Here is a 71602-nt window from a genome sequence, read left to right as displayed (position 1 = left end):
CACACACACCCCTCACAGACACACATACCATACCACACCACATGGACACACACACACCCCACACAGACACACACACACACACCACACAGACACACACCCCCCCCACACACACACACACCACACCCCCACACACCCCCCACACACACCACATACCACACAGACACACACACACACCCACACACACCCCACACAGACACACAACACCCCCCCACACACACACCACATACCACACAGACACACACACCACATACCACATGGACATACACACACCACATACCACATGGACACACACACACACACACACCACATACCACACAGACACACACACCACATACCACACAGACACACACCACATACCACATGGACACACACACACACACCACATACCACACAGACACACACACACACCACATACCACACAGACACACACACACACACCCCCACACACACACCCCCCACACACACCACATACCACACAGACACACACCCACACACACACCCCACACAGACACACAACACCCCCCCCACACACACCACATACCATATGGACACACACACACACACTACATACCACACAGACACACACACACCACATACCACATGGACACACACACAACACCCCCCACACACACACCCCACACAGACACACAACACCCCCCCACACACACACCACATACCACACAGACACACACCCACACACACACCCCACACAGACACACAACACCCCCCCACACACACACCACATACCATATGGACACACACACACACACTACATACCACACAGACACACACACACCACATACCACATGGACACACACACAACACCCCACACACACACACCCCACACAGACACACAACACCCCCCCACACACACACCACATACCACACAGACACACACACACACCACATACCACATGGACACACACACAACACCCCCCACACACACACCCCACACAGACACACAACACCCCCCCACACACACACCACATACCACACAGACACACACACACACCACATACCACATGGACACACACACAACACCCCCCACACACACACCCCACACAGACACACAACACCCCCCCACACACACACCACATACCACACAGACACACACACACACCACATACCACATGGACACACACACAACACCCCACACACACACACCCCACACAGACACACAACACCCCCCCACACACACACCACATACCACACAGACACACACACACACCACATACCACATGGACACACACACAACACCCCACACACACACACCCCACACAGACACACAACACCCCCCCACACACACACCACATACCACACAGACACACACACACCCCCCCACACACACCCCCCCCACACACACCCACACACACACCCCCACACCCCCCCACACACACACCACATACCACACAGACACACACACACACCACATACCACATGGACACACACACACCACATACCACACAGACACACACACACCACATACCACATGGACACACACACACACCACATACCACACAGACACACACACACCACATACCACATGGACACACACACACCCCTCACAGACACACATACCATACCACACCACATGGACACACACACACCCCACACAGACACACACACACACACACCACACAGACACACACACACCCCCATACACACACCCCCCACACACACCCCCACACACACACCCCCACACCCCCCACACACACACCACATACCACACAGACACACACACACCACATACCACATGGACACACACACAACACCCCACACACACACACCCCACACAGACACACAACACCCCCCCACACACACACCACATACCACACGGACACACACACACACCACATACCACACAGACACACACACACACCACATACCACATGGACACACACACACCCCACACAGACACGAGGGGAAGTGGCCCCTGACCCTGGAGGCCAATGTCTTCTCTCTTCTCAGGGATGGGGACCTGGGGCCTGAGGGACAGGTCCAGCTGAACCTGGGAGAACCCTGGCTGATGTGGACCTGTCCCTCAGGAAACGGCCTGGACACCGTCCCCATAGCTGGACCCCATCTGTGCGTCTTTTGGTGCCCCCTGGTCAGCCGTCCATCTTCATTCTGAGGAGAACATTCCCTGGAGCCGTCACCTGCTCCCAGGTGGTCCCCCAGCTTCTACCCTCTTAGTAGCTCTGACAGTTCTTCCTTGGGTCTACCTGGCATCCTCTAGGGAGGCCTGGCTGTTCCTCCTTGTGCTTTGGCCACACGGCCAAGGGGTACAGAGGGTGGGACACACTAGGGAGTCTCTGAAGACAAAAAGCCGGTTCCCTGCAGGACAGGCCTTTTCCCTCCTACCGGCTCACCAATCCCTTCCTGGCTTAGTCAAGAAAGTGGCGCAGGACATTCTGTGTCAAGGGCCTCTAGGCGAGGCTGGGGCCTCGACAGGAAAGCCCGGCTCCTGCTTTCCACGCTGGTGCTGTCGCACCGGCTGACCCCACGCCCTCCCGCTTGCCCAGAGAGGCCCACGCTCCTCCCTCCCCGAGGTCAGGGCCTCCGCCAGGCAGAGGCTGTGGCAGAGAGACTGCGCTTCCTGGGGTCTCTCCTGAGCACCTAAGGGAGACAGGGAGGAGGATGGTTATCCCAGGGACCCACCCAGCACCCACCCAGCACCCCCACACCTACTGAGCATCCCAGTAGCAACTGACATCCCGCACCTACTCAGTGCCCCAGCACCCACTTAGCAACATAGCACTGCTTGGAGCCCCAGCACCCACGCAGCACCCAGCATCTACTCGGTTCTTCCTTTGCTCTGAGCTGCTACAGCAAAACTTCACAGACCAGCAACTTACGAGGAGCATGCAGTCACGTGGCTCGTGGGCCTCGTCAGGTCTGATGCGAGCTCTGCTGTGTCACAACACGGGGGAAGGTCTCACGGGGGAGGGGTAGATGGAGAGAGAGGCGGGCATGGCCCTCCTTCTGTGCGGGTCCCACTCCCAGGTAACAGCACCAACGCCCCGTCACCCCGGGAGGGCCCTTCCCAAACACTGCTGCTCTGCACAGTTCCCAGCACATGGACTTTGGGGACACATTCAGGCCCCGGTGGCCATCAGGGCATCCACTTTACCTGGAGTTTCTGATGTGTCCCTCCCTGGGAAGGACCGCACGCCTGAGCCCCTGGGGCAGCCAGTCCCACCCCTGGGGTACGCGCCCTGTCCAGGCTGTCCTCAGGAGCTGAGCAGCAGTGAGCCCAAGTCCCTCTGAGTTTCAGGACCTCCCACAAACCCTTACAGATGAAGCCATCGAGCACTGAGCCCTAGCCCTGTCCCTCGGCCCCCGGAAGGAACCTGGCCTCCCCAGGGCTCTGGGCCAGGACCTCCAGGTGCTCTTAAACATGCTGACGACCAGAGAGGGTTGATGGAGGGGCCTCCGTTTAATCTATTTGCTTGTTTCTGATTTGTTTTACGTGACAGGAGAACGCATTCTGACATATTGGGCACAAGTGGAGCACAACCTCTCCTTCCTCTGGCTGAACATGGTGAAGAGTCACACCGTGGTGTGATCAGACGTGTACATAGGGTAAGGATGTCCATCTCGTTCTGCTGACCCTCCCATCCCCACACCCTCTCTCCTCCCCTTACTCCCCTCTGCACAATCCACACCCCCACTAGGGATTAGTATCTGCTCATCAGAAAAAACATCTGGCCTTTGGTGTTTGGGGTTTGGCTATTTCACTTAGCATGATATTCTCCAGCTCCATCCACTTGCAAATGCCATGATTTCATTCTTCTTTAAGGCTGAGTGATATTCCATGGTGTATATGTACCCCATTTGGTTTATCCATTCACCCATTGAAGGGCATGCCAGTTGGTTCCATAGCTCAGCTATTGTGAAGTGAGCTGCTAGGTACATTGATGTGGCTGCGTCACTACAGTAGCCGATTTTAAGCCCTTTGTGTATCAACTAAGGAGTGGGATAGCTGGGTCCAATGCTGGTTCACTCCCAGTTTCCTGAGACTCTCCATCCTGCTTCCTGTGGTGGCTGCCTGGGTCTGCAGTCCGCCTGCGGTGTGAGAGTGGGCCTTTCCCGCGTCCTCGCCGACACCTCCTGTGGCCTGCAGGCCTCCTGTCTTAGACTCCAGCTGGTCTGTGTGTGGCCAGCCTGGGAATGGCTGCTCCTGGCGTCTTGCGGGTTCTAGAAGCAGGAAGGAGGCTGACCGCCTGTCACAGCAGGATGGCCTTCCTGGCTCTGCTTTGCCTGTCGGGTCGAGGGTGGAAGGAGCAGGGACGTCCGGGGGCTCTGAGGGACTCACCCTCCAGCGAGTGCCCTAGTGGACGGAGTCCTCTGGCCTGCCTCTGCTCTTCTCTGAGCTTGCTCCTCGAGCCGCGCACCGTCACTTCCCTTTCTAAGCCAGCCGCGGCACTGCCTCTGTCCTGCTGCAGTGTGCCGAGCGGCTTGGCCTGGGGACACGCGCTCCAGGGCCAGGCAGGCCCCACGTGCTGTGAGGCTCTGCACCCGCAGAGCTGATTGTCCCCCACGAGGCTGGGGTGGCAGCCTGGGGTGGCAGCCGTGTTCTGCTGGCTGAACCCACAGCAAAAGCACAAGCAGATAGTGTCCTGGTGGCCCCGCCAAGTGGAGAGGGGCTCGGGCTCCGCGGGCTGATGCCAGCTCTCCTGCCAGCCCCCCTCCTGGGTGCCTTCCAGAGGCCCCCACCACGGCTTTGGGGTGTGGGGTTGGGTTTTGCTGAGAGGGGCAGACACGGCCGATGGAGACGTGGGGGCTGCAGGCCTGTGGAAGGCCCTGCACCAACTTCAGACTCAGCCACACGTTCCGCAGGTAAGCATCAGTGTGGTGTTGAAGTCCTGTCAAGATTTAGCTCGGGGTCAGTAAGTCCCGATGCGTCTGCCTGCCCGAGGTCGCGCCTCTGATCTGGGGTCAGCAGCCTGGGAGGCCCTGGGGTAGGGCTGGAGGCAGGGCCCGCGACCCAGCGTCTGGGGAGCTCATCCTCCTGGTGTGAGCTCCTGGCTCTCCAGGGCCCCTTCCCTGCTGGCATCCGATGGCTGCCCGGCTGCAGGCGGGGAGGAGTAGCCTGAGCAAGGTGTGCCAGCGGCTGGCCTGGAGAGCGGAACGCGGCCTTCCCCTGGGGGAGGCGGGGGGCCAGAAAACACCTGCTCAGGTTTCAGCGGCGAAGCACGAGTGTGTGTGGGAACAGTGCACAGACGACAGGCAGGCCTGAGCTGCTCCATGCCGTCATCACCATCACTGACGGCTCGTGGGAGGGGGTCCTGGCAGGTCGCAGCGGAGCTGACCACCCCTATCACCTGGTGGTGCGGAGCTCTCATACAGACACCCAGATAGCGGTGATTCTGATACAATCGGACAGTGTCATCGAACAACAGGGGGCCGACCCTTAATGCTTGGAGCAAGTTTCTGGGGAAAGTTTTGAAAAGAACCAAATGGCCTTAAAATGGAGACCAAGGGTCAGGTCCTGCCAAAGCACCCTGGTCCCCACGTGTGGCCCTGCTGGAGGGAGCCTCCCTCGGACTCCACGGCACAGGGAAACCGGATGCAGGCTCACCTGGAAGGGCGCGGCCCAGGCAGCCGTGGACAGCCGTGACCAGGCCCCGGCTGCTCGGACCCTCGGTCACGCATGGTTCTGGGTGTTTCTGGGTGAGAGGAGCCTCTGAGCCAGTGGGTGAAGGAACGCAGACACCTCCGCAGTGTGGGTGGCCTCGTTCGCCGGTCGAGTGCCTGAGAGCAGCGGAAGAAAGGCAGGTGCCGAGGAGTGAGGCTTCCTGCCTGCTTCAGGCTGGGACGTGGGCATCCGTCTCGGGATCGGATCAGCACCGTCAGCGCTCCGCAGCTTGCTGACCATGGAGCGCGTCAGCCTCCCTAGACCCCGAGCAGATCCCTTACAATAATCTCTCTCCACACACAGAGCCAGGGTCATCTAAGGACAGGGACACAGTCTAGAAACAGATCTGGTGTGGGCACGCTAGAGTGCACACACACAGGGCTGCCACGGGTGCAGTGCAGAGCCAACGCGAGTGCGCGAGCCGCTGCCCGCCCGCCATGGCACTGAGTCGCAGTGGCCTTCTTCAGTAGGAGCCACTCCAAACAGTGACACCCAGTGCAGCACAGGAAGACCTCAGCCCGTGCCACCAGCACGTCCCCGTGCGGCCGTGAGTTGCACACGGCACCACCATGGCTTGGCCAATGTCTGCCAGGCACCAGGTGACAGGCTTTCCAGCTGCGTTGTGACCTACGGGCCACCCTCGCAAGACATGTGCCTGTGGTCCCTCCTGGGCTGAGCCGTGGCTGTGGCCTGTGGCTGTGCTTAGACACACAGCACATGTCACCTCTGTCCTTGGGGCTCTGTGCTGTGCCAGGCAGCAGCCCTCAGCCCAGAGCTCTCGGCTTCCCCTGCCGCGCCCTGCTGGGCTCTGCTGTGACCTCTCCTGGCCACGGAGAGACTGGAGAGGGAGAGCCTGGGGTCTCCGGGGGCTGCAGAGGGTCAGGCAGGGCTCATGGCCTCGGGGAGGACAGCCAGCAAGTGAGTGCCCCCAGCCTGCGTGAGCAGTGAGCCGTGGGGGTGGGAATGCAGCAGGAGACAGGCGGTGACTGTTACCCAGGGGATGACAGGACGCGGGGCTTCTGTGCAGGGTCCAAGGGGGAGCTCCTGAGGAGGGGAGCAAGCTAGAGGGAGTGAGCACAGGCATTGAGGCCACCGTCCCCAAGGGCGGGGCTACGGCTCACCCAGGCCCTGCCTCAGGCAGGTGTGAGCAGCAGGAGGCCCTCCCTGAGCTCAGGTGCCCCCGGGTCTGGTCGTCCACTCTCCCGCTGGGAGCCTCCTGTGGACAGCCTCCCTTGACAGTGCTCCTGTGGGACTTGAGGCCTCTGGGGGAAACCCAGGACAGGGCACGGGAGCAGCGTGGCAGGTGTGTGTCACCCGGTGCCGGGGAGGCCGGGTGTGCGCAGGTGCCCAGCGGCTGCCACCTGTGTGAGTCTCTCTGTGCCCCTGCCCCACTGGCCTTTCCCAGAATCTGGGTGGGGCAGTGCCGTGTGGGGCAGGTGCCTCTGCGGGCGTGTGCGCTGGCGGCAGGGGCCTGGCCTACCCACCTGGCACCCCGAGGTGCCTGGGCCCTCAGCCCCCTGGTTCGGGTGGATCCCTCGGTGGGCCCCTCCCGAGCTTTCCAGGCTGGCCCTTGGCCTGCAGTGACTGAGGAGAACTGACAGAACCGGAACCATGCTGGGGGTAGCCCGGCTGCCCCGCAGGGTCCACTGAGCCCGGCCTGCCCCATGGGCTCCACTGAGCACCTGTCGTCTCACCTCCTTGGTCCTCGACAGGAGCCCTGGACCCCGCACCCCGAGGCCCTCTTGGGAGACCCACAAGACCCTCCCTTTCCCAGCCACATAACCGTGTGTCACATGCTCTCCATGCCCCTCGCTAGGACACCCACTGGCGAGGACGGGGTGCCCAGCAGATAAGACAAGCCCACCGCTGACAGGAAAGATCCCCAGGACACAGAACGAGGCCACTCTGCTCACTGAGCTGAATTTTGCCTAGGAAGAAGAGAGCGTCGTCAAGGGAGGCTGTCCACGGGCAGGCTCAGCCGGGAGAGTGTACGACCAGACCCCGGGGGCATCTGAGCCCCTGTAGCTGTCGTGAATCATCCATGTGAAGTCTATGAGCTCTGCTCCTGTTGTGTTTAAGTGCATGGATAAATATCTTCCAAACATTCTGGGTTTAGTTTCCATCCCTAGAGTGGTAAATAGGGAGAGCACCTCCCACAGAAGTGCTCTCTGGGGTCCTCAGTAACTTAGGAGGGTGAAGAAGTCTCCGGCTGGAATGTTTGAGAACAGTGCTAGGATCACGGCTCTGCACCTCACCCAGAAAGTGAATGCCTGTCTCAAGTGACCTGAGCTTCTCAGGTGACCGAGAGCAGCACGCACTGTGCTCTCTGATCTCCACGTGCTGCTTGAACCTTGGCAGACATTGGCTCACTTGATCCTCCTCTGACACCCAAGGTCGCACGGTTTCCACCTCCTACGCGTGAAGGACACAGAGGCTGGGACACGTGTCTGGGGTCTCACGGCCACAAAGTACACAGGCTGCAGCCCGGGAGGCCTGGCCTCCTGTGCAGACCCCCACCCCCTGGCCGCTCTGCTCACCAGCCCTGTCTCTCCCGGCGGCTGTGGCCCACAGCAGCCCCTCCCTCTGACCGTAGTTTCAGTCTCAGGGTCCTGGCTTCCGCGTCTCCGTGTCTGTGTGTGAGCATGTGTGAACGTGTGTGGGTGTGTGTGAGCGTGTGTGAGAGTGTGTGAAGCCTGCTCGGCTGCCGTCACAGAACACTGCATGAGGCCCAGGGTGTGCCCCAACCACAGAGCTCACCGCCATGGGGGCTGGGGCCGGAGGTCAGGGTGTCGGGGCTGGTTGCTTCTGGGTTCTGTCTCCTCCCGAGTCCTCTTGAGGTCCCTGCACCCCACGTGTGTCTAGGTCCTGGTCTCTGCTCGTCCCTCACCACTCGGTTTGGGTGGAGCTCAGCCTGTGACCCCACTTCACCTCCTGCCTCTGCGGGCAGCCCCATCCTGAGCTGCTGGAGCTATGGCTTCCACACGGGGGTTTGGGGACACACTTAGGCCTACCACAGGGGCCACATTGGGGTCTCACTGACCGAGGGTGCCACGGGCTTTGTTGGAGGAGAGAGAACACGTTTCCTGTACACCTTTCAGAGAGCCAGCTGGGCTCTGGGGGGCTTCAAGGAAGGACGGCGCCGCGGCGGGATGGCCGAGATGGCCCCACCAGCCCTCAGCTGCTCCCCGTCTCAGGGAGGTCCCACGTGCCCCACGGGCTCATCGTGCCCTCATGCGCCTGGCGATGTGGGCAGTGAGGTGTCGTGCGCTCCCGGGGCACACGGGAGGTGGAAGCCCACAGCACCTCTTGGCTTGCATGAGATCTGCCTGGAGTCCTCACCCCCTGCTCTGTGGCCTGAGAGGCTGGGGGTGCTTCAGGGCAGCCAGGGCGGGGCAGGCTGGCTGGGACCCCACCTCTGTGCCACGCCAGGGCCCCCTCCGCCCACGGGCAGTCGGCCTGCTCTTCAGTCATGCTCCAGTGGCTTCCGTCCACCTTTCTGCAGGAGGAATCCCTGGGCTCAGAGCATGTCCCTGCAGACCTGACCCTGGTGGGCCCCCACCAGCTCTTCCCACCTGGGGGACCAGGCCAGGGACCTGAGACACACTTCTCTACAGGAGGCCTGGCCAGACCCCCAGAGTGAATTTACAGAGTCCACAGGGGCTCAGGGCTGCTCTGGGGACAGGACTGCAGATCCCTGAGTCCAGGAAACGGCCGGCTGCCCAACCTCGAGGAGCACGGTTCAGGAACTCCCCCTGGTCCTCCAGCCTGCCCACCTGCTTCTGTTGTTAGGACTTTAAGTTACCAATAAAACTACTCTGCTAGTCAAAAACAAAACAAAACAAACAAACAAGAGAGCAACAGAAACCTGAGACAGGTCCCCCTCGATGCTGTGACCTGGTCAGGCAGCTCCTCATCTGACCATGACCCTCCCACTTCCTGCCCCCCCACCCACAGTTCATCTTACACTTCCTGATGATAAGGGGGGGGCACCTCCCTCCCTTCCTGCCTGGACCTTCCCGTGCAGTGCCCCCTGCCTTGCTCCTTCTCCCAGCTCCCTCACACCCGCGGCCCTGCCCTGTCCCCCCAGGGTCTCTGCTGCTCCCAGAGCACACAGCAGATGAGTGTGCCCTGATGATGAGGGAGCCCATTGTCTGGCCACCCAGAGGACATCAGGGGCAGCCCCCACATCAGGAGCCAGTTTCTCCTGGGCTGTGGAGGAGTCAGAGTCCTGCCCTAGGCCACTGCAGTGTCCCCTCCACCCTGTCTTTGGGCTCTGTCTAGCAGGCAGTGCTGGGCACACATGCAGGCAGAGGCAGGTGAACCTGGCCACTCTGGGCATATGGCAGCAATGGCCACGTGGACAGCAAGCGCCTTGTCCTACTGGGCTTTGTCTAATTCTAGGACTACCTTCCTAAGCTGAGGGAGGGTCCCTCCCTTGCTGGGAGTGGGGGCTGGCACCTGCTGTCCTCTGCCTCCTGGCCTCTGCAGATATGGCGGTCTCCAGGGCCCCAGTTCCTGGGAGTGCCCGCCCGCCAGGCCGCAGGAGGGGCGCCCACTCCTGGCTGCCTGCCCTGCTGTGTGTGTCTCCTCCTCTAGTTCCACACACTCCTTCCCGGTGGGCTGGCCACCAGAGCCACAGCCAGCCCAGCGTGTCCTTTTGCCTGGCCCTGGCCACCTGCAGGAGGTGACTGCTGGCTGTGAGGGCTGGGACACCCAGGGCTGCTCTGAGTCTCTTGAACTGGGCCTTTCCATGGTCACTGTCCCTTGCTCTTTTCTTCAGCCCTCCCCAAATGAGGCATCAGAACTTACCTCAAAGGCACTGGATATGAGGCCGAGAAGTTCTCACTCTGTTCGGAACCCCGGCTGACCAGGTGTTTCTCCTGTGGGCTGAGCATGGTCATCCTCCCCTCCTTGGGCAGGTGGTCAGCACAGAAGGGCACCCGGCAGTGGACCTGTCTCTCCAGCAGGACCTGCCCTGTCCTGTTAGCTGGCTGCACAGGTGGATGGTGGAGTGGAGGTCTGGCCCTTAGTTTCCCCTGCTCTCCTGAGCCCCTGCTCATGGGTACCTACGAATCTCCCACCACTGGCGAGGACCCTCCAACTTGGCCAACTTTATATCCAATGTGATTCCAAGAACAAGAACAAAACGGGCTTCAGGTGAAACGTAAGACACAAGGTCATGGCGGGGGTTTTAAGCTGGCTTCTATTTTTAAGGCATACAGCACAGGGTGGGGACGCCGTGACTGCCCACTTGCAGGGGGTTGGCACCAGGTGGCGGGAACCCCCAGGCAGTCATCCAGGAGAAGCGGGCCTACAGAGAGTGTATCTGCCAGAGCCAGCCTGTGCCCTGCGAAGGCTGAGGAGCTCCGGAAGACAGGGAAGCCGGGGGATGGCGCCCAGTGCAGGGGCATCCGGAGAACCCAGGGAAACCGGCACAGAGGAGACCGTCGCCCCAATGTGGGCCAGCCTCTGAGGTAGAGCCAGGGGCCAGGTCCAGCACGTGGCTCAGGTGTGGCGGCCTGGCAGCTGGGTCCCCAGCAGAGGGAGCAGGAGATCAGGTGAACAGGAGCTGACCTGGAGGGGCCAGTACTGTCCCTCCCCAACACACCTCACTCCCTCCTCTGAGGCGCTGACGAGACGGAGTCCACCCTGACAGCACCGAGGCCCAGCTCTGACCCCAGATGGAGCACCCTGGGCAGTGTGGCAGCTCTGCCCTCTTGCAGCTGTGGTCACCCCAGGGCCGCAGGTCAGAGTGGCAGGGATCTTACAGAAAAATGGTCCCCATCCTTCCCCAGGCCTCTCTCCGTGATGCACTCCCTAGGAACACTGAGAGGACCCCCAAATACAAGGCTGTGAGGACCAGGAGGAAGAGCCTCATCAAGCATGCTGGTGACCTGTGTTGGCTGTGTCGCTTCCCGTCGGGGACACTGCTCTGCCAGGCTTCCTGCCGGGTCTGTTCACCTGAGGAGCAGGAATCCTTGTTCCTGAAGAAGCTGTAATGCAGCCCAGGGCTGCTGCTGGCCACGGGGAGTGCCCCGACCCTGACCCTCCACCAAGACGGCCCCAGAATGAACCCTCTGTGCTCCTTGGTCCAGGGCCAGGTGGACCCCACACTCCATAGCCAAGGCCTGGACTAGAGGGCAGAGCAGCTATGTCAAAGGAGGCCTGTGTTTCAGAGAGTGACCTGGGCGTTACCCCACTTCCTGTTACAGGATCCAGGAAAGCTTCTACTTTGGCTCCCAGTTGTGGTGCACTGCCAGGTCCCCTGGCTCCCTCCTGCTGTCCCTGGGCCTCGCCCCCCTGGGTCTTCAGGCTGGGCCCCGGGCTCCCTGGAGCGCCCCCTCCCTGCATCCTGGACCTGGGACTCGTCCAGCACCACTTCACCCTCAGCTCCTCCGGCACCTGGATCAACGCCCCGTGGGCCACCTCCTGACACCAGCTGAACTGCCCTCTGCGCTGATCTCAGAGCAGGTAGTGAGTCACGATGTGGGAGCCCTGGGATGCCCAGAACTCCTGTGGCACCTGCTGGGGAGAGGCGAGGGCGGGAGGGAGGTCACAGGCCCAGGAAAGGTGCCTCAGCAGGAGGAAGGAAAGGTGGCCCGTCTGGGGAGCCAGAGGCCCAGTGCCGGGAGCCTGTCACGGGTGTCCTCAGGACCTATCTCTCCTCTGCCCGGCCAGGCCAGGCCAGTTGGTGCTGCAGAGCTGGACGGAGCCGGGCCCCCCTGGCCGTGTGTATGTGCCCCATTAGGAGAAGTGGCTCAGGGCCTCGATGGCCTCACTGGAGCTGTGGCTTTGGAGGCCTGTCTTGAGGAGGACATCCACCCGGGGTGCTCATCGCTGGCTGTTCTGCCCGCCATCAGTGCCATTTCCACCGACAGGAGCATGTCCACGCGAGGGCCTGCGTGTTTCTCTAAGGGCTTCGCTGCGCCTGGCCACAGTCGTGTTCCGTCACGTGGGGAGGCCCGGTCACCAACAGCTGAAGTCCTCCTGTTCAGCTGAGAGTTCAGCTTTCCCCAGAGAGGCCACGTGGTGGGAGCAGGGTCCCTGGAGCACGCACACCCACCCAGCAGGGACGGCTTCTTGTCCAAAGGGAGACGACTTCAGAATAAACTATTGTTCTACCTTAGAATGTGAAAAGCCCACGCGGCTGGTTTGTCGTTCTCTGAAGATACCCATCTGACTGAGCAGCCTCCTTGCTGGGCCTGTGCCCTGCTGCTGTGTGAAAGGAAAGTGACCACAACACTCGGAGCAACCAAAAGATCTTTATTGCAGCAGTGCAACAAAGAGAAAGGAAAGAAGGAAAGAGAGAGAGAGAAAAGAGAAGAGATGAACAGGGAGAGAGCAAGAGCAAGAGAGGGGGACCTGGCAGGAGGGAGTTTTTATAGCCCAAATCTAATGGGGCCTCTGGGTCTGCACGCTGCCTTGTTGGCCCAAGGGGGGTTGAGTGCTCAGCCTTGAGCGGGACTTGACACAAACAGGTGATAAAGGACCAGATAGAGGGGGGTTTGAGTGCGTGGGCCATCTTGCAGCCAACATCTGTTCAGCCTGCTCTGCACCCCACACTGTGCACGACGTCCACCAGTGTCCAGGGTGTTTCTGATGGTGAGGACTTGGGAGGAGATGGACTGCTGCTGGCCTCTGGTGGTGGGGCCTGCAGTGCTGGACGGTCCACCAGGCAGCTTGCCTGGCCTACCCCGGACCCTACACGATACACCCAGCCACATGGGAAAGGCCTGGAGAGGGCCAGAGGACCAACAGGCCCCTCAGACAAGAGGGTCAGACCCAGTGGGAGGCAGGTCAGTGAGGCCAGGCCTCCGGAGCCTGCTGTCCTGGTGGCCTGTGCCTGTGTGCCACAGAACCCCGTGAGCAGACGTTCTCCACACCTTAAACATGGAAGCAGGACACAGGGCATGTCCCAGGTGGGGCTTCCTGGGGCAGGACCTGAGGGGGAGCGAGGGAAGGTAGCTGGTGAGGGCGTCCCAGCAACATGGGGGGGGGGGGCTTTGCTGTGACACAGGAAGGGACAGTCTTGAGCCCCTCTGAAGTCAGTCCTTGGCTGTGAGTGATGGGGACAGGGGCCCAGGGGGATGGAGCACTGGTCCAGTGTGGGGATCTGGCCACAATGGTGCCACCGGCCAGAAATTTCCACCATGGACTGGGATGCCCAACCCTCTGGGTCCCAGCTGCATGTGACGTCTGGTACTGAATCCAGAGCGTCCCACCCTGTGAGCACCACCTCACGCCCTCATTAGCAAGCCCAGTCTCCCAAATGGTGTTCTTTGGGAGGCAGGAAAGAGGTGCTTTCCCCAGAGGTGGGGCCAGTATCACCACCATCTGCCCCCTCTTCAGATGGCTCAGGGGACATCTGTCTGGCTGAGGGCAGCTTCAGGCTCCTGTGGAACAGCCCCTGACTGGAGTTAGCTGGGGCAAGACCCTAGGGCTCAGGACATGGCCAGTACCACGGGCCTTACACAGACAGCCCAGCCTGAGAGCTGCCCCCACTTGGCTCCAGGAGACATTTAAACTGGACCCAACGTATCCATCTGAGTTTATGTATGTATGCAGGTACTCATGTATGTAGGTATGTACACATGTATGTATGTAGGTAAGTGTGTACACATGTATGTATGTAGGTAGGTACTCATGTACGTATGTAGGTAGGTAGGTATGTACTCGTGTGTGTATGTATGTATGTAGATATGTACACATGTATGTATGTAGGTAGGTATGTACACATGTATGTGTGTAGGTAAGTTTGTACACATGTATGTATGTAGGTAGGTAGATACACATGTATGTATGTATGTATGTATGTAGGTTTGTACACATGTATGTAGGTAGGTATGTACACATGTATGTAGGTAGGTATGTACACATGTATGTATGTAGGTAGGTACTCATGTATGTATGTAAGTAGGTGTGTACACATGCATGTATGTAGGTAGGTACTCATGTATGTATGTATGTATGTAGGTCTGTACACATGTATGTATGTATGTAGGTAGGTATGTACTCATGTATGTATGTAGGTAGGTCTGTACTCATGTGATGCAGTCTGGCTGGGCACAAAATCATGAGCCACTCAAGCAGGAACAAACTTTATTTCCAAAACTCCCGCGAATGCCATGCACGCGGCCTTCTCCGGGACACACCACACCAACCCGAAATCCCTCCTCTGGAAATCCCTCCTACCGCACTTCCCCAACCAATGGGAACTCTCCGGAAGTCCCAAAGAGATCTCCAAAGTAGCAGGCAGAGGCGGACAGCAGGGGTCTAATATCCAATTGAATGCACATCTTAACATAATCATTATCATCTCAATGGCTTGCTGGCGTCACCTTTCAACCAAGAATGCCATGCGTCATTCCTACTCAGCTATGGCTCTTAGCACTCATGTATGTATGTAGGTAGGTATGTACTCATGTATGTATGTAGGTAGGTATGTACTCATGTATATATGTATGTAGGTAGGTACTCGTGTATGTATCTATTTATTTACTTATTAGTCATTCTGGGGGGAAAAGCCTAGGACCTCCCACACACTGAGCACCAACCTGACTTTCCAGGTTCACACCGTGAGGTTCTGTGAGAGCCCAGTCAAAGTGGGCCGCGTGCAGCTGGAGGGTGCCCCCCACCAGGCCAGCTTGTGTTAGGTGCTGAGAACAAAGAAGAACACAAAGATCACGGCTTCCGGAGATCTCCGGTCAGGAGAGGACCCTGTGCTGGCCTCCCCGGGCCCTGCCTGCAGGAGCCACCACGGGGTACACACGTCTTGAACGTCTGCTGTGCTCCACCTCATCCACGAGTGAGTCGGCTGAGAGCCAGGGCTGAGGACTTGCAGGGAAGTGGACCAGCTGCTTGGGTCCCTGGCTCCCCCAGGCAAAGGAGCCACACGGGGGGAAGGAAAAGGAAGGCTGGGGGAGGAAAGGGTCCCCCAGCCGCCTGTCTCCCTAGAAACTAGTCAGAGGTCACCCAGAGAGGTCCTGCTGGTGGCAGCTGCTGCTGTTTCACAGTAGAAAGATAAGACCAGCAATGGGCTCGGAGGTCACAGGTCTTCCCATTTGGTTTCCAGACATCTGTGGAAGAATACGCAGGGGTGAAGACGACTCCCTGGGTGGGGCTGCTGTACGGAAGAATCCTGGCCTCTCCAGGAAGTCCAGTAGGGCCCCTGGCCCTCCCACCTCGGCTGAACTCGGTGCAACTCACAGCCACCTGCCAGGTGGGGAGGATGCCACCTGCGCTGCTTCTACCCAGGGGCTGCCCGGGCCTTCCTTCCAGAGGAGACGGGGCGGCGGGTCCCACCTCTCACGTGGGTCACCCAGGTGTCTCAGAGCCAGCACAGACCTTCCCAGGCCCACAGCCCTGCCGGGCCCAGAACAGCCTTCCTAAACCAGAGGTCTCCTCTCCCTTCCCCAGGTGTACCGGTGAGGCTCAGGTAGCGGCCACGGTTTCAGGAGGAGTCGGCAGGAGGGAGCAGCCAGCCCCGCCGGGGCAGAGGCAGAACAGGCCCAGGGAGGACGGATAGTGCAGGCTGTGGTGGACCGAGGGCAGGGCAGAGTTCCCAGAGGTCTGGGCCTGCAGGTTAAGGTCAAGGGCGCCCAGGCAAGGGAACTGAGAGTGCTGGACGCCTTGCTGACCCCAGCTCAGTGCCTCACGTCACTTACACCATGGACAAGTCCCAAACCCACACGTCCTGCTGCAGGCTCTGGTGGCCCTGCCTTCATCACCCACCCGCCCTCCTGGCACCTCTGGCACCAAGCTCCAGCCAACCATCTCCCACCCCTGTGCTTCTGGGCAGCCCAGGGCCCTGCAGGAAGCCTGCCCCAGCCCCTTGGCTCCCTTTCCCTGTCACTGCTCACCTCTGTGTGAAGGCACTAAGGTGCAAGAGCCCAGGGGAAGAGTGAGCAGGACGTGTGGAGGGTGGGGACAGGGTAAAAGTGTAGGGACAGTGCAGCCAGAAGAAAGAGGAGGAGGAGGGGAGGAGGAAGAGGAGGAGGAGGAGGGGAGGAGGAGAAGGAGGAGGAGGAGGAGGAGGGGAGGAGGAGGAGGAGGAGGGGAGGAGGAGGAGGAGGAGGAGGAGGGGAGGAGGAGGAGGAGGAGGGGAGGAGGAGGAGGAGGGGAGGAGGAGGAGGAGGAGGAGGAAGAGGAAGAGGAGGAGGATGAGGAAGAGGAGGAGGAGGAGGAGGAGGAGGGGAGGAGGAGAAGGGGGAGGAGGAGGAGGAAGAGGAGGAGGAGGAGGAGGAGGAGGAGGGGAGGAGGAGAAGGAGGAGGAGGAGGAGGGGAGGAGGAGGAGGGGAGGAGGAGGAGGAGGAGGGGAGGAGGAGGAGGAGGAGGAGGAAGAGGAAGAGGAGGAGGATGAGGAAGAGGAGGAGGAGGAGGAGGAGGAGGAGGGGAGGAGGAGAAGGGGGAGGAGGAGGAGGAAGAGGAGGAGGAGGAGGAGGAGGAAGAGGAGGAGGAGGGGAGGAGGAGGAGGAGGAGGGGAGGAGGAGGAGGAGGAGGAGGAGGAGAAGGAGGAGGAGGAGGAAGAGGAGGAGGAGGAGGAGGAGGAGGAGGGGAGGAGGAGAAGGAAGAGGGGGGAAGGAGGAAGAGGAGGAGGAGAAGGAGGAGGGGAAGAGAAGGAGGAGGAGGAGGGGGAGGGAAGGAGGAGGAGGAGGGGGAGGGAAGGAGGAGGAGGAGGGGGAGGGAAGGAGGAAGAGGAGGAGGAAGTGGAGGAGGAGGGGAGGAGGAGGAGGAGGAAGAGGAGGAGGAGGAAGAGGGGGAAGGAGGAAGAGGAGGAGGAGGAGGAGGGGAAGAGAAGGAGGAGGAGGAGGGGAAGAGAAGGAGGAGGAGGAGGAGGAGGAGGGAAGGAGGAGGAAGAGGAAGAGGAGGGGGAGAGGAGGAGGAGGGGGAGGGGAGGAGGAGGGGGAGGGGAGGAGGAGGGGGAGGGAAGTAGGAGGAGGAGGGGGAGGGAAGGAGGAGGAGGAGGAGGAGGAGGGGGGACAGCGGGGCGGCCAGTGAACTGCTCCTCCTGCCTGCCTGGGGGTGGCCACGGGGCCGAGAGGCTTCACTCCCCCCAATGTTGTGTTTACATGTCAAATTAAAAACATATACTGACTAACAATTGATTCAGTTACAGTAAAACAAGAACAAAACCAAAAGGGCCCCTCCCCCACATCCCATCTGGCCACACCCGCCTGCAGGCGATCATGGCATCTGCAGAGACACCCAGGGAGCGTGCCACTTGCCCTCAACAAACACCCAAGTGTCCCTGAAGGAGGCTGCCCAGCACAAGAGAAGAGAGCACCCTGGACATAAAGCGGCGTTGCTCCCGGAAAGGAAGCCCCGGAAAGGAAGTCAGGACTGAGAGCCACCGACCAGGACCCACTCCTCCCAACTGTGCACCCGAGCGCCATCCCCAGCTCCACCTCCCGGGGCCCAGGGGAGAAGCGGGGGCTGCTAACCTGACCTTGCACTTCGGCTCTTTGGCTTTCTGGTGGCAGGTCACCTAAGGAGCTTGACCTGTTCGTCTCTCAGGATGACATCCTGCTTATGCAAGCAGCTCTCCTTCTGAGGTCCCATCCCGAGCCTCCGTCCCACACAAAGTGGGGGGACAACCACTTTCCCAGGGGGCCTGGGCGACTAGACACAGGCCAAAGACCCACCTGCCGCGGGTCCCAGAGGAGGCAGAAGGGCATCAGACGCGGGCTAGTCTCGGCCTTCCACCACCCCTTGCCCTTGCCATGCTTGTGCTCTGCCCGGGGAGACAGGGCAGGGAGGAAACTGCCGCCTGGCAGAGGGGGTGGGGCTCCTCGGGCTCATCGTGCTGCAGCGCCCTCTCCCATGGCCTGGCTGGGGTCGTCCACCCGGAACTCGGGGCACGGCACCCCCAGGCCCCCGGACCTGCTGAATCCCACCCTGAGGAAGCCACAGGGGCCCCTGGAGGTTCTAGTTCTTGGAGAGGGTCTCCCGAGGCCCCAGGGCACCTGCCCACCACCCTGGTCCACAGGAGGGAGAAGTAGCAGGAGGGGAGGACTCTAGTGTGTGCCCTGACCAGCCCTTTCCGGTCCCACCTCATCTTCACACCCACCCATCTGGGCACCTTCAGAGCTCCCGTCTTGAGGGGCCTGAGTCCAAAACATACGTGGCTCCCCAGCTTCACCCTGGGCACCCTGGGCACTTCCTCCCGTGTCTCCCAGATGGTGCTGCACGCAGTATCTGCCGTCTGCTTTTTTTTTTTTTCTTTTTTAAGAGAGAGAGAGAGAATTTTTTTAATATCTATTTTTTAGTTCTCGGCGGACACAACATCTTGGTTGGTATGTGGTGCTGAGGATCGAACCCGGGCCGCACGCATGCCAGGCAAGTGCTCTACGCGCTACCACCGCTTGAGCCACGTCCCCAGCCCCTGCCACCTGCTTTTTGATGGCGGGCTCTGTTGGTTTGCTAGGACCGCTCACTGAACAGATCTCATAGCACAAGTCCGTCTTCTCCCAGCCCCAAGGCTGACATCCGGGAGTCCTCTGGGAGGTCCCCAGACTGAGCAGGGTCTGCCCCAGGCCCTCTGCTCCCTGAGGACGGCTGTGTTGTGTCTCTCCTGGTGTCTTGTCTTCTCGTGGCATCTTCAGAGGACACCAGTGGATAGAATTAGGGCCCACCCTAATGACTTTTTTTTTTTTTCTTTTTAATTTTTTATTGTTGGCTGTTCAAAACATTACATAGTACTTGATATATCATATTTCACAATTTGATTCAAGTGGGTTATGAGCTCCCATTTTTACCCCATATACAGATTGCAGAATCACATCAGTTACACATCCATTGATTTACATATTGCCATACTAGTGTCTGTTGTATTCTGCTGCCTTTCCTATCCTCTACTATCCCCCCTCCCCTCCCCTCCCCTCCCCTCTTCTCTCTCTGCCCCCTCTACTGACATTCATTTGTCCCCCTTGTATTATTTTTCCCCTTCCCCTCACTTCCTCTTGTATGTACTTTTGTATAACTCTGAGGGTCTCCTTCCGTTTCCATGCTTTTTCCCTTCTCTCTCCCTTTCCCTCCCACCTCTCATCCCTGTTTAATGTTAATCTTCTTCTCATGCTCTTCGACCCTACTCTGTTCTTAGTTACTCTCCTTATATCAAAGAAGACATTTGGCATTTGTTTTTTAGGGATTGGCTAGCTTCACTTAGCATAATCTGCTCTAATGCCATCCATTTCCCTGTAAATTCTATGATTTTGTCATTTTTTAATGCAGAGTAATACTCCATTGTGTATAAATGCCACATTTTTTTATCCATTCATCCATTGAAGGGCATCTAGGTTGGTTCCACAGTCTAGCTATTGTGAATTGTGCTGCTATGAACATCGATGTAGCAGTGTCCCTGTAGCATGCTCTTTTTAGGTCTTTAGGGAATAGACCGAGAAGGGGAATAGCTGGGTCAAATGGTGGCTCCATTCCCAGCTTTCCAAGGAATCTCCATACTGCTTTCCAAATTGGCTGCACCAATTTGCAGTCCCACCAGCAATGTACAAGTGTACCCTTTTCCCCACATCCTCGCCAGCACTTGTTGTTGTTTGACTTCATAATGGCTGCCAATCTAACTGGAGTGAGATGGTATCTTAGGGTGGTTTTGATTTGCATTTCTCTGACCACCCTAATGACTTAATTGGGCCTTAATCACCTCTGCCAGGGCCTGGTCTCCAAGGTCATTCTCTCCTGGGGCTTGGGTCACCCTTCACCTGGGTGTGTCTCCTCTGTAGTCTCCAGAGTACCCTGGCATGTACTAGAGCACCTTTGGTGCCCGTCCTTCTTTAGGAAAGTGAAGGGTGGCGCTGAGGCAGACCAGTGGAGAACGCCCACTCTGGGCCCCAAAGGCCCCCGTTTTCTTCCCAGTCTTTCCGTCCTTCTTGGATCCTCCTTCTCCTCTTTGTCTTGCTGCAGTGTGGGCCCAACACGGGTTCCAACAAGGCCATGGCCTGAGGCTGTGGTGGAAGCAGGAGGTGGCACCAGACCCCCTCCCTGCATCAGGCCAGCTCCCTCCACAGAGCCGCCGGGCCCTGATGCTGGGCCCAGGGGCCAGGTGCCACTGGACAGGTCTCTCCTCCCTCCCTCCCCTCCTCCTCTCCAGTAACCTGTTAGTGTACTGTCACGGCGTTGGGTGTGACATTTCACCAGGTGCACACAGCCCGCCCGGGTGGAACCAGAGTGTCGGCATTTGCTCTCCTGCCTCATTACCAACGCTAGTGCGGTCACTGCGGGAAGGGCAGTGCCCACGCTCCCGCATCACAGACGAATAAACAGGTAGAATAGCGACTCTGCCGAGGCCCCTCACAGCTCAGTCCTGGACCTGTGCACAGCGCGAAGGCGCAGGGGAGCGGAGCAGGACCAGGGGTGAGCCTCGTCAAGGCAGCGAGGGCAGGTTTTCCCCCAGCGTCCTCAATCTGGAGTTGACCTCTCTTGGCCACCAGCTTCCAGGACGCTCTGGCTCCCTGTGGGGCTTGCTGGGTGCGGGAGGGGTGGCGTGTGTCTAAGGCTTCCCAAGCGTTTGTGGTGTGATCCCCGAAACACACTGCAACCACACGATCAATCAAGCAAGGCAGCCTCGGGAGGAGGAGCACGGGAGGAGAGCAGCTTATTGTTTCTATGGAAGTAAGTTGTTGGACGTGACTTTGGAAAGATCCCAAAGTGCGACTTTTCTTACTGCTGTTTTTCAGTGTGGGGCAGACACCCATGAAAGATGGAAAATCATAAACACCAGGGCATTTTACCCCAAGACCACCCCTCTCTCCACACACTTTGCTTTGAGATTCTTCATGGAGGCCTCAGGTGCACAAAGCCCCGTGGTCTTAACTGCACGACTTGGCAAGTCCTTCTCCCGTGACCACCACGTGGCTCAAGAGGGGGACATCCTGGCACCTTAAAGAGCCCCCAGCCTTCCACTAGTGAGCACCCCTCACCCCAAGGTTTGCCTGCCACTGACCTCTGGGGACTGCCGTTCCACTTCCAGGCCCAGTGGAGACCCCAGACCACAATCACGGTAAGGGAAGACACACCTTTTTATGTTTTAGCTTTGAAATTTAAGCAAGATTTTACACATCTTGTAAAAATCTCCCTACCTCTCACAGCTTTTCACAAACCCACCAGCTAAACTCTCGTGAATGGCTTCTGCAGTAGTTGAAGTGTCGAACGAGCTGTGATTTCCAGGTTTGACTTCCTCTAGCCTTTACTAGCTGACCCATTCTGGGGTTTCCTCAGTCCAATTCAGAGCGGCGTCCCCGTTCCCCAAGAACTTGCCTGCTCACATCTGAGCCCCAGGGTCACCGCCCCCACGCCCACGCCCCAACTCACTTAGAGTTGGTCACACAAACCCCAGGAAGGATGCAGAGTCATGGCTGAATACATGAATCAGTTCCCACATACTGATGTGTGCTGCGACCGGCTCAGCCACGTCAACAGCGGAACAGCACTCAACCAGACACACACAGATGATGGGAGTGCACGCGGTCTAACCCCGTTTCCCAGCTGCACGCCCTGGAGGAAGGCAATCAGAGGGGAACCGCAGCCTGTGAGCAGCGGCCCTCGCTCATGGCCATGCTGAAGGTGGGTTCGCTTCCTTCCACGCTCTCTAAGTAACGCATGTGAACATTCACTCTTCCATTAACAAGTCACCTTACCTTCCTCCTGTCATCCACCTGAGGCCACGTGTCCTCAGGGCCCCTGCATCACAGATGGGCAGCAGGGCTTTCTCCGAATGTGCCTGGGCTGCCCAGCCTCCTCAGAGCCAGACCTCCAAGGCACTCCAGGGGGACTCCGGGCTGAGCCCTCAGCTGAGCACAGAGGCGGGGTAACGCTAAGTGTTTGGGACAGTGGGGTGTGCGAGCCAGGCCCCAGTTCCCCTGCTGTCGAGGACAGGGCCATCGTGCCTGCCCCGCCCCTCCCACACCCGCCTCTTCTCCGGATCTGGCCTTCTGCTGCTCACCACCCCAACAGGTGACTGGGCTGAACCTCCCTTTGCGGAGAGGCCACGGACCGGGCCAGCAGTGCTCGTGACCCAGCTGTGAGCTGAGCTGGAGCCCAGCTGAGGCCCCAGGCCCTCCCCCGCCTCCCCTGGTGCCTGCCGGGACAGACGGTCCATGTCTGTCCGCCGGCAGGAGCTGCTGCCCTCAGAGCTGGCTCACACAGCCCAGAGGCCCCAGGGCCTGGCTCCTCAGCTCCTGGGAATGAGGAAGCTGCAGCCTGCTCAGACAGCGGTGGCTTGAGGGCTGGGTGGAGCATGCAGGGTGCTGCTGACCTGCTAAGGGAGGGGGCGCCTCTGGAGGTGGGCAGGGCTTGTGCAGGGAACTTAGAATCACCCCACTTCCGTGTCACACCACGTGTGAGGCAGCCCTAGGCCTGGAAATAGCCGCCAGACCAGTTCTGGAAGCCAGGTAGGTTCCTTCCTGAGGGAGGCTGAGGAGGAGGAGGCCCTGGAGAGAGGAGAGGGCCAGCCTGGGGGAGCCATGACCACCGCCCAGACCCCTGCTGTGCTGCCCAGGGAGGAGGTGGCAAGAGTGGCTCAGGCCTCCCAGTCCTGCCCATTGCAAAACAAGGACAGAGCAGCTCCTCTGTCAGGAGCCGGTCCAGCCTTGAATCCAGCAGGTCTGGTGATGTGGCTTTGCAAGGCCAGTAGAGGTGGCATCTGTGACCTCCATCTAGCCCCATCCCAGCTGCCAGTGAGCACCACACCCAGAACTGAAGAGGCCCCGACAGCTCCTCCTTGTCCCCTAGAAGACTGTGAGTTGGGCTCCTGACACTCGTAACCTCCCGTCACAGCCCCTACCCAGGCCCAGAGGCCAGACCCAGGTCAGCCTTGACCGAGCGAAGCTTGTCCTCCTGCAGGCTGCAGTCCCAAGGCTTCCAGTCTTGGCGTCAGGTCCTCTCCATGTCCTGGCCCTGAGCCACGCGTCCACTGTCACCCCGTATCAGTACACGTGTTCACACGCCTGCCGGCCCCTGCCCGCACCGTGAACCAGGTAGTCAGAGATCCCTGTGCAGGGGAGACGGACACTGTAGAGCGACATCATAAACAAGAGAATGCTCTCCTGTGTGGGAAGGCGGACAGGTCTCCGCCTTCCCCGCAGCGAGAAGCCTGGCTCCCAACAGCACAGAACGCTCTCCTCACTCCCCTGAGGAGGCTCAGACACCCTGAGGTGACGCAGGACTGCTGCCACTCATGGGTGGCACGAGTCAAGTTCAAGACTGATTTGGGTTTTTCTCCTCTGGGTTAAGGGCCTGGCTAGCGATTCTGAGTTCAAAGCATTGGGTTTGTCTGTTGTGGTGGGGTTGGTTTGTGGGTTTGGTATTTTGTTTCGGTGTGATGGTGTTGTTGTTCAAAGCACAGTTAGTCTGTGTCTCAAGAAGCTGTGACAGACACTGGTAACAGGTGGGTCTTTGTGGAGCAGCTGGTCTGTGTCCCCACCGTGCCGGAAGTACCCTGGAGGCATCGTCACCCACTTGTTGTCACCTCGCTCCCATCTCACCTCCCGTGGCCAGTACTTAGTCAAGGCTTGTCGAACTCAACTGTTGAACCTAAAGCTGTTTGGGAAATGTTGTTTTGTAGAATCCATCAAAAACAGCAGAATAAACCCGCGAGGTCACAGACCAGCACCATCCCCACCACAGCAGAGCTAAAAACAGACCTCGAATGGCGTCATCCAGAACACGCACTGTCCCTGGGGCAGCGCTGCTCTTCCCCAGTGCCGCCGGCACCTTGCCCCTGGAGTTCACTGCACCCTCCCACCTCAGCTCCCAGGAGCCAGTGCTGGACCCTGGGGACACGGGAGTCCTGGGAGTTCAGGAAGGAGCTCAGCTCTGGAAGGCCCTCCCTGCAAGGGCTCTGGACAGAGTTGTGAGCAGAGTGGTCCACAGCTTCGCAGCTCCATTGTGGACTGACCAGAGCCGCCCAGGGCACCATCAGAACAGGGAACACTGGGCAGGGCCTGCTCTTGAGGCAGGTGGCCAGGCTGAGCAAGGGCCTTTGGGGACAGGGCAGTGTAGTGCAGACCACAGGCCAAGCTTACACCTGGCCCTGCAGGGGTGAGTCTCAAGTCAGGTTTTAAAGAAGATGGACTGGCTACCAGAACGTTCCCCAATGAGAAGGGATGGCAAAAACGTAAACTTGTCAATCAAAAGATTTTTGTTTGTTTGTTTTCAAGAAATGACACTGGAACGGGAGGGGACAGAAAGAGACCCAGAGGGGTGATAGAGACGGGGACAGAGAGCAGGGAGGGAGGCCAGGGAAGAGAGAGGAGAAAGGAGAGATTCGTTGCTTTGCTGGCCAGGTGCCTAGGGAAGCGGCTTGTCAGCTTTGGCAGGGCCTTCCTGCTCCCTGTGTGGAGACGTTTGCCCAGCTCCCGCGGTTAAGGTTGGTTTATTTAATTAGATGATTTCAGGTTGCCGCCAGGAGTCTGTTAGAGCCCCGTCCTCGCTGCCCTCCAACACCCGCATCAAGGGGTCTGCTCACCCGGCCCTGGGGGCTGTTTTTATCCTCTTGATCTTGGTGTGATTAGTGAAAGCAATTAAGCAGCAGGATCAAAGCTCAGGGCCTCACCGCCTTCTCCATGTTCCTTAACGACCCTGAAAGGGTTTGCAGAAATGAGCCTGGAAGGAATGAAGCGTGGCCATGAATAAACATCACCCAGAAGACGCTGGAGGAGACCCTGCTCCAGCTCTGGACGGCGGCTCTTGGTGGGGGGGTGCAGAGCGCAAGTGGAGGGGACGGGGGGGGGGCACCCTGGGTCTGTTCTACAGGGTCCCTTCCCATTCGGTGTCATTGTGCTCTGACAATCTATTTATCAAGAAGGTTCTGCGATGTCTCATTAGTCTCCTCCCTCTTCTGCCTGGATTCAGAAAGATAACGCCCTTCTGCTTGGGAGCAGCAAACAAGGTGCCAGCAGGCCCTGTGGCCCACCTGGATTTGGTTATAGACTTTTTAAAAGGAAAAGTATGATCCAAGTGCTGTAATCCCAGTGGATCCAGAGGCTGAGGCAGGAGGATCGTGAGTTCAAAGCCAGCCTCAGCAACAGAGAGGCGCTAAGCAACTCAGTGAGACCCTGTCTCTACATAAAATACAACAGGGCTGGGGATGTGACTCAGTGGTCGAGTGTCCCTAAGTTTAATCCCCAGTACCAAAAAACAAGAAAAACACAAAGGGCTGGGGATGTGGCTCGGTGGTACATCAGTGACCAATCCCCAGCCCTGGAAAAAAATAATAGTAAGTGTTAAGTATTCTCCCTTCCTCCCTTCCTTCCTTTCTTCCTTTTCTTTCTTTCAAATTTCTGAAACCCAAGGACCAGCCAATATTTATAGGTTACAAAACCAATCTTGACCTGGCTCAGGGGAGGAGCAACAGGCTACAGGGCTTAGCAGCAGGAGGCAAAAAAGGGCAGTGTCCCAGGGCCCCGGGCCACAGCGCACCTGGGGATGAGACCCGGCTCTGCTGGGCAGCTGGCCACCACCTGGCTAGGCAGGGGCAGCCCAGGATGGAGGCCGGCCTGTAGCTGAGGCCTGGGGAGAAGCGGAGGGAGGAGTGGGTCTTGGAGTGAAGCTTCCTCTCAACCCCGCTTTAGTGCCTGGAGTTACCCTGGGAGATTCCCTTCCCGGACATTGGGGTTCTTCTCTCTAAGCGCTGAGAAGGAGTCGATTATTAGCAGCATGGAGTGCTCGCTCTCTCTGTGGTGCAGTGTTCTCCCTGGCTTGTTCTCTCTCTCTCTCTCTCTCTCTCTCTCTCTCTCTCTCTCACACACACACACACACACACACACACCTCCACCAGAAGCCACTTCACTGAAGATCCCACCCAACAGCCCGTGGATGCACTCATCCACTCAGTGGCCGTGGGGGATCCCGAGGTCTCCCCACCATGCACCAGCACAGCAGGAGGTCAGGCAACAGGGCAGGAGGAAGGGGCTGGATTTCAGGAGCAGGGCTGCTCCCACAGAGGGCATCCTGGGGAGGGGCTCTGCAGTCCTTGAGGCTAGGGGCCATGACAGCCACTGGCCCAGAGGCTGCTGGGATCCAGGCTCAGCAGAGCAGCTGTCTGATCCAGGGGACACGTGGGCAGGCCTGGAAGCACCTGGACATCACTGAAGGCAGGGTGGCTTCAGGTTGTCAGAGACACAGAGAGCAAAAGAGAAGTGGAGAGAGACACATGGGGCCAGGCCAGGGGTCTGCTCAGACTCTAAGGGCCCCTCAGGCCTCCTGCTGCCCAGCACCAGCAGGCTGTGCCTCTGCCCTGGGGCCCAGAGGGCCCTTCTCCATGCAGGTCTGTCCTCCCGGGCTGTGGGAGTGGCGGAATCAGCTCCTCTTAGACAAAGGTGAGCCCCAGGGAGAAGGAGCAGCCAGAGCGTCCCAGCACGGGCAGCAGGAAGTCTTAGCGTGAGGCGTGCCAGGACTGTGTGGAGACAGGGCCAGGGCCAGCCCTGCTGTGGATGGCACCAGGGGGAGAAATCTGGGTTTCCTTCAAAGCCTGACTCACAAAACTGAGCCTCACCCCCTCCAGCTGCAGAAGCCTGACCTGTGGGCCACTGTGTTTTGGAGTCACCTCTTTGTCCCAACAGGCCTGGTTCCCCAGGGTCTGTCCCAGCCAGCCTCTGGGGGGACAGCAAGGCAGGCCCAGTTCTGGAGGTGAGGGAAGACCCTCACCCCCAGCAGCCGGGGATGGAACGGCACCTACTATAGCAATTAAAGAGCCCTCCCGCAGCGACTGGGTCAGTTCTTGTGGTGAGGATCATGACCAGTGTCGTAATCAGAGCTTAACAGCTACCACAGGTCCGGAAGGCCCAACCAGGTCTGACCCAGCTCCTGCACCTCCCTGCCACAGCCCCCCGCCCCCTTCACGCTCCCCGGTCTTCTCCAGCTCTGGCCTCCTGTCCACAGGTGTTCTGGGGTAAGTTCCGTCACCTTTCACCCTGTCTTGATGTCTGCTTTCAGTAGATGCAGACTGTCTCATGGGACATGCATGGCCATTGTTGGCAAGATGACTGACAGAAGCCTCACCAGGGCCTGAGAAAGGAGAGGAGGGCATCGCAGAGGGGGAGACTGAGGCTTGCAGGGAGCGGGCAAGTTTGGCAGCAGAGATCCCACCTCTGCCCACGGGGTGCCATCCCCATCTGCTGATGGGCTGGACTCTGACCTGCAGGTCATTATCAAGACTTTAATTGGCATGCTTCAAAGCCTGAGACACTCCTAACCAGAGCTGGTAGTTTAGTTATTACAGATCACGTGCTGGAACTTCATCATTCATTAAAAGGAACCAATGTATACTATGGTAAGAGGTCACTGAAATAGCTGCAGAGTGCAGAAAGGGAGCACCCCACAGGGCACAGTCATGGCTGCCACCCCCTTGGAACCAGGGATGCTGCCTGCACGCTGTGCTCCTGGAGAGGGTGCTGCACAGCAAGCCTGGAGCAGCCAGGGGATGATTTCAACCTACTAGGGCAGCTTGCCATTTAGCAGCCCCCGTGGGCTCGGGAACATGGGTGAGCCTGGGGGTTCCAGAGAGGTCTCGGGGTGGGGGAGGATGTGTGCAGGGGACTTGGGTGTGAGTAAGGGACAGACAGCAGCACTAGCGGAGGAAGGCTCAGTCAGAATAGCCATGGGAGCCTTGTCTCAGGAAAAGAGGAGAGAAGAGACCATCTGTTAAAAAAAAAGATCATTCATAGTGCTCACTAAAACACAGTGCGGAGGCTCCATTCAGGAGCAGAGACAGGACAGGGCCACTGCAGCGGGGCCTTGTCGTGGGAAAGGACGGTCCCAAGTCCCAGCACAGCATGGACAAATGGGGGCTTACCGCCGAGGAGCAGGGTGGGGTCGGCCCGTGGGAACCCACCAAGAGGGGCCTCAGGGTTCTGGTTGAACTACCCGAGGACCCAGGCGGCACAGGGCTTCCTACGCACACGCCCACCCGGGCCCAGGATCAGGGTTGGGGAGGCTTGCAGGTAGGGCTGGCGCATGACAGGGACGACAGAGGGAGGGCTGAGTCTGGGCTGGCCACACAGCCGAGCCATGGCCTCTGCCAGGCTGGTACTGGGGCCTCCCACACGGGAGGAGCCCGTGGGTGTGTCCAGGGCCAGGCAGCTGCCTGGGTTGGCGCCACGAGAAGCTCCCTGTGTGGGGCCACTTGTCCTTTTCTAGGGAAACCCAGCACTGACACTTCCCTGTTTAGATGAGGAATTTGGCCAAGGTCCACCCAAGTCCCGGTTGAAAGCCCACTCTCCCCACTTAGCACCCCATCCCAGGGGCTGTCCCCACGGTGTCAGACGGTGTCAGCGCTGTGCCTGAGGTCCTGGAGGGTGTGTGGATCAGCACAAGGCAGAACCCCACTCGGTGGCCCTCTCCCTGTCTCAGGTTTTGGCTTCCTAACGGGGAAAGTAGACATGATCATGGAGTCTGCTTACTTACACACAGAGGTTGGGAGAAGCTCTGAGGGTCGCCCAAGGTCACACCACGCAGTCATTACAAATCATGCCACAGGGGGACTTTCCTGACGTGGAAGTGTGCCTGAATCTTCCGTGAAAACACAAGAATACCCTCTACGAGCAGAAGGGAGGCAGTGAGGACTCGGGCAGAGTCGGGGATGGACCTGTGAGAGAGGTGGGGTTCAGCTGCGATGGGCTGACCACAAGACAGGAGACCATCCCTGGGGATCCAGGGGGACCAGATAAAGCCAGAAGTGGAGTTGCCTTGAAGCTGGAAAAGTAGAGAAAACTGTGGGCCCCCAGAGGGACTAGCTCCACGGACACTTGGCCCATACTGGGCTTGGGAAGTGCAGAGCTGTAACTGAGGATGCTGTTGGAGACCTTGAAATCAGGGTGGTTTGTTACCAGGGCAAAAGAAGCTCAGGCAGCCGGCGCTCCCCGCGGGCCATGGCAGAGCGCAGGGAGGGGAAGGTGGTGGGCTGGCTCCAGGTTTGCTCTGTGCCCGTGCCTGCCCACTGTCCGCGTCCCTGGTGGACTCAGTGACCCCGGGCAACACATCATCCAAGTGCTTCTTGCTGAAGGCCTGTTTGCTTCTCTCCAGTTTTAATTTGTGTCACAAGTGCAGAGATGAGCGGCAGCCTGCCAGGTCTGCACCAAGAACCCTGGAGGAGGGTCTCCCCAGAGACCCCACACAGAGCCCTTTTATGAGGTTCAGGCCTCAACACCTGATTGGAAGCAACTGCTCCTCCCACCCGACAGGTGAGTAAGCTGCTTGGGGCTCGGGGATGGCAGAGCCCAGCTCAGACTCAGGCCCTGCCCACGGGTCTCACGTCTTGCCACACGGTATCCAACACCTGTATCAGTTAAAACATCTCACTTTCAATCAATAGAAATGTTCTTCTTAAGTGTATTTATGGATTTATTTATTGCAGTACTGGGAATTAAACAGAATGGGCCTTAGAGGAATTGAAACACATCAGTTGAGATGATTGGCTTATTTCCTTGATAGATCTCACATCAGACAACTGGGCCTGAATTGCCGCAGGTTCTGAAATGGGTCCAGTCCGGTGCAAAGAGATCAGCCTCATACAAATAACCCAGTGTGAGACCCAGAGTGCTGTCTGGGACGTTGCCAGCAGGACCTTGCTGGGCTCTAACAGGTATTTCCTCCTAGAACCTTTTCGCCAGCCAACCCCATGTGTCCCTGGCTCCTCACCAAAGGAAAAGGAGAAATGCTTCCTTCCTTCTTCCTCCTGGGGCTTCTTCCCCCTGCCTGGGGCAGACCCACTGCCACTGCACCGGGGCAGAAGCTCCCGCAAGGATGTCACTGTGCCTGGGATCTGAGTCGCCAGCCAATTACAAGGATGTACTTGCTATGACTGAGAACCGGCAGGTTGGCAGGAGGGCAGCTCGGCAGGCTGGCAGAGCAGGTTTCTGGCCGGGGACCCAGCCCGAAACCAAGTTTACAAAACAGCTGCTCCGCTGGGGCCCTGTGATGAGCAAGCCCGTCAGGGTGGACTCCAGGTGGTGCTGAGCTGCGGTCATCAGAAGGAATGCCCCAAACATTAACAAGGCCAGGAAGGCCAGAGATCTGGTGAGCCTTGGTGACCTCGCAGCCTGTCATCGGCCCGGCCCAGGAATGGGCCCCGTCTTCACTGGCTGCTCAGCCTCGTACCCATGGGAGAAGAGCCGGCAGCACAACCACGCAGCCCTGCTGCACGCCTGGGCAGCCTGCTTGGTCCTGGGAGTAAACCACCAGATCCCAGAGAAAACCTAAGTTGACAAAGCACAGCTCCAGTCAGAGGCACCCGAATGACAGTCACAGAAAACGCGCTCTCGCCCGAACTGCCTTTTTACTAACATGTTGATTGACACACACGCTTGTCCACCTTTGGAAAGTGGGTAATGCTTTGATCTCGTGCACATGGAGCCACAGTAAGGCAGGGTGATGGGCGTGCTGTCGCCTCGTGCTGATGCTCTACGGCAGGACAACGTAGGAATGTCGTGCTGTTGCTCTATCTCATGCCAACGCAGGAACGGCCTCGCCACGTCAGAGCGCTTTCACAGCCGTCACCCATTCACTTCTCACGGCATCCCTGATGGGGGCTGCATGGCCAGCGCACCCTCATGGGAGGACACTGAGTCTGGCAGCGAGGCCCCTATGTGGGGATCGGCCTGCCAGCCCTGCTCTGCCAGGCTTCCCTTTGTCACCTGCCCCTCCCAGGCAGCCTTCAGCCCCGGCCAGAGGCGTTGATTGCTACTGCTAGAAGAGGACATGGCGATGTACACTTTCAGCAGGCTTCGAGGCACTTGTTACAATGGACTCGCTGAAGAGCAGAAGCGCTGTGACTAAGGATTCAGCTGGGACAGCAGCATGCTGGGGCTGATGTCCACAGGTGGAGCTGGAAGGTCACCCTGCTGCAGAACACACTTGCAGGAGACCTTCTTCAGCACGCCTCTGGAGGGATGGCACTGGCCAGTGGGTGAGAACTCGACTCCTGCCTGCACATCACCGGGGGCTCACAGTCGCCTGCAGAGAGACTCCAAGACCGGAACCAGGACCATCCCCCACTCCCTGCCTGGGATTACTTCCTGGTGCGTGAGTTGCCGTGACCTGCTAGTTCTTAAGGGTCAAAGTTCACGGCTCTCCTTGTTATTGCTACCCTATTTACAAAGAGAATTTGAAGCAACAGCTTCTTGAGTCATTTTTACCATTTTTAGATGCAATTCCTCCTGTCTCTCTGAGCGACTGGTCTCTAATGCCCCTTCTTCCTGTCCCCCTCAGGAGGAAAGACAGGAGTTTTAGCATTCCACGGGGCACCAAGTTCATTTCTCATGCAGCCCATTGTGGCCACGTCCAAGTTCAGGACAGGATGAAAGCAGAGTTGGCCTTCGCACTTTCCAGGAGTTCCTAAAGGGAAGAAGCGCTAATTTTCTTGTTCTTCCTTCCTCTTTACTGGCTAGGACAGGAACCGAATGAGTGGTGCTCTGCAGCTCTTTTGGAACATGAAGTAGCCTTGGCAACGGAAGTCAAGCATGGCTAAACACGGCTGAAAAGGAGCCTAGTCCCTGATGCAGGGGTGTGTCACCGTGGATGGGGTGCTTCCGGGCTTCCTGACTGTGAGAGGCCATCTTCTGATCTTTTTATGCTGTGTTCAGTTGTAGTCACAGGTGATTCTAATAAACACATCTCGCCTTTTTCCTCCTCTCAGCCGATACTGAGGAGAAGGATAGATCAGGTGGGAGGGGGGTACAGGAAGTACCAGGGCAGTCGGGACAAGATCCATCAGCGGCTGTTGCTCAGAATTTCCTTCCATCGGCCGCCATTCAGCTCCTCAGTCTTTCCTGGCGTCTCTCTATGAAAACTTGAAACGAAAGCACCTAAGATCCGAGTGCCCATTCTCTCACCAGCTCGGAGTTGGGCAGGGCGGTCACTGTCAGCCCCTCAGTGGGTGAGGGAGTGGCCATTCAGCACGACACAGCTGGTGTGTGGGAATACCAGACTCCCACTGGGACTCGCTGAAGGGGACGAGACCCCCAGAGTCCCTGGTGTCACTTCTGTCCTCCAGCGACGGCAGCACCATGGCTGTGCGTCAACACAGGCGTCGCCTCAGTGGAGAGGCTGAGTGGCACCTCACTTCTCTGGCGCGGAAGCCACCAGTTCTAAATTGTGCCCCCCCAGAGCTGCCTCTCTGTGAAGCTGTGGCCCTCCAGCCCTGAGCAAGGGTCCAGAGACAGGTGAGTGGGTAGACAAAAGGCAGTCCACCCGACAACAACCCTAGTGAGGAGGAGATCCAGACAGACAGGACCACGGAAATGAGCCCTGAGGACCAGCTCAGTGATACCAGCCAGCCAGCCACTGAAGGTCACATCTCGTGTGATTCCACCTTTAAGGTACCTACTGCAGTCCCCTTATCTGCAGTTTCACTTCCTACAACCTCAGTTACCTACAGTCAACTACAGGCCACAAACATGAAACGAAAAACCCCAGAAATGCACAATTCATGTTTTACATTGTGCCCACCTCTTCTGCACAGCATGGCAGGCTGCCCAACTCAAGCCATCCAGGACGTGAATCATCCCTTTCACCCGTGCATCCATGGTGCGTACCCTACCCACTTGGTAAACACTTAGCAGCTGTCTCAGTTATCAGATTGAGTGGCAGTATCATAATGCTGTGTTCAAGTGACCCTTATCCTACTTAGTAATGACCCCAAAGTGCAGGAGTCCTGATACAGCAATTTAGGTATGCCACAGAGAATCGATAGTACCAGTACCTCCTTTAGGTAAAAAAGATGAAAGTTTATCATAGGTATGTATGTATCCAAAGAAGCACAATATATGTAAGGTTGGCAGTCGAGGTTCTGGGCATCCACTGGGTCTTGCAAGACACCCCTGAGGACATGAGGTGGTACATTCAATTCAAATTATAGAGAATGGTAGTAGCAGGAGTGGGAGGGAGGGGGAGATGGGGAATTAGTATATTGAGGACAGAGTTCAGTTTGAAAATGAAGTTCTAGACATACTTTCAGCACCCTGTGCATATACTTAACTACCCACCAAAAGGGGGACAAGATGGTAAATTTTACATGATGTGTATTTTGCCGCAAATTAAAAAAAAAAAAAAAAAACTGGACTGGTCTCTGCCCTCTGGACTTGCTTGCTGTCCACACATCCAACCCTGAAGAGGCCCTGTGACCCGGTTGCCCAGGTCTGAGCCGCTGCCTGGACTTGCCCCTCCCCACCTTGACGGGCTGGCCCAGCCCCTCAAATTCCCTCCTCCTCCTTTTAACCCAAGGCTGCAGCTGGCCAGGTGTCCCCTCAGAAGTGTGGACCTTTTTCATGTGACTTGAAAGAGCTTTACTAGGCTTCAGAGACTTAAAGTGCTCTTTAAACTTAAAAGCCATCTTGGTAATTGGCTTTAAGAAAGCACATTAATTCATAAAGCCAAGGGTGGTGTGGACAGAAAGCTGACTTTCAGAGCCCTGGTCAGGGTTCTCTGGAAAGACCAGTGAGTGGGGAGTGGACCGTGCTGTATCACGCCCACTGCTGTGTTTAATAAGCATCCAGTGAGCACTGGGAACAAGGGCACAGCATGGGTCCCCAACAGACAGGGCAGCCTGTCCACTACAGCTGCCCATCTGCAGCACACATCTGCAGGCTATAGCAGTGATGGAGGCCGGGCGTGGCTCCCCAGAGCCTTCTTCACAGAGGAGGGGTGACAATACAAAATAGGGTTAAAGTTAAGTGATACAGGAGAATTGCAGCTTCAATTAGCAATTCAAGAGAAAACAGAGCAAAGCAGGCTGGCAGGGGCAGCTCCAGGCAGAACTGGCAGCACAAAAGCCCCTGAGTTATCTATTGATTGTGGTATTGGGGGTTGAACCAGAGGCTCTCCTTCTCTGAGCTACACGCCAGCCCTTTCTTCATATTTTATTTTGAGACAGGGTCTGGCTGAGTTGCTCAGGGCCTAAGTTGCTGAGGCTGGTTTTGGATTCGAGATCCTCCTGCCTCAGCCTCCAGAGCCGCTGGGATTACAGATGCGCACCACTGTGCAAGGCTAGAATTTTATTTTGAGATGGTCTCGCAACGTTGCCAAGGTGGGCCTCAAACTTGTGGCCCCTCTACTTCCGTCTCCTGGTCACTGTCCCTGGGTTGCAGGTGTGCGCCACCATGCCCAGCATGTGAAGTCATCTACAAAGCCAGGGAAGGAAGGTTCTAGGCAGAGGGAGAAGCAAACACGAAGGCAACCCAGCCTTGTTCTGTTTGGGGGCAGGTGGGCCCAGGGGGGCCTCGGGACTCCGCTGGGTGGGCTGGGGGCTGAGGGGCTGAGGCTCAGGACTGTTGTTCTCATCGCTCCCCCTGGTGCCCTGTGCCATACCCGGTGAAAAACGCTGAGGCGGGAGAGCCAGGCGGGGCTAGAAATCAGAGTATGGGGGTGAGGAGTGGTGCGGGAGGGCCAGCCTTGCTGATTGGTGGAAGTCAGAGCAGGCCGGGAGGAGTGGTGCAGAGAGCCAGCTTTGCTGATTGGTGGATACACAGGGCAAAGGACCCAGGGGGACTAAGGATGCTCTTCAGGCCTTGCCTGAGCACCTGGCAAGGGCAGGACCATTGTTTGGAAGGGAGACCAGGGGAAGCAAGAGCCCACAGAGGGGCAATTTCAGAGGCCTATGGGCACCAAGCTGAGGTGCCCAGGAGGTAGGGAGGTGGTTAGGTTTGGGGCCAGGTAGAAGTGAACATGTGGGCAGGGACAAGTTGAGGTCACCAGAGAGCAAAGAGGGTCACCAGTGACCCTCAACAGAGCCAGAGGAGCAAAGATGTCAACTCCTGTCGATGAGGCTGCCCCCGACTGGCCAGGAGGGGGGCAAGGCCTTGGGGAGAGGCTCAGCGCTTCCCACGTTGCAGGAGCAAATGAGGCGGAGCAAGGCCTGCTGGGAGCCAGGGTCTGGGGAGCATCCTGAGGGGCCCCCTCCCTGGCCGGGGAGAAACCCTGCGCGCAGAGGGTCTGCACTCACTTTTCACCTCATTTGGAGGAATGTGACTTTTTTTTTGTCCATTTATTTTGCCCTGGAGGCCCTTGAATTTTTTTCTACCTGCCTCTTGTTAGATTTTGGGTGTGACGTGGGTTGGCACATCAGGAATAAGAGTAGTTAATGGGCATGCACCTGTGGGCGCCCGCTCTTTACAGTCTTCCAGATTTGAGGACCATGGAGAAAGCTTCGCCTCGGCACCATCTTGGAGGCACCAGAGTGAGGGGGGTCAGGCTGGGCTGGAGGGTCAGGCTCAGCAGAGCCAGCAGGGCTGCCAGGGACTGGAGAGATTTCCTATTTCTCAATCAGTTGTTCTGGTTCTGCAAAAGCAAAAGCGGTTCGCACTCAATGGAGGAGCAAGGGAAGGTCAACGATTTGGGGTTGGCTGGAGGCAGGAGGCTGGAGCCACTGAGCACCCATGCCAGTGGCCATCTCTGTGCATTCCCGAGGACACTGCTCACCTGAGTGTCTGGACTCCAGGCGGGTGTGAAGCAACAGTCTGAGGCCTGGAGGGGACACACCCCTGGTTCCATTTCATTTCAGAATCTAAGCATCAGACACCCATATTGTTACGTAGTGATTAAAAGTGACAAAGGCAAACTGCAGAGAGCCCTCAGAAGAGTGATATCAGGGCCACGAATGCCAGCTGACGGGGGCCTGCTACCTTCCTGCACGTGTAGGGCTTTCCCGGGTCCCTCCCTTCTACCTTGCCTCTGAAATGTAGCCCTGTCTCCCACTTCCCGGGGGAGAATCCGGAGCCAGGGCAGGGCAGAAGGGATCTCTCCTGCCCTTGGCTGTTTTCAGAGGAGCTGGGAGTGCAATGGGGCCTCGGGGCAGGCATGTGATGTTCACCCAGGGAGTGCTGCACCGGCCTCCTGGGCTGGGCATGTGCCCTGTGCCCCCATCGATGACCTCTGTAAGAGCTGGGCAACCTGGAATAGCTGATCAAGAAGGCCACAGGTCTGCCATTTTGTGGCATCAATTAAATAACCAAACTCCAAGTGTCAGTGGTCCTGGGTGCGGCAGGGCCAGCTACATTCTCCAGCTCCGCCTGCATCCCTTCCTGGTGTGGCCGAGGGTTCCTCCAGCCTGCAAGCTCACAGCCCCACCCACTCCAGTAAGGCTGGACTTGCAAAGGGTTTCATACCATGGACAGGCCTCTTCAGTCTCTGGCTCAGATGCTGGTCTTCCATCTGCCTGGAGCCCGTCGCTCCTCCCCTTGTGTGAATGGGAAGTGTCCTGTAGAGGCAGTTCCAACGCCACTGCTTCTGGGCTGGCTCCCAGCAGGCCTTGCTCCGCCTCATTTGCTCCTGCAACGTGGGAAGCGCTGAGCCTCTCCCCAAGGCCTTGCCCCCCTCCTGGCCAGTCGGGGGCAGCCTCATCGACAGGAGTTGACATCTCACCATCACACAGTTGCCTGTGCTGGGTGCCGCCTACCCCGCTGGCCCAGAGGCTGCCCGTGTGGACTGGCAGGGGAGAGGTGCATGCCAGGCGCTTTCTAGCTGGGTTAACACTGCTCCTGCCACAGCCAGGTGGAGGGGACTGAGGTGCCTCCAGGAGCCCAGAAGCAGGTCCCAGGAACACCTTCCAGGTCCAGGGATTGCACTAACCCCCAGAAGCCAAGCTCCCTCCCTCCCCGATGACTGTCCCAGCTGTCACTAGCATGCGTGGTTTCCGTGTCATTCCTCTCCAGCTCTTAAGTCCATCTACTTATGTGTCTGACTGCCCAGAATCCAGCAGGAGAAGAGGAGCTGCAGAACTCAAAGAGGAGGAGGGGTCCCGGAGCCATCTCAGGGGGCCCAAAGGACAGATGAGCCGTCTCAGGCAGCGGTGGCCCTGCCTCCAGTTCTTCACGTGACACTCTTGGGGCACTTCCCTGAAGACCGCGGCGCTCCTCCCCAGACTGCCTCGGCCCTCAGTGGAACACCTGCACGAACAGTCTCTGGCTGGTTGGGACCTCATGGGGTGACCTTGGACTTTAGGTGGAGGAAACCCTGGAGACTGGGACAGTGTCCACACCTTCCCAGCTGTGGATTCTGGACCCCTGTGAGCTCCCGCCCAGCACCAAGCCCACCCCCACTCTATGTCCCTCCTATGAGCAGGTTTCTTCCCCCCCTTACTGCCAAGTGCCCTGTGTGCTGGACCCTCGAGGGACAATAGTCAGGGAGGAAGCACCCTGCTTTCAGGTCCTCTCACTTGGCAGGAAGAAGAGACAGAGGCCTCGGTAGTGCTGAGAGGGCCGGGTCAGAGCCCAGAGGGGAACCTGGCCCAGGCCCTGGGGTCTCCATGGGTGGACGGCTTCTCTGAGAGGACATGACTCAGTCAGAGGCCTGCAGGATCATGAATGTGCCCAGAGCCAGGGTTTGAAGAGCCCTGGTGAGAGGAGGCTGCAGACAGCCCCAAGGAGCTTAGCTGAGTTTCAACCTCTCTGTTTCCGGCAGTGCTACAGGCAGACCAACAGGCTACACATGAGCTGCCCCCGGACATGGCACTCTGGGTATGGCTGACCTATTGTGCATGTGTCCAGCCCACTGTGCTCCAGACGTGAGGGACTCTGATTGCCTGAGTTTGCTCAGCCACCATCACAAGTGCGCAGGCTGGGAGTGAACCACAGACACTGTCACCTCAGTGCGGGACTGGGGGGCTGGAGGTCTGACGTCTTCCCATGTCCCCGCGTGGTCATCCCTCTGTGTGTCTGTGTCCTGACCTCCTCTTATTCACACCAGTCAGACAGGTCAGGGTCCACCCACTGACCTCATTTACTTTAATTATCCCTTTAAAGTCCTTGTCTACACAACCCCACACAGATACAGCCATCTGACTAAGGTGCCAGAAACATAATAGAGATAAGGTAGTCTCTTGCAAATGGTGCAGGGAAAACTGGGGTCCTCGTGTAGAAGAATGAAACTCGACTCTTATCTCTCACCCTGCACCAAAATCACTCAGAATAAGACCCAGGAATTAGACCAGAAATTGTGCAACTTCCAGGAGAAAACATAGGGTCAACACTCCGTCCGGCACAGGCAATGACTCAATAGGGACCCAAGTGCTCAGCAAATAATGCCAAGGGTTAATAAGTGAGATGGCATCAAACTAAAAAGCAACTTCATGGCAAAGGAAAAAATTAGAAATGTGAAGAGAGAACTTCCAGAATGGGAGAAAATGTTTGCTAGCTACTCTTCTGATTGAGGATTAATATCTAGAATGTGTACAGAACTCAAAAAACTTTACACACACACACAAAAAATGGGCAAATGAATTAAACAGACACTTCTCAAAAGAAAAAATACAAAAGGCCAACAAGTAAACAACAAAAAAGTTCGACGTCATTAGCAATTAAGGAAACGCAAATCAAAGCTACGCTGAACAGGGAGTGGTGGCACACGCCCATAATCCCAGCGACTCAGGAGGCTGAGTCAGGAGCATTACAGTGTCAAAGTCAGCCTCAGCAACTATGTGAGCCCTTAGCAACTTAGTGAGGCCCTGCCTCAAAATTAAAAATAAAAATGGCTGGGGATGTGGCTCAGTGATTAAGTGTCCCTGGGTTCAATCTCTGGTACCAAACAAAACAGAATGAAACACTACTCTGAGATTATATCTCACACCAGTCAGAATGGCAGTCATCATACAAAAAATAATAAACGTGGAGAGGAATTGGCGAAAAAGGATCACTGTTAACACTGCTGCTGGAACTGTACATTAGTACCACCACTATGGAAATCAGTATGAAGGTTCCCCAAAAGACTCTGCAGGGAACCACATATGACCCAATTAGTCTACTTCCTAAAGAATCAAAGTCATCTTACTACAGTGATACATGCACACCTATGTTTTTAGCAGGCAAAGTATGGGACCTGCCTGGGTGTCTATCAGTGGATGAATGGGTAAAGAAAACGTGGTATATATACATAGTCATGAAGAAAAAAGTAATCATGTCATTTACAGGAGAATTGATAGAACTAGAGACCATTATGTTAAGTGAAATAAGGCAAAGCAGATCAGGGTCCTATGTTGTCTCTCATATGCAGAAGCTAGAGAGGAAGAGGAGATCAAAGGGAGATCAGTAGAGAAAAGGGACCAAGGGGTAGGAGGCGGGGGTGGTGGGGAAGTGCAGGGGAGAGGCATTGACCAAATCCTATTGTTGTAGCCTGTGGGTGTGTGAATATGTAACTCCCACCATTGTGTACAGCTGTACTGCACCGATCAAAACTGTGGAAAGAGGGGGGCAAAGGTCCTTGTCTCCAAGCAAGCCACTGTGTGAGGACACCAACACATGAGCCTTGGGAGGGACACATTCAGTCCACCACAGACATGGCCTAATGTGCATCTGCCCAGGAAAAGCCTCTGACTTTGACTCCTGTAGCCCAAGGGGGTGCATCTTTCTTGCCCCAATTCGCACAGCCAGAACTGGCCAAGCCAGCACTCTCTCTGACTTTTCCCTCCTGGTCCACAGCACCCCAAGGCCCTGTGCTGGCAGATGCCCAACCCCATGAGTAAAATGCCTGGACACTCAAGTGCTCACTGCCCTGTGGACACAGGACACACAGGTGCAGCTTCCCCCTCAGATGCACATAGCACTGTGGGGTCCTGGGCCGACACTCAGGGAGTGGTTAAGCATGGTTCTGGTCTTCTTCAGGGAAACGGCCCAACCCACGGCCCTACGTGCCCCCCCCCCCAATGCCGAAGGCTGGGGGGCTGGGAGCTCGGGCAAGGCCAGGGCATGACACACAGTCCTGAGGGCCGTGGAGCCCAGGTCATCAGAAGTGCAGAGGCAAGGTTCATGCCATCCAGCTCTAGGCTTTGCTCCCAGGAGTCCCAGGTGGCCCTGCTGTGCAGGGGCTGAATATTCCTAGGGAGAGGCTGGCTCCCAAGTGCCAGGAATTGGGCCTTGTGAAGTTGCTTAGGGCCTCACAAGTTGCTGAGGCTGCCTTCAACCTGTGATCCTCCTGCCTCAGACCTCCCGTCTCAAGCCCCCGAGCTGCTGGGACGACAGGCGTGCACCATCATGCCTGGCAAAACTTACAACTTCTATCAGAATACGCAGCAGACCGTCTCTGTGGCTTTGACGGTGAGCATGCAAAGCCAGAACTTGATTGTTTTATGAAGTATACTATAAACTGAGTGAAAAAACAACCCAAGCACTAAGATAACTGTTTGCCAAATACTATCTGATAAAGGTCTGGAATCAAAAACACACAGTGAAGTCCAGCTGGGCCTGCCTGACCCAGCCAGCAAGTTCGCTGCCTGGTCCATCCAGCTTCCCACTTGGCCACCTGGCTCACCTGGTCTAAGTGGCTGGGCTCACCTGATAAGCCACTCCTCCGCCTGGCCCAGCTGGCCACTTGGCCACCCAGCCACAGCCCAGTTGGTCAACAGGCCACTTGGCTGCCAGCTCTGCCTGTCCCAGCCAGCAGTGTCACCACTCAACCCACACCGCAGCCTAGAGAGGGAAGCTGGGAGGTCTTACTCCCCAACCTATTGAGAACAGCACAATAAAAAGTCAGGACTCCACAGCCCATGGCCCATACGCCCTGCTTAGTTCAAACCTCAGGAAAAAGCAGAAAGAAATCAGTCAGGCACACACAGTGACCACATATACTTACTGACTGTGTTGTCCACCATAGTGGGAACAACACCTTGGTTTCTTGTCACTGAGATTTTTCCTTTTATCCTTTGCTGTGTTTTGCTTTTTGCTTTTGGTTTTCTATATTTGGATTTTGTTTATTTGAATGTGTACTGATTGAGTCGAGGATTCCTAGGCATATATGTGTATATATATATATTTGTTTCTCTCTTCTCATTTCTAGGCCCCCCCTTTTTGAAGGTATTGTTTTCCCATGTTCTGTATTTTGAGGGTCAGTGTTTTTGATTAGCCTGTTTTGCTTTTGTTTGGTATAGTCTTTGCCACTACTCTATCTCCCTTCTCTCTCTCTCTCTCTCTGGCTGACAGATAAATCCCACTCTTTCTCTCCTCCTCTATATTCTTATTTCTATTTTTTCTTCCCCTTTCTCATTAACAACACATCGTAAATTACCACTGCATCTGCCCTATTCACCTTGGAAGCTGCAATCACTTTTCTACCCTCCTATCTCTTATTCTTTCCTCACAATCAACTCTATACTTAACACCACTTAATATTAAGTGAGGTATATAATGTCTGCCCCTACCACCAAGGTCACAGCAATATTCAATATTGGAAGTCATAGACAATACCTATTGTTTAATTTTATGCTATACATAATTTGATATTATTTTCGGTTTTTACTGATGGAAATTGCTGATCCTATAATTTCTGCATGTTGTATCAATTAACACTGTAGATATCAAAATAGGAACTTAGTACCGTGCCTACTGCTATGTGTTGTTTGTATAGATGTTGCTGTCATTGGGCCCCCCTCAATCTGTGAGGTTCTTGCAACAGAGAGGGACACTATAAACTCATAAGGTAGAAACTCTACAGCTTCAGATCCATCCAGGTAGATGGGTAGACACACAAACAATATAAAAAAACAAGGGGTGGGGGACAAACTGTCCCAAACAACACAGAATACCTGAACAACAGACTCCATTGACATCACAATGGGGGAAATGTCAGAGATAGAATCAGAAAGTTCATGGTTCAACTGATGTCTGAGTGTTAGAGTCTGTAAACAAGTCAGGATGGCACCTGGCATTTTGCCAGGGGAATGTTAGAGTCTGTAAACAAGTCTGGATGGCACCTGGCATATTGCCAGAGGGAGTGGTTTGTGAAGTAACGCCAGCGAGCCATTAAGTGTGGAGATTCCTTATTGGTTGACTGATGTATCTAGTTTATGCTAATTAAGATAAGCTGTGTGGAATGTATAAATACCACTCCTGTCCTACAATAAACGGCTCCCACTCCTGCTGTATCAATGAACACAAGTTGCTCGTCACCCCCCGGTTATTTTGCTGCAGCCGGACTGCGGCATCTGAGGTAAAAATAACATAAGAAATGAAATCAGAGAGAAAATACAAAAAGTAAAAGGTCAATTCAACAAGGAGACAAAGATCCTGAAGAAGAATCAATCAGAAATCCTCAAAATGAAGGAATCACAAACAAATTAAAAATTCAACAGAAAGCATCACCAGCAGACTAGACCTCTTGGAAGGCAGAACCTCAGGCAACAAAGACAAAGTATATAACCTTGAAAATAAAGTTGACCATGGAAAAAATGTTAAAAGACCACAAATAGAACTTCCAACAAATATGAGGTAACGTGAATATACCACATTTAAGATTTACCAGGATAGATGAAGGCACAATCCAAGCCATGATAAAGATATAAACTAAAGGAATGTACAAACTTTTCAATAAAATAATGTCTGACAATTTTCCAAACTTTAAGAATAAAATGGAAAATCAAATACAGTAGACTCACAGGACCCCAAATGTACAAAATTACAGTAGACCCACACCAAGGTAGGTTATTATGAAAAAGCCTACCTAAAGAATTTCAAAAGCTGCAAGAGAAAAATGCAGGTCACATTTAGAAGGAAACTAATCTGGATCTCAGTGATTTCTCAACACAGACTTAAAGCTAGGAATTGTTAGAATAACATACACCAAGCTCTGAAAGAAAATGGATGCCAGCCAAGAATACTACACCCAGCAAAATTAAGCTTCAGAATTGATGATGAAATAAAAACCTTCCATGATAAACAAAAGTTAAAAGAATTCACAACTAGAAAGCCTGCACTACAAAACACACTCAATAAAATGTGATGAAAAAAGTGAAAACTAGCAAAGGGAGGAACTACACTAAAATAGTCAATCAAAGGGGAAACTAATTTAAAATTTTAAAACAGAACTAAATCAAAATGACAGGGAATAAAAGTCATTTCTCATTAATAACATTGAATGTAAATAGCCTAAACTTACCAATCAAAAGATGTAGATTGGATTAAAACAAGCACCCTACAATATGCTATCTCTAAGAGACTTGCCTCATAGGTAACGATATCCACAGACTAAAGGTAAAAGGATGGGAAAAAACATATCATTCACATGGTTCTTGTAAACAAGCAGGGGTTTCTATCCTCATATCAGATAAAGTGGACTTCAAGCCAAAGTTAATCAGAAGGACAAAGAAGGACATTTCATACTACTTAAGGGAATTATACATCAACAAGACATAACAATTGTAGTATTTATGCCCCAAACAATGGAGCATCTGTGTACATCAAACAAACTCTTCTTAATTTCAAGAATCACACAGACCACAACACAATAATACTTTAACACACCTCTCTCATCGCTGGATAGTTTGTCCAAACAAAAATTAAATAAAGATGCTATAGAAATAAAAAATACAATTAATAATTTAGACTTAACAGACATATATAGAATATTTCATCCATCAGTGACTGAATACACTTTCTTCTCAGCAGCACTTCTTTAAAATAGACTGTATCTTAGGCCACAAAGCAACTCTTAGCAAATACAAGAAAATAATAGAGATAATACCTTGAATTCTATCTAACAGATCATGATGAAAAAATCAGAAATCAATGATAGAATTTAAAAATAGAAGCTATTTGTTTTGAATACTAAGTAATATGTTATTGAATGACTATTGGATAGCAGAAGAAATCAGGGATGAAAATTTTAAAAATACTTAGAGGTAAATGAGACAAACAACACATCAAAATCTCTGGGACACTATGAAGGCAGTTCTAAGAGGAAAGTTCATTGCATTGAGCTCATTCATTAAAATAATAGAAAGTCACCAAATAAACGATCTAACATCACATCTAAAAACTCTAGAAACAGAAGAAAATCAACACCCAAAACAGAAGACTGGAAATAATTAAAATCAGAGCCAAAATCAATGAAATTGAAACCAAAAAAAAATTTAGAAATCAATGAAATAAAAAGTTGGATTTTTGCAAAAACAAATAAAATTGATAAACCCTTAAACAAGCTAAGAGAAAGAAAGCGAGTGGGAGAGAGAGAAACTCAAATTACTAAAATTCATGATGAATAAGGAAATATAACCATGGATACTACTGAAATACAGGCAATAATCAGAAGCTATTTTGAAAATCTATACTCCAATAAAATAGAAAATCATAAGACATTGACAAATTTCTAGAGACACATGACCTACTCAAATTGAATCAGGAGGACATATAAAATTTAAACAGATCAATTTTAAATAATGAAACACAAGATACCATCAAAAGACTACCAACAAAGAAAAGCTCAAGACCAGACAGATTCTCATCCGAGGTCTACCACACCTTCAAAGAACAATATCAATCCATTCTCAAATTGTTCCATGAAATAGAAAAGGAGAGAACCCTTCCAAACTTGTTCCATGAACCTAGTATCACCCTGATACCAAAACCAGACAAAGACACATCGAGGAAAGAAAACCTCAGACCAATATCCCTGATGAACATAGACACAAAAGTTCTTAATAAAATTCTGGCAAATCACATACAAAAACATATTGAAAAGAGAGTGCACTACAATCAAATGGGGTTCATCCCAGGGATACAAGGTTGGTTCAACACACAGAAATCAATAAATGTAATTCATCATATCAATAGACTTAAAGACAAGAATCACATGATTATCTCTATACATGAAGAAAAAGGATTTGACAAAATTTAGCATCCATTCATGCTCAAAACACTAGAAAAACTAGGGACAGTAGGAACATACTTCAACATTGTAAAAGCCATCTATGCTAACCTAAGGCCAACATCATTCTCAATCAAGAAAAATTGAAAGCATTCCTTCTGAGAACTGAACAAGACAATTTGTATCCCTCTTTCACCTTTCTATTCAACCTAGTCATTGAAACCCTAGCCAGAGCAATTACACAAGAGAAAGAAATTAGAGGGATACAAATAGGAAGAGAAGAGCTCAGACTATCCCTATTTGCCAACGACATGAGTCTATGTTTAGAAGACCCCAAAACTTCACCAGAACACTTCTAGAACTCAAAAATGAACTCAGCAAAAATAGAAGGATATAAAATTTACCCCCATAAATCAATTGTGCTCCTATACATCAGTGATGAATTGATTGAAAGAGAAATTAGAAAAACCATCCCATTCACAATAGCCTCAAAAAAAATACTTGAGAATAAATCTAACAAAGAAATAAAGACCTCTACAGTGAAAACTACACAGCACTAAAGAAAGAAACTGAAGATCTTAGAAGGTGGAAAGATCTCCCGTGTTGTTCTTCTTTTTTTTTTGGTGGGGGAAGGGGATACCAGGGATTGAACCCATGTGTGCTTAATCAACGGAGCCACATCTCTAACCCTTTTTATTTTTTATTCCAAGACAGGGTCTCACTGGGTTGCTTACAACCTTGCTAAGTTGCTGAGGCTAGCTTTAAACCTGCAATCCTCCTGCCTTAGCCTCCTGAGCCACTGGGATTAGAGTTGTGTGCAACCATGCCCGGCTCCTGTATTCTTGAGTAGGCAGAGTGAATACCATCAAAATACTACAAAAAGTGCTATACAGATTTAATGTAATTCCTAGTAAAATCCCAGTGATGTTCTTCATAGAAATAGAAAAGGCAGTCATGAAATTCATTTGGAAAAATAAGAGGTTCAGAATAACCAAAGCAATCCTCAGCAAGAAAAGTGATGCAGGAGGCATCGCAATACCAGACTTTAATTACATTATGCTGCCTTTGGAGTAGACAAAGAGGAAAGAAGGAAGGAAGGGGGGAGAGGATGGGAATAGGAAAGACAGTGGAATGAATCAGACATCACTTTCCCATGTTCATATATGAATACACGGCCAGTGCGACTCCACGTCACGTACAGCCACAAGAATGAGATCCTGATTGGAATGTCAGACTCCATGTATGTACAATATGTCAAAATACACTCTATTATCATGTGTGTCTAAAAAGAACATAATAAAAAAAGAGAAGTGCAGAAGCAGGTGTTAGGTGACCAGAGTCCACCCAGACCCGGAGAAGCACCCTTTTCGGCAGCAAGGAGAATTGTCCTGAGGTCTCCACTAAGGGTCTTCGTGGGATGGGACCTCAACAGTCAGGATCAGAGCCTCTTGTGTGGCCTTGCCTGTGTCCCTCTGAAGCCCTCAGGTTGCAGCCCTAACCTCCAGGACCTCAGGAAGGGACCTTAACTGGGGATATGGCTGTCACAGGTGTCATCAGCCCCAGTGAGGCCACCCTGAAGGAAGGCCCCAATCCCATGTGACTGGTGCCCTCATGGTGGGAATGCCATGAGAAGAGGGAGGGGTACATACGGGGAAGACAAGATCAAAAAAAGACAGAGGCCACACCTGTGATCCCAGCTACTCAGGAGGCTGAGGCAAGAGGATCACAAGCTTAAGGCCAGTCTCAGAAACTTAGAGAGACCTTGTGTCTAATAAAAAAATAAAAAGGAATGGGAATGTAGCTCAGGGGTGAAGTGTTCCTGGTACAATTATGAGCACTGCCAAGGAGAAGATTCAGGGGTCATGTCCTCTACAAGCCAAGGAGCTCCAAAGACAGCCACAGACCACAGCCCAAGTCGGGAGAGAGCCCAGGACAGATCCCCCTCGCAGCCTCAGGGAGGCCCATCTCCACCTTGATCTCAGACCTCCAGCCTCAGAACCCAGACAATCAGTTCTGTTTTGAAGCCGCCCACTCTGTGTCCTTTCAGCTCCCAGGAGGAATATCCTGACCATCCGTGCCCTCTCCAGGCTGAGGCCAGGTCTCCTACCTTGATCCCACCGGGCGCTGGAGGAGAGGCATCACAGGAGGTAGGCGTGGAAGAGGTCATGGGCGAGGGAAGGACAGAGGTCAGGCGGGATGTCACAGGGTGGTGCAAAGCACTCAGGATCTCAGGGAAAGAAGGAGAGCGACACAAGTCAGGACAAACATCAGAAGGAGCAGCAGGTTTCCAGAGAGCAGGTGGCTTAGCAAACCCACAGCAGCCAGTCTCCTCCCCCCTTGCAGCCTCAGGGCGATGGAGAGGTGGACTCCTTCCTTCCTCCTTCCCTCCCTTCCTCCCCCCACCTTCTTTCTTTCTACTAGGGGTGGAACCCAGGGACACTCATCACTGGACCACATCTCCAGCCCTTTTTATTTTTTATTTTGAGACAGGGTCTCACTAAGTTGCCAGGGCTGGTTTGAACTTGCGATCCTCCTGCCTCAGCCTCCCAAGCAGCTGGGATTAGAGGTGTGCACCAGCACACCTGGTGCAGAGGTGAACCTCTACCCCAGGAGCAGCCTCAGCGAGTCCCAGATGGAAGCTCCTCCTGACTCAGGTCCGCAGCCCTCGGAGTGAACGTGTGGAGGTCTCAGACCTGTTTCCCAGTAGTTGGACACCCTCGAGGACCTGTCCCTCAGGGGCTCCTGGCGTTCTGCATTCACTGCAGGGAGCACACAGCTGCCTACTTCTTTCCTCAGGCTCAGCCAAATCTTGTGACAGAAGATGGGTGTGACTCAGTGAGCCATCCAGAATGGCAGCCTTTCCAGAGGGTGTTTCCACCTTGCAAGGGGGACTTCCCTAAGTTCCCCCAAACACTCTGTTTCTAGACTTGTCTCTCTGGGTAGACAACTTAAAGCAGACAGGAGAAGCAGATCTCGCTCAGTGCAGGAGTGCAAGAGGAAATCGGGGTTAAGCAGCGGGCATGAAGAGAAGATGCACATGGGGCCATATTTAGATTATCTGCAGGTCTCTAATGTCCTGATGACACAGCTTGCGGCAGCCCGCTCCTGCTCCCAGGGGAGAGGCCTCTGGGAAGGCTCACAGCAGACAAAAGGCCATTTAGGTGCAAATAGCCTTCCATCAGCAGGTGAGACTCAGAAGTCATGGAGGGACAAGGAACCCCTGGCTTGCACTGCATTCAGTGGGCTGCACCAGAGGACTTCAAAGGATGGAGTGAAACTACAAGCTGTCAACAGTGGGAAGGAGGTCAAGATTGTGCAGTCCAGTCCTGAAAACAGGCACTGTCCACAAACATGCGCTTGCAACACCCACCCCGAAGAGGAAAGTGCTCATGTGCTCCAGTCTCTGACCTTTACCCTGAAAGTGGACGTGCCGACTTGCGGCAGGCCAGGGAGAAGTCACTGATGGTATTAGCAGTGATAGGGCATTAACAAAGCTGTCACAGCAAACCCAGACACAGTGGCAGAATTAATTTTTCCTTCATTAATAAGATCCTAATTTGCATGATTAATATGTCTCAGTCCATGAACACAGGCAGCAGCGGATAAAATGCCACCTGCTGAGCAAAAAGAATAAGACAGAGAAATGACTTGACACAGCTGCGTGCGCAGGAGCTGCGGCGTTTCCCCCAAACAATGCTGGAAATGCTTGAAATGTCGCCATTGTTGGAACAACAGCTAGAAGAATGCAGAGGCAAGCATTCCCGAGGAGTCCTTGGAAAGGTGAGCTCCAGGGTCAGCACAATGGCTGCCGTTGGGCCAGGCTTAGGACTGCCTGCTCCCTGGACTCCTTCCTCACCTCACATGGCTTCCTGAGCTGGCCCCAGGCAAAGAGGCAGGACATTCCAGGCCACAGTGGTGCCACCCATCAGCCCAGACACTTCCGGCAGCTGTGAGCCTCAGCTGCTTTGGGCTGGCCAGCCTCAGGGCAGAATCTACCAAAAGCACAAGCAACAGCAGGGAGCCAAGGGGAGGGGAGCTGGAAACTCCTGGGAAGAGGCTGCAGACCCTCTGTGGGTGCTGGACACAGCTCCAGTCCCTGGGGAGGAAGGCACCCATGGGTCCCAGTGCAGTGCTCAGCCGGCAACCCCGAAGGTGGGGTTTTGGGAGGCCACTGGGCAGGAGCTGCCACAGCAGAAAGCCGCGCTGCCCATGCCACTTTGTGCGGTGATGGGAATGTTCCAGACCTGCAGGCACTGGTCACTTGTGGCTATTGTGCCCTTGAGGGGCTACATTTTTACTTCATTGCTTTTTAATGTAAACTGAATGAGCCAGAGCTGGTTAGCGGCCACCATGCCAGACAGGGTGGGAGGGAATGCCCTGAACCCGGTTGGGAGTAAAGTGTGGGTCTCCCACTCACCTAACTGCTCCCGGGACACGCGTTCCACCCCCTCGGGCTCCATTTCCTCATCTGAGGCTCAGAGGGCTGGGCTTGGGGGTCCCCGGAGCCCCATCTTAACATCCCACCACCTGCGCTGCTCACATTCCCTCAGTGCACTTCCCCCTGCTCCCTCTGCGGGCAGAATCTCCCTCTCCTGCGGCCCTTGAGTTCCTCACCCCCATTGGCCGTGCTCCACGTCTCCACCCCAGGGACAGACCTCAGGCTCTGAGAGGGCGCATCTGCAACCCAGAGGACACCTGGTGCCTCCCCTTTCCTCCTTGTCCCAGGCCATTCCTGTTCTTGCCTCCCCACCCTACTCAATACTAGTAGAAGACCCCAGTGGAATCCCTCTTTCTGGAAGCTTCCCAGAGCTGTGGCTTATCAACACCTCCCTCTCCTCTATTCAGAGTGAACCTCAGCCTCTGGCACAATGCTCCTTGCCTCGGGTCATTGCAACAACGTGGCCTGTCTCGGTAACAAATGGGGCGCAGTCAGGAGGGGGGGTAGAGCCTGGGGATTGGACAGAGGAAGTGGGCAGCTCATTCTCGGTGCCAACCAGCAGCATGGCCTTGGGAAGCAATGAGCCTCTCCGGGTTCTCAGCTTCCTCCTCTGGAATGTAAGCACAGCAATGTCTGTCCCTGTGGTTGCCGTCCCCTCAGGGTTTTTAGTCCCCGTTAGCTTCCCTCTCACCCTCAAGGGCAGCAAATGTGGCAGGTCTGATCTTCTGTACCCCAACCACATCCAGGGGTCAGACACCCGGGTATAAATGTAAGAGCAGGCAGCTCTCGTCTTCCTTTGACGTCCTTTCCTTTATTTTTTCTACACAATCTATGGATGGCTTCCAGTAATTCAGACAGTATGTACCAGAAGGACCACATTCAGCCAGTGCCTGAGTTCCAGAGTCGGTCATGTGACCTGGGCTGGGAACCTGCACAGGTGGTGCATTGAGGAAAATGTTGAATAAAAAGCATTCCCTGGCTGCCTTCTCTGCAGAGTGCTCACTCCGAGATGTGGACTAGAAGCCCTCGGCAGTTAGGTCTGTCTCCACCTGCAGCAGCTCATCTTGAAAATCCCACCCTCACAGCGCTGGGCCCACTGCTGTGCTGCCTGAGCCCCTCACGAGCCAACACCCAGTTTTAGTCCAGGTCTTGTGCTCCTCCTTCTGCCAGCTAAGCTCTTCTACTCGGCCAGCAACACCCAGGGGAAACACTATACCCAGAGGCAGAGAGCAGAGCGCTGGATGCTGGGGGGCGGGGCGGGGCGGGAGGCCAGGAGACGGGAAGATGCAGGTAGGTGGGTGATAATGTGTGACAGGAGGACTGGAGTCAGTAACCCCCGCACTGCTTAACAACAGGGACACGCTCTGAGAAACACATCTCTGGCAGACTCCATTACCGTGCAAACACTGTAGAGCTCCCACACCACTGGAGGACACAACCTCCTCATGGGAGCCCTGTCACACATGCAGCTCATTGTTGACTCTGAGGACCATCATGCCGCCCAGGACTGTATGATAGTGGAGATTCGCCAAGAGAATGCATTTTAAGAACACACACACACACACACACACACACACATGCACACACGCACATACGTATGGGTGATGGAGATATTCGTTTGCCTGACTTATGTATATCAAAATATCACGTAAAATGCTTTAAAACCATGTTGTACACCTTAAATACATACAATAAAACAAAGAAGTACCTCCACAGCCACATGGTAAGTTAAAATTCTCGTATACACTCTTATGGTTTGCATATGAGGTGTCCCCCAAAAGCTCATGTGTGAAGAAATGTAAGAATGTTCAGAGGCGAAATGACTAATTAGGAGACCTGTGACCTAATCAGTGGATCAATCCACTGAGCTGGATGGTAACTGTACGCAGGTAGATTATGACTGGAGGAAGTAGGACACTGGGGTGTGCCTTTAGGGGGTACATTTTGTCCCTGGTGAGCAGATTGTGCGCTCTCTCTCTCTCTCTCTCTCTCTCTCTCTCTCTCTCTCTCTCTGTCTTCTGACTGCCGGGTCCTGGCCCGCTTTCCTCCTCCATGCCTTTCCGCCATGATGTCCTGCTCCACCTTGGTCTCTGGGCAATGGCACTTACTCTCTATGGAGTCCTCGGAAGCCATGAATCAAACTTTTCCCCCTCTAAAATTGTTCTAGTCAGGTCTTTTGGTGACAGTAGTGAAAAAGCTGACTGAAATAAATTGATCCTGAGAAATGCAACTAACTTGACCATGTGGCTCAGAAGCCTTTGTGACTAGTTTGTGGGGGGAGGAATTTTGAAAAAAGTTTAGAGATGGAAAAATTTTTGTACAGAGCAAGCTGTGCCTGCCCTAGTGACTCCATGGTGTGTAGAACAGCAGTCCTCAGGCTGTGCCAGCCCTAGTGACTCCATGGTGTGTAGGACAGCAGTCCTCAGGCTGTGCCTGCCCTAGTGACTCCATGGTGTGTAGGACAGCAGTCCTCAGGCTGTGCCTGCCCTAGTGACTCCATGGTGTGTAGAACAGCAGCTCTCAGGCTGCGCCTGCCCTAGTGACTCCATGGTGTGTAGGACAGCAGTCCTCAGGCTGCACCTGCCCTAGTGACTCCATGGTGTACAGAACAGCAGTCCTCAGGCTGCGCCTGCCCTAGTGACTCCATGGTGTACAGAGCAGAGCTCTCAGGCTGTGCCTGCCCTAGTGACTCCATGGTGTGTAGAACAGCAGTCCTCAGGCTGTGCCTGCCCTGGTGACTCCATGGTGTGTAGGACAGCAGTCCTCAGGCTGTGCCTGCCCTAGTGACTCCATGGTGTGTAGGACAGCAGTCCTCAGGCTGCGCCTGCCCTAGTGACTCCATGGTGTACAGAACAGCAGTCCTCAGGCTGCGCCTGCCCTAGTGACTCCATGGTGTGTAGAACAGCAGCTCTCAGGCTGTGCCAGCCCTAGTGACTCCATGGTGTGTAGGACAGCAGTCCTCAGGCTGTGCCAGCCCTAGTGACTCCATGGTGTGTAGGACAGCAGTCCTCAGGCTGTGCCAGCCCTAGTGACTCCATGGTGTGTAGGACAGCAGTCCTCAGGCTGTGCCTGCCCTAGTGACTCCATGGTGTGTAGAACAGCAGTCCTCAGGCTGTGCCTGCCCTGAGTGACTCCATGGTGTGCAGGACAGCAGCTCTCAGGCTGTGCCTGCCCTAGTGACTCCATGGTGTGTAGAACAGCAGCTCTCAGGCTGTGCCTGCCCTAGTGACTCCATGGTGTGTAGAACAGCAGCTCTCAGGCTGTGCCAGCCCTAGTGACTCCATGGTGTGTAGGACAGCAGTCCTCAGGCTGCGCCTGCCCTAGTGACTCCATGGTGTGTAGGACAGCAGTCCTCAGGCTGCGCCTGCCCTGAGTGACTCCATGGTGTGTAGGACAGCAGTCCTCAGGCTGTGCCTGCCCTGAGTGACTCCTGGTGTACAGAACAGCAGTCCTCAGGCTGCGTCTAAACCTTTGTTAGACCATTTTGTAAAGCAGTAGTTTGCTATAAGCTTTTCCATTCTGAGTTAAGGGCCAAGGGGGAGTGACTCCAGATCCTGTTTGTACAAGTAAACAACTGCTATCTACCTGGCACCACCATGAGCATTAACTGAGAAGTAAACTAATCATGTAACAAAATGACCACACGTGAATTTATCAAATTAATCAGAAGCATAAGAATGCATGGGTATGTCACAGTCATACCCCCCAAAATAGGCTCATGAGCTTATCAAACACATCAGGGCACCAAATGATGCAACCCCCTCACTTGAGACCATAAAAGGAGGGCCACCCTCAGACTGGACACGGTGTCATCTTGACCTCAACAATTGGTCACCTGCCAGGAGCCTCACCCATGAAAATCATCACAGCAACAAACTTCTGAATCTCTGTCCTCGGGCTTTAGCAGAGTCTGGTTTCTCCTGCCCATGACGACCAAGCAAGTCCCACTCCAAGCTGACCGTCTGACACTGCCATCCATCAGGACCTTGGCCTAGAAGAAGTCCCTGCACTTTGACAGGGTGTTCTGCACCCTGCACAAGCTCCTCTGCTGGGTGTCAGTCTTCTCTGGCCACCAACAGCAACCAGGCTTCTTTCTGGCTGCCCTCTGCCTTTGCCCTCAGCTCAGCCTCCTGAACCCTGTGGCTGCCTTGACCCTTTTCAGCCTTTCTGTAACCTATGATAAATGTGTCAAGGGGATGTGTGGCCTGAGCCTTACGGATATTAGAAAGAAAGATTGGAATAAAAGAACCTGTGACTGCCTGGCTTACGACAACCAGGTGACCCACAAGTATTCTGTGAACGCCAGTGACGGAAGTGGTGTCGCTTGTGAATTTATTGTTACTCAGAAATTCTGACATTGTGGAGAAACACAAGCATGTTTCATCTATGTTCATGACATAGGACACTCATGACAGTTTTAGAACTTTGTAAGCAAAAAATAATGGGTGATTCTGGTGGGAACTCAAAAGACCAGAATGCCTATCAGACTGGACAGTGAAGACTGGGCTCATGAGGTTTCAGAGGAAAATGAGGACGTTCTTGAAAATTGGACTAGAGGCCATTCATGTTACATTCTTGCCGCAGTCTGGCTGGGCACAATTCAGGAGCCACTTGTCAAAAGAAACAAACTTTATTTTTAGAACACACACACCACACCACACAGCTCCTCAGGAAAAACCCTCAGAGCCCAACTGCCACCACCAGCTTCCCACAAGCCTCTCCACCTCCCCCACTCCTCCTGCTCTTGAGGCCAATTGGCTGAGTCACGTGGGCAGAGCCAAAAAAAGTCCCCCAATGAGCAGCTCCGTGGTCTGAAAGGGCAGGGAAACAGCCCAATGAGCATCACCGCAGAGGAGCCAATCAGTTGGCAGCTAGAAGTTTGCTGGGGCCGCTGTGAGCCAATCATCAGCTGGCAGCTGGAAGTTTGCTGGCAGCTGGGAGTTTGCTGGCAGCTGGAAATTTGCTGGGGCTCCTTTCGGCTGTGGCTCTCAACATCTCCCCCTCTCTGTTTAAACAACAAGCATGTGGCTTAGGGACCATGCCTGCCTTAGGTTGTCCAATACTACATATGGTCCTTACCCGTCATCGGATGAGCTGACCTCAAGGCGTCAGCCTCCTGTCTTAGGTTGGTACCACTGCAATTGGATCTTACCCGTCATTGACTACCAGTCCAGTATACAGCCACACCTGTGGATAGGTCTTTGTACCAGCAGGGGGGTGAGGTTCTTTGCCTCACCTCTGTTGGCCCCCAAATTTTAGCTGAACGACTATCACAAGCAGAAGGGAGGAGGATACACCAAGCCAATTGACGGCTCCTTTTGGAAAAATTGTACCACCGATGACACCATCAGCAAAAATACCCCAGGACTTATCATAAGTCCTTTTAGAGTAGAAGAGCTGCGTCCCAATAATAAGCTTACTGTTCCTTGGGGAAGAGGTCCTTTTACCCCTGTAGGAATGATTTGAACTCCCATCTCTGGAGTTAGTACTGCTCTGGCGGAGGCGCAGATGTCCAACCCTGTGCTCCCTCTGGTTTGTCTGATGAGGGATCTAATGGACAATGTGTCCTGGGCACTACCCTGATGGGGTTGCTGGGTTCCTCCAGTGCTCCATATATTTGTGGTCTTGGGCCCCGGAGCATTGGGCCCCCCCGTCCATTTTTTGGCAATGGAGCCCGATGCCTTTCTCCACGATATCGTGGATAAACACCTGGTCCTTGTTCATTTTTTGATAATGGAGTACCCTCTATGGTGGTTTGAGAACGGCATTCATTAGCCCAATGTCTCCCTCTACGGCATTGTGGGCAAATACCCAGTATTCTACTCCTTTGATACCTAGTTTTGTTAAACCCTCCTCCTATGGGGCAATTCCTTTTAAAATGTCCTGTTTGTTCACAACTGTAGCATGTTCTTGGCCTGGCATCTAAAGCCTGTTTTACTGCAGCTGCCACGACTTGCCCTTGTTCATTAATGTCTCTGGTTATACTTCTACCTCTTTTAAACAATTTTGCTCATCATTTGGCATTACTCATATAACAGGAATCCCATACAATCCACAGGGACAGGGCATAGTTGAAAGAGCTCATCAAACTATTAAAATGTACTTATTAAAGCAAAAAGAAGGAATTGGGAAGGGGTATATATTCCCCAAAGATAAACTTAAAATAACACTTTTTACTCAAAACTTTTAAAATTTGGATTCATCAGAGCTTGGTGCTTGTAACGCCAAGGTCGTGGGTTCGTTCCCCATATGGGCAACCAAATGCTGCAGTCTGGCTGGGCACAATTCAGGAGCCACTTGTCAAAAGAAACGAACTTTATTTTTAGAACACACACACCGCACCACACAGCTCCTCAGGAAAAACCCTCAGAGCCCAACTGCCACCACCGGCTTCCCACAAGCCTCTCAACCTCTCCCACTCCTCCTGCTCTTGAGGCCAATTGGCTGGGTCGCGTGGGCGGAGCCAAAAAAAGTCCCCCAGTGAGCAGCTCTGTGGTCTGAAAGGGCAGGGAAACAGCCCAATGAGCATCACCACAGAGGAGCCAATCAGTTGGCAGCTAGAAGTTTGCTGGGGCCCCCGTGAGCCAATCATCAGCCGGCAGCTGGAAGTTTGCTGGCAGCTGGAAGTTTGCTGGGGCCCCTTTCGGCTGTGGCTCTCAACACATTCTGACAAGGAAGCTGTCTATATTTTGCCCATGTCCTGAGACTGTGAGGCTGAGTTTAAAGATGACGGACTAACTAATCCGGCAGAAGAAATTTCAAGGCAGCACAGCCTTCAGGTGGTGGCATGGTCATTGTTGGACTATAGGAACTGTTGACTAAATTCATTTTGAGTTGTAAGATGGGCATGATTTTGGGAGGCCAATAGTGGAATATTAGGGTTTAGATGTGTGGTGTCACCAAAAAGCTCAGAAAATGCAAGAATGTTCAGAGGGGGGTTGATTAGGTTATGAGAGTTGTAACCTAAACAGCCGATTAACACTGATACGAATTACTAGGCGTTAACTGTAGGCAGGTAGAGATGGCTGGAGGAGGTAGGTCACTGGGGATGTGACTTGAGGATCACATTTTGTCCCTGATGCACGGGCTCTCTCTGGTTTCTGGTTGCCATGTTCTTCCACCATGATGTGCTGCCCCACCTCAGGCACAGAGTCATGGAGTCAGCCCTGTATGGACTGAGACCTCTGAAACCATAAACCACATAAACTTTTCCTCCTCTAAAATTGTTCTTGTCAGGTCTTTTGGTCACAGCGGTGAAAAAGCAAACTAAAACAAGATTCATTTTAAAAAGTCAAAAGAAATGAATGAAATTTATTTTAATATCATATTTAATTTAACCAAGTATATACAAAATATTATAACCTCAGCATATAATAAAGAATTTTAAATTACTTACAGGCTATTTCTCATGATTCTTTTATCTTAAGCCTTTGAAATTCAGTGAGCATTTTATACTTCACGGAACATCTCCAGGCGGCCTGGCCACCATTTGGATCGTGGGACATTTCACCTGTAGTTCTATCCCACTCTTGCTGATTTTATGGGCTGAATGTTCGTATCACCCTGCCGAAATGCGTAACTTGAGTCCCCGGTGGGGTGGAGTTTGGATCCCCTGGGAGTCATCGGGGCTGGATGAAGTCTTAGCATGGGGCTCTTGTGTTGGGATTGCTGCTCTCACAGGCAGAGACCAAAGAGCTCACTCCCCTCTCCACCATGTGAGGACGCGGCAAGCTGGTGGCTGCTGGCAAGTCAGGGAGAGGACCTCACCAGGAGCTGACCGCGCTGGCTGGCACTCTGAGCCTGGGCTTTCAGGCCAGAACTGTAAGAAGCAGATGTCTCTTACTTGAGCTCCCCAGTCTGTGGCATTTGTCTTGGTAGCCAGAGTTGAGACTCTAGGTGGGCATGGCAAAGGCCTGCAAGGAGTCTCGCAGAATCAAACCCTCCCTAGGGGCTCAAGGCAGAGAGAAGCAGGAGCAAAGATCCCGATCCAGGTCCAGAGTAGCTGGAGCCCCAGGTGATCATGCAGCTGTGCTTGGCATTGTGTGCAGAGGGTGGCACTTCCAGTTTCTGAGTTCACGAGGCCTACCGCGCTGCGGGGAGAAAGCACAGTCGCCCTCACTGAGGGCTCGTATTACTGTTTAACCCACTGCTTGTTTGAGTGGGAAACGATCCACAAAGAGGCACAGGAGCAGCTGAGACAGTGTGGAAGGGTCCAAGTAGAACGTGGAGTTACTCTGGGACAAAGTAGAAAGAGCCCACTCCTCCCACACCTGCCAACAACAACCAGGGAGTCCAGCTTCTCCCAGTTTCTACAAGCAGGAGTTTTGTCCAGGGCCTGGGGTGCAGCTCAGTGGCTGATCTTGCCTCGCAGGCCTGAGGCCCTGGGCTCCATCCCCAGTAGCACAAGAAGGAGAAGAAGAGGGAGACGGAGGAAGAAGGGGAGGGAGGGAGGGAGGACAACCGGCAAGGTCATGTGGCTTGTGATGCTGCATCTACGATGACAGCACTTTTGCCCGTTGTTTTGAGTTGTCCCTGAGTCGCAAGTTCATTTTCCCACTATTGAGCACAAAAGAATTAAAGCCCTGGAATCATTAAAAATCAATTGCCCACTGTTATGGTTGTGTCATGAGGTGTCCCCCAAAAGCTCATATGTGAGACAGTGCAAGAAGGTTCCGAGATGGGTCATGAGAGCCTTAACCTGATCAACGCATTATTCCCCGACAGGATTCCCCGGTGGTGGCTATTGGCAGGGAGGGTGTGCCTGGAGGAGATGGGTCCCTGGGGCCATGCCTTTGGGGATACGTTTTGTCCCCGGTGAGTCAGCTTAGTCTTTCTGCGTCCCTGCGCCATGTCCTGAGTTGCTTTCCTCCAACAGATTTCCGCCATGATGCTTGGCCTCACCTCGGACACAGGACACTGGAGCCTGCTGTCTGAGGACTGAGACCTCTGAAACCATGAGCCCCCAGATAAACTTCTCTAAAACTCTTCTCATCGGGGCTTTTGGTCAGAGCAGAGTAAAAGATGACTAAAACACTCAGCAATGACCTAAATGACCAAAAAGTCCTCAACATTTTCAAGTTCAGGACTTCATATGTAAAAAGAAAACCTAGAGAATTGTAAAAACACACGCCTCAAACTGCCAACGTCATCATTGCACCAGCGGCCCCTGCAGACCAGGTTAAGCCACCTCAAAGGACCCCCTAGTTCCAAACACAGGGGAATACAAGGCCATGGTTAACTGAAGCACTTAGAAATGACTGGCTCGGTCAAGGTACCAGGAAATGTCCTTGAGTGAAAAGAGAGGTCCTGGGATTAACCTGAGCACCATGTAAAATATCCAATACAGAGTACTGAATTCATTGGCAGAGGAGATGGAGAATTGGATCGTGCACCCTTGGCGCTGAGGCTGAAACCCCCAGCAAGGCATCAGGGCTTCTCCAAATTGCTGCAGGAAGCAGGCACAACAGATTTTAGGAAAGAGGACAAGAGAAAGTCTGGAGAGGAAAAATACCCTGAATTGTGTAAAAGGTCTCCTAGGAAATCGCCCAACTATGAGGCAAAGTGTAGCAGCCAGGGTTGGACAGCAGTCCGCAAACAAGTGCCAAGAGGCTGGGCCTCAGAACAGTCTTGCCACAGGGGTGAGCCTGCAGTGAGCCGGCTGAGCTAGGGAGCAGTTGCACAGCAGCCACCCTCCAGGTCCTGTTCAAGAAACGCTCCACCCCCTCCCCCAGGAAGCGCTTGGCAAAGATCCACCCAGGTTGCTCACGCAGCTGGACTCAGCTGGGCTGACCTGAGACTTGGTGGGCAGCTGTAGGACCCGCTGTCCACACCCACAGCACATGGAGCCTGTCCTTTGTGGTCCTCATCGCTCTTCTGAAACCGCACCCACAAAGTGTCCTCTCTGCCCAAGGGCTCAAGGTTGTCACCTCACCTTCCGGCTGTCCCTAACATTTCCCTCACCTGCCCCCCATACACACCTTCTGTAAGGTGAAGAAATATAGCCTAATTTTACAGCCATAAGACCTGAGCCCCTGCCTCTCTGGCCCAGCTCTCTCTCATCCCTAGTGCTCTGCACCCGGTCCCTCCGGCCTCACATGCCCCAGATGGCTCCAGGAAGCCACCTCTGCGTGGATGTTCTGCACACCTCTGCATGGGGTTTCTTCCAAGAGAAAGGTCTAGAGCCACAGAGGTGCATGTCCGTCTGTGGGAAGCTGCTCGTTTCACAATGCCCAGGGCTGGCGTCCACCTCATTGTGGCTTAGGAACAAGGGAGTGTTTACCAGGCGCCTCTGCCTGACCAGTAACAACCAGGAAGGCCTCTGTGTGGAGCAAGACCATGGGCCATCTGCTGAGGCCCCTCTCTCCTGGTCCCCATGGGGATGGCACAAGGCCCCCTGTGTAGCTGTTGTCCACATCTGCCCTTGCCGCTTCTGGCCAGTGGGAGCCACAGAGAAGCAGAGGCACAGCGCTGCCCGTGAAGAGGGCTTGGCACTGGACATGGCGGATCTCGGGCTGGGAGGACCAACGTCCGCAGTCTGAACAGTTGTCTGGTGCTGTTGTGTCCAAGAGAAATGCCAGCTTAGCTCTGCCCGGAGTGATATCGCACGCCACACCTAGCACAAAGGTCAGCCGTCCCTCCTCCCCACTTCCCACTCTGACCTAAATCTCAAAGGGACACGTCTGCATTGAAAAACCATAAGGGCAATTGTCCTCTCAGCCACGACCAGCCTTCCAGAAGCTCAATGGCAAAATGCAGGAGTCTGCACGAGGAACCTCATTTCCTGGGCCCTCTTTCTCCGGACCTGATGACAGTTAATACCACCCTCCGTCTTCCTAGCACGGAGCCTTTGGCTTTATCAGCACAGGGAGCCTTGGCCACTCTCTGTGCTGACTTTTTATAGCAGCGCTGGGAGACTAATACAGGCATATAATGCACATACCTGAAACAGTGCATGTGACGTATGGGAGGCTGGTTCTTCCTTCTCCGTTCAGTGACCGTCCTTAATGCTATGGGAGTCCCCTTACCCAGCAAGTTTAACAGCATGGTGAAGGGCAGGGTACTGTGGTTTGCTGGACCCCTGGTGTGGCTGATATGAGTGCCTGATTGAATACTCACGTGGTTCTTCCAATGCCATGTGGACACTCTCCTGCTCTGTCCGGACCTGCTCATGGTGCCCTCTGGACTTTCACAGTTCTCCTGACACAGTGACCTTTTTTTTTTTTTTTGTGTGGTGGTGTAGGGGTTGAACCCAGGGCCTTGTGCGTGCGAGGCGAGCACCCTATCAACTGAGCTATATCCCAGCCCCACAGTAGACTTTTTTCAGGCTGCTTTTGGCCATCTGGCACCTGGCCCTGCTGCTGGGAAATTCCCCACGAGTGAGGCGGTATCGGATCTGGCTGCAGGTGGCTGACAGGGGATGTACAGGGGCCAGGCTGCGTGCCCGCCCTCGGCAAAGCAACTCCATGCCAGAGGCGGGGGCAGGTCTGGGGCAGCCTCCTGCCTCCCCGCCCAGGGTCTTCTCTATGCACGTAGGTCAGCTGTGTGGTGTGGACTCTGTTGGGGCCCGTCATGAGGATTCTGTTCCCCAGCATTCTTCCTGCCTGGGTAGCCTGTCAATCAGTCTCCCAACCCCATGTCTCCATTCTTGGAGCTAGACAATGGCCCCTTAACAAATTTCTCTTCTGCTTCAATTAACCAGAGCTGTGTTCATCACTGACGAGGAAGTGCCTTAAATGGGAAGTCCCTCCTCTCTTAGCATCCACATGCTCTGTTTGACATGGGAATGCCAACATAGTTATTTTTCTGTCTGACCTCGAAAGTGGGGTGCCTGACTCCCTCCTACCACACAGAGGAAACGTGCTGGTGTTCAGGTCTCACACGGTCAGTGCTGAAGCAGGGCTATTTAACTGCTCGGCTGGCCTCCTGTCACTTACAATGATGGACTTTCCAAGTCAGGGTTGGGCTGGCTTTTGTTAAAGGTCCTCTTTTCTCCTAAGTAAGGAGGAGGGTCAGATCAACGTTGCTTATGGAGATGGACCTCTGCCTGTCTCATCTGTCCACGTTGGTCAGAGGCAGGAAAACCAGCGAACCTCTCCAGGGCCATCGGCACATGGACGGAGCTATCTGGCTCTGTTCCTTCCCGTCGGTCTTAGATCTCCCTCCAAAGTCACCAACTTGAGGAAGCCTCTTAATTGAAAGGAATTCCTTCCTATTCCAAGTTGATCTATGGCCTCCTGTCTTGAGGACGCCCAGACTAGGCTTGTCTAGCCCAGGAAGGTGCCAGTGCCCCTGCCCGTGTCTGACCCACGCGAGTCACCCTCTTCACTGTCCCCTGCTCGTCGCCTCCTCCCACCACTGGCCTTCACCCAGGCTCCATCGTCTGCTCACCTCCTCTGACTTGTTCTCTGCCTTGAAGGCTGGCCCTGTGACCACCGCCCCCCTGGAACCAACCACACCCAGAGAGAAGAAGATGAGGCCGACGGACCCCACTTGGGGCTCGTGAGCTGCCCGCTGCCCGTGCTGGCCATGGAGAGGTGGTCTCAGCAACACCGTGCGCCCACTCGGCCAGCCCAGGGTGGCTGCCTTCTGTGACTGCGTCAGAAGCCCTCTTGCTGCCCGCCACCTTTCCCCCATCCCTCGGTGGCCAGGAGCTTCTCGGCGTCGGGAGGCGGCCAGAGCTGCTGCCTCAGCGCCTGTTGTCCTGGTCTCCACACCATGGCTGCTGAGAGGTTGACTGGAGCATGACAAGGTGCAGTGTGTGTGCTGGTGTGAGAGTGTGGAAAGTGAGCGGGTACGCATGAGTGAGTGTGTAAGGAGTGAGTGTGTGAGTGAACAGGTACGGGCAGTGCCTGAGCAGGTAGGTGTGTGTAGTGTGCACGCAGAGGGGTATGAGAGCATAAGTGTGAGAATGTGTATGAGAGAGCAGGTGTGAGAGTGTGTGAAGGAGCGAGTGTGTTAGAGTGTTGTGTGAGCAGGTGTGTGTGTGTGTGAGGGAAGGAACGTGTGATGAGCGGGCGTGGGTGAGCGTGTGAGTGGAGGGCGAGTGTGCCCTGGAGTGCGTCTCTTATTTACAGAACATAAGCAGGATACAGGATTTCTCGGCTGGAGTCCCAAACAGCCCCTGCGTTCCGCTCACGGTTCACTTCAGGGAGAGCCTGGAGAAGTGCCGGAAGCTTCTGCTGTCATTCCAACATCGACCCTGACCAGCCAGAAGAAACTCGGGGATCCAAGCCATGCGACGTGTCTTCCCACCATGTGGGTCTCCCCTCAGCGGAGGGCCTGCGTGTGACGCTGGAGACCACAGGAAAACAGCCCACGATTCACAGCGCTCCCTGGTAGCCTGGCCGCGGGTTCCACTGGTTTTCGACTCCCGTGTAGAGATGGAGGAAAAGGTCTGTGTAGGTGTTTTGGTGTGAACAAAGATATCCTCCCTAATGAAGAAAGCTGTGAGATAATTCATTTTTAAAGTACTTTTATGACACTAATCTTTTTAGGAAAGTATATGATCCTACTGAACCTTCAACCAAATGGAACATGATCCTGTTCTCAGAATTCCAAAGGACAAAACACAGTGACTCTCACACCGGTGGACACCATGATCTGCAGAGGGCTCTGTCTTCGCCGGCACCAGAGGGTGTCCTGAAGAGGAACATGGAGTCCTCACCAAGAGGGGGTGACCCCAAAACTTTGCCTGCGTGCACATGGTTTTTCCACTTTATATAACAAAGTAAAAAAGGTGAACTCTTCAGTGTCAAGAAGCACTTCCCCCTTTGTTCCAAAACCTCTTTCAAATGTGAAAATGCACCTTTTTTTTTAAGGGGGGGAGGGGTTAATACTCTATTTCACTTTCCAAACAACAGTAAAGCTGTGCTTTTCATGGAAACATTTGGACATTTTCCCACCTGCTTGGCCCTGGGTCCCGCAGCCTCTGTTCCCAAAACTTATAGATGCTGGGGCTGGGGCTGTAGCTCAGTGATAGAGCATGTGAGGCACTGGGTTTGATCCTCAGGAACCACAGAAAAATAATAAATAAATAAAGTCATTGTGTCCATCTGCAACTAACAAAAAAAAAAAATCTAAAAGACGGACCTTAGAGATGCTTGGGAAGCTCCCTGTTCTCGGGCGGGAGTTGCTGTCTCTGGACACGTCTCTCTTGTTCTCTTCCTTCCCCGGTGTCCAGCCCTCTTGTGGGTGTGGATTTACCAGCAGGATCTTAAATGAATTTCTTTCTATGCAGCAATTTGAAAGACTTTCCAATGAGTATGTTTAGAATCGTCCATGACTTCAGTGGAAGAGGAAGCCCCAAAGACAGGATTACAGAGATGGGTGGCAGCTGGGGAGAAGCCAAATAAAGACAGGTATGAAAGAGGAGCCGGCCCTGGGGGTGGGAGGCTGGAGAGGGAGGAGCCAGGCCAGGGGACTCCCCAGCCAGGGGACTCTCCGCTGTGGGAGATGGTGTCAGTGGAGTGCAGCCCGAGTCACGTGGTTCAGGTTCGAGACTGGTGGGGTGCGGCTCAGCAGGGCAGCAGGAGCCTGGCCTGTGTGGAGGCCTGCTTCATGCCAGCACCCCAAAACAGACGAATGGGTGAAGGAGTAACTGAGCAAATGCGTAGATGGGGGGAGAGGCCAGTCTTCCTAACAGAGCTCTGAGGAGTGCACTGCAGCCTCCCCGTCTGGGAGCCAGCCTGCAGTCTGGAGCTTCTCTTCCACAGACGCATCTGGGGAGGGAAAGGAACTTTGGTGGTTTGAGGAGAGACGGCAGCATTACACACTTCATTTTCCTTCAGCCCAATTTCGGGGATAGAAGTTTCCTTCTTACCATGTACCACAGCTACCTTAGCATATAATTTTTTTTCTTTGTCCATTTCCATATTAAGTCAAGAATGGCCACCTTTTCACTTAAAGAAAGCACTTTACGGCTTCTCTTTGGGTCTCCAAGTTGCCAGCATGGCCACTCTTGTACTTTGGGGCCATTACTAGGCAGAACAAGAGTCCTGGAACCCAAGCACTGAGATTCCACAGCAGATCTGATAACGGACACCTGTGACCTTCACAGAGCGACTAGCAGGCAGGTGGTGCATGTCTTCTGTGGACTGGATGGGGTGGGGGCAAGAGATCTCCTCACACTACTCTGAGTGGCACAAAACTTAGAACTTATTATTCTCTTTGGAATTTTTCACTTAACGTTTTCTTACCTCAGCTGACCTTGTATAGCTGTGACCACCGACCAGGGATGGGGACACCACTTGGGGAATGAACCGCCCTTTTCCAAGGAGCCGCACTGGCAACGGAGGACCTTCCATGGGCCTTTGGGTTCTCGGCACTGAGCTCAGGTCGCCTCTGGGATGGAGAGACTGAGGCCCAGAGGGGCTGGGAAGCTCTGCAGCAGGAGGAGGACGGTGGTCCCACTCTGAGGATGCCCTGTTCATTGGCGAACAGAGGCTGGTGAGCTTCATGGGATAAGGGGGAGGAGGCCCGGAGGCCCCCCTCTTTTGCTGTGTTTCCCCGAGTTTTTGTTTTCTTTTCACACTATGATTCCACTCCAGTTCCCACAAACCTGTACAAGCATCTCTCAGAGCCTGAGTCATGCTGGAGATCAAGGGAGGAAGGGCAGGTGTCTGGCGGACCTGGCTTGCTGGTAGGAGGGGGGCCTTTCCAGACGAGAGGCTGCCAAGAGGGTGCTGGCCCAGGTGCCTCCTCCTGAGAAGGGGCTCAGAACGGAGGAAGCCCTGATCAAGGGTGGCACGTCTTGCATTCATGAAAGGATGTTTAGATTATGCTATTTGGCAATTTTAGAAAATATGGGCCCAAGGGCTGGAGAACTTGGGATATTTGGGTCATTTTCTTTTTTTTTTTTTTTTTTTTTTGAGAGTGCTAATTTAGCTTTTATTTTTATTTTTATTTATTTTTTTTTATTTTTTATTGTTGGCTGTTCAAAACATTACATAGTACTTGATATATCATATTTCACAATTTGATTCAAGTGGGTTATGAGCTCCCATTTTTACCCCATATACAGATTGCAGAATCACATCAGTTACACATCCATTGATTTACATATTGCCATACTAGTGTCTGTTGTATTCTGCTGCCTTTCCTATCCTCTACTATCCCCCCTCCCCTCCCCTTATTTGGGTCATTTTCATAGCAGATGTCAGTGCAGTAATTTCATTGGAAAAGGGCTCCTAGATTTACCTTTAAAAATTAATCCAGAGTTTCAAATTTAAAATTTAAATGTAACTCCCCTGACTATTTCTTAAAACATAGTATTCAACCCTGTGTTGACTGGAAGATGTAAAAATCTTGAAATCTCAAAGTGCAGAGTTTGAGAAACTTGTTTTCTTTCCCTCCCAAATAGAAAAGGTGAGTTTTCCTACTCTGGTTCTCCCTCTTTTCCTCCAAACAAAAGTGACCTTTTAAATTCTGAAAGTCAAGATAGAATCAAGACCAGAGAAGCTGATCCTATGCCAGCAAACACGTTCTGGAACACTCAAAACTCTTCTATTCTTTCCTATACTCCAATGGTGAATTCTGCTGAGAAGGAAACCAGCAAATTCCAATCACAATAGCCTCAAAATACATCAATTGAGCCTCAAAATATACATCGTTTACCTCCTTGGTTAGTCTTATAGATAGATATATATCTTATACATCGATTATATAAGTATATCTATCTATAAGCCTAACCAAGGAGGTAAAAGACCCCACAATGAAAACTAAAGAACATTGAAGAAATAAATTGAAGAAGACCTCCGAAGATGGTGAGGTCTCCCGTGTTCTTGGAGAGGCAGAATTAATATTGTCAAAATGGCCATATTACCAAAAGTTCTATACACATTCAGTATGATCCTCATCAAAATACTGATGACATTCTTCATGGAACTAGAAAAAAACAGTCTTAAATTGCATGTGGAAAAATTAAAGACCAAGAATAGTTAGAGGAATCGTGGGCAAGAACGATGCAGGAGGCATCACAATAGCTGATCTGAAATAATACTACAGAAACAGAGTAACAAAAACAGCATGGTATTGGCATCAAAATAGACATGGAAACCAATGGAATAGAATAGAAGACACAGAGACAAGCCCATATAGACACAGTCATCCAATCCTGGACCAAGGTGTCAGGTCACAAATTGGAGAAAAGATAACTTTTTCAAGAAATAGTACTGAGAAAATTGATATTCATATAGAAGAATAAAACTAGATCCCTATCTCTCACCCTGCACAAAAACCAATTTCAAATGGATCAAAGGCCTAGGATTTAGACCGGAAATACTACAGCTGCTAGAAGAAAACACAGGGCCAACACTCCTTCCTGTTGGCACTGGCACCAACTTCCTTAACAAGACCCTATAGCTCAAGAATTAAAATCAAGAATCAATAAGTGGGAAGCCATCAAATTTAAAATCTTCTGCTTAGCAAAGTAAACAATTAAGAATGTGAAAAGAGAAACTACAGAATGAGAGAAAATCTTTGCCAGCTACTCTTCTTAATATCCACAGTAGATTTTTAAAAATCTCAAAAAAACCCTCAACAACAACAACAACTCAACCAATAGACAGGCAAATGATCCAAATAGACATTACTCAAAAGAAGAAATGCAAACAGCCAACAATAACGGGAAAGAAATGTCCAACATTTGTAGCAATCAAGAAATGCAAATCAAAACTACACTGCAATTTCGTCATCTCCCTACAGTTAGAACCGCAATCATCAAGAATGCACACAACAGTGACGGCTGAGGAGGATGTGGGGAAAGGTGCACTCGGACACTGCTAGTGGAACTGAAAACGAGCACACTGTGGAAACCAGTATGGAGGTGCCTCGAAACACCAGGCATGGAACCACCGTGTGACCCCAGTATCCCCTTCCTCGGTCTTTATCCAAAACAATTAAAATCACCCAACCATAGCGATGCCCATCAATGTCTATAGCAGTGCAATTCACAATATCAGAGTCATGGAACAAGACCAGGTGTTCCTCACTAAACAAGTGGATAAAGAAAATGTGGTACCTATGAGCCAGGCATGGTGACACAAACATGTAATCCCAGTAGCTCGGGAAGTTGAGGCAGGAGGATCCAAATTAGAAACCTGTCTCAGCAACTTAGCAAGACCTTGTCTCAAAATTTAAAAAAGGAATGGGGATGTAGCTCAGTGGTAAAGCACCCCTGGGTTCGATCCCCAGCACCAAAAGAATAATAACAACAGTAATAAATGATTAGAAAAGAAAATGCGGTATATACACATAATGAAGTTTTACTTGGCCATAAAGAAAGATGGAAATTATGTGATTTCCTGGTAAATAGATGGAACCGGAGAACATCAGACCCAGAGAGTCAAGGGTTGAATGTTTTCTCTGATATGTGGAATCCAGAGAAAGAGAGAGAGAGGAAATTTTTAAATGGGGATCTCAAAAAAACAGAAGACCAACAGAACAGAGGGAGGAGACCAAGGGGGAAGGAGGAAGTGGAAGGGCCGGGGAACAAAATCTATGAGATTATTTGTACACAACTGTGCCTGTGTACAAATTTACCACAATGATGTGTGTGTGTGTGTGTGTGTGTGTGATACCTAATTAAAATAATGCCACCAGTAGAAGGATATAGTAGTACAGAGCAAGTGGGGCAAGGGAAAGGGGGAGGGACGGGATTGGGAAGGTGCTGGTGAGGGACACTGACCAAATTCTGCCATGAACATGTGCAAATATGGCATAATGATCCCACTATTATGCATAATTATAAAACCCAATAAAAAAACCTGGGGGAATAAATTGATACTGTGCTTTTCTCGACTGAGATCAGAAAGAGAGTTCATGTCTTTAAAATGTCACCAACGATTGTGCTGCAACCCCCAGCGCTAACAGATATCAAGCAGGCCCAGGCCACTGAACTTCCCTGCCTGCCACTGACCACCCCAATCCAAAACCGTTCCACCAGGAAGGCACTGGCCCAGGGCATCTGTCAGCACATCACAACCCCAGGCTGGGGCTGGCAGGCTCATTGAGGCCAGCGGGCTGCCAGCTCCCCTGTCTTGTGGCCCAGTTGACCCCACCTGACTGCTGCAGTGCTGCCCCTCAGGCTCCCAGATGTGCTGAGCATCGTCCCACGAGACGTCCGGAGCGCCTCCCCTTGCCCGAGTCCTGGGGACCCAAGATGACGAGACACAAACCTGCTCTTGCAGGCTTTCTGGTTTGTTGTAATGGGGAGGTGCCCCGGCATTACCAGGGCCAGCTCGTAAGAACCCAAGGAGTGGGCAGAGAGTGCCAAGAGAGCCACCCCCTTCCAGGAGGCCCTGTAGTTGAGCCAAGCCTCGGATAACCTCACAGTTCTCAGGAGCCTCATTCTGGAAACAGGATTTTAAATTAATAAACACAAATGGAGTGTCAATTTTTGCATGGCAATATATTACAGTTCAGAGCAACTGGGCACACGTCTACCATAACAGTTAAACCTTATGGCAATGAAATGCCCCGAATGTGACTACTTTGAGCAGGAATTCCTGGGGAATGGGGGCTGCGACCACATCTCTACATCCTCAGTTCCTATGGGGGAGCCCAGCCTGCAGGAGTTGCCCATGATTTGTGCATTTATTGTTTGGTGACGCACAATGTATACACATGGGACGTGATGGGTGTGCTCCCGGATTTCCTAATACACAAGGAATTACACCACAGATAGGGAGTTGCTCTATCACTGTCCACGGGAAAGCGCTCCAGGAAACATGAAGATGAGGTTTGACAAAAGACAACATATTTTTGGATGAATATTTTTATTAAAATGTGCTCATGTGCTAGGCACTGTGATGCACACCTGTAATCCCAACTACTTGGAAGGCTAAAGTGAGAGGATCATAAGTTCAAGACCAGCCTGGGCAACTTAGCAAGACCCTGCCTCAAAAAATAAAAAGGGCTGGGAGTGTAGCTCTGTGATGGGTTCAATCTCCAGGATGGCAGGCAGGATAGAGGCATTTGTGCTTACATTCAAACAGTGGAAGACAATTACAGAAAGCCCACAGGCTGCATGTGTCATTCCCATTAAGTCTCTTTCCAAAGCCTCATTGCTCAGTGTCCGTAGGCCAGCAGTGTGGGCATGGCCTGGGAGTCACAGAACTGCAGAGAGCCAGCCACACACCTGCCGCATGGGGTCTGCAGGCACGAGAGGGCAGGTGCTTAGTCTGAGCAGCCCTGCTTAGAGCTTCGACTTGCCGGTGTGCCACCTTATCCTGACACATGGGAGAAGAACCTGGGGAGGTGTGGACATCCCCAGACACCCCCAATTGCAGTGCCCTAGGTCCATGCCAAAGGGTGGCAGCACAAGCCCCAGGCAGCAGCACGGGAGGCCGGGCCTCCCACAAGAGCCCTCCTTGGCCAAGCTGCTGAGAGCGGCTGTGCTTTCTCCGGGGTTGTGGAAGGGGACACTGCGGACAAATCAATAACTGAACCAACAGATGCTCCTGATGCATGGCCACGGGTCATGACCAGAGGGACGGCAGGAAAGGTGAACACTGCGAACGCAGCAGGAGGAGGGTGCCCCTGCTGGACCTCAGGCTGGGCACCCAAGAGGCGGAGGCAGTTGAACTCTGCTTCCCAGTGTGGAAGAGCTGTGGCTTCTGGATTGGATCTTCTTCTTGTGGGAAGGTGGCGTGGGGACAGGGACTCCACGGGCCAGCAGCAGGAGGGAAGGGCAGGCAGGGCCTGGGGTCCCTGGGGCCTGGGGCGAGCACTCCCCCTCCCCCCCCCGGGATGGTAGAGAGCTCTCAGGCCCTGGACAGGAGGTCACTCACCTGCCGGAGGTGGAGCCAGCATGGGGACTTGTACCTATTCCGCATGGTGCACAGCCTCCATGGAGATAGGGGGAGACTAAGGCTTGAGGGAATCCAGCTGCCGCAGGGGTTCATGCAGCCTCTCAGGGTGGATGATGTGTTTATTACTTAAGCACAAGGTTTTAAAAGTATTTTTGATCTTATCATTTGAACTTTCTCCCATGCTCAGTGGGAATGCTTTTAGATAACAGTTCTTCAAATATTTTATTCAATAATAATTTGTATTGTGGGGTTACCAAGGATTGAACTCAGGGGCACTCAACCACTGAGCCACATCCCCAGCCCTATTTTGTATTTTATTTAGAGACAGGGTCTCTCTGAGTTGCTTGGCCCCTCGCTTTTGCTGAGGCTGGCTTTGAACTCACGATCCTCCTACCTCAGCCTCCTGAGTCACTGGAATTACAGACCTGTGCCACTGTGCCCAGCCAAAAAATTTGTATCTTTTATACCTTTTTTCCATCCAGGAGTTTATGTAAGAAGTGTTTAAATTATTCAAAACCAAAAGTAAGATGAGAATTGGACTCAGCGGGAAGTGGTCTTAAACACCACCTGATGATTTTTTAGCATTGTCTAGTGTTTAAGGAAACCAAAACTCAAAGAAATCGGACCAGAACCAGCCCCTGCAACTCGCAAGCCACAGTCCAGCTTCTCCACACTGCAACCAAAGTAAATCTGGATCACTGACCACAGCAGGGGAAAGGGCTTTTCCTTCCTGTGCGGGCAGCTCAACACAGGGCGGCTGCAGCGGCTCCCAGTGGCGTGAGGCCCTGTGCCCTGGACTCCTGCAGCACCGTGAGTGCCTGCTGCCGGGCTCTGGCGGATCGCGCTTCACGGACTCCACGCTATCCTTAGGTCTGACTCACTGTGGTGAACGCATCCTCTCTGGCTCTGGCCACTCTCAGTCTCCAAGCTCTTCTACCTGGCATTAACAGAGGTCCCGTGGCCTTGCTGAGGCGCACAGTGCCCCCCAGGGCTTTCCCTGCAGGCCACCGAGTCTTTATACTTCAAGCCGCCCCCCTCAGCTCTTGCTCCTTCTCTTGGCTGCTTGATGTCCTGCAATCACACTGGCATTTAACTGGTGGCTTTTTAAGCTGAATCTCTTAATCCATTTGCAGTGGCTAGTAACACAAT

The 71602-nt window shown here is 53.6% G+C and overlaps 1 long non-coding RNA gene across 7 annotated transcripts; it reads right to left on the bottom strand.

The window, feature by feature from the left end:
- Nucleotides 1-20020: 20020 nt before the first annotated feature.
- LOC139705342 (uncharacterized) lies at nucleotides 20021-48173 on the bottom strand. Of its 7 annotated transcripts, none has more exons than XR_011707218.1 (5): nucleotides 47791-47895; nucleotides 47316-47435; nucleotides 25116-25252; nucleotides 20746-24187; nucleotides 20021-20595 (listed from the first exon to the last, which is right to left on the bottom strand). It is a non-coding gene; the product is annotated as an uncharacterized lncRNA (long non-coding RNA). The 7 variants fall into 7 exon arrangements; XR_011707217.1 differs by having other exon boundaries at nucleotides 20022-23639; nucleotides 24107-24187; XR_011707216.1 differs by having other exon boundaries at nucleotides 20021-24187; nucleotides 47814-47901.
- Nucleotides 48174-71602: the final 23429 nt, after the last annotated feature.

The sequence above is a fragment of the Marmota flaviventris genome, chromosome 1 (assembly GCF_047511675.1).
Source record: "Marmota flaviventris isolate mMarFla1 chromosome 1, mMarFla1.hap1, whole genome shotgun sequence".
Lineage (NCBI taxonomy): Eukaryota > Metazoa > Chordata > Mammalia > Rodentia > Sciuridae > Marmota > Marmota flaviventris.
The sequence above is the reverse complement of the archived record's forward strand: the minus strand, read 5'-3'. Positions and strand labels throughout refer to the sequence as shown.